The sequence below is a fragment of the Gossypium arboreum genome, chromosome 3 (genome assembly GCF_025698485.1).
Source record: "Gossypium arboreum isolate Shixiya-1 chromosome 3, ASM2569848v2, whole genome shotgun sequence".
Classification (NCBI taxonomy): Eukaryota; Viridiplantae; Streptophyta; class Magnoliopsida; order Malvales; family Malvaceae; genus Gossypium; species Gossypium arboreum.
The window spans coordinates 136,089,123-136,161,211 of NC_069072.1; the positions used below are offsets into that span (position 1 = coordinate 136,089,123).

Here is a 72,089-nt window from a genome sequence, read left to right on the forward strand (position 1 = left end):
CTAGGTACCAATTTTGGGCGTTACCAATTTTGGGCCTTATGAGGGTGCTAATCCTTCCTCGTACGTAACCGACTCCCGAACCCGTTTTTCTAAATTTCGTGGACCAAAATCGTTGTTTAAATAAATCAAATCATTTATTAAAAACAACCACTTTTACGAGGTGACCCGATCACACCTCATCAAAAAGGATTGGTGGCAACTCCCGTTCTTTCATTTTCGTTTCCAAAATCGATCCCTTTTTAAAAAAAAATGGTTTTGTCACATGATATACTTGATTCTTTGCTAAATGAATAGCGCTTTGGCTATCACAATACACGTTAATATGCTCCTGAAACAATCCCAATATTTTAACCATACCTTGTAACCAAATATCTTCCTTTACAGCCTCTGTTACAGCCATGTATTCGGCTTCTGTGGTTGACAATGCAACTATAAACTGTAGTGTAGACTTTCAACTTATTGGTTCTCCAGCCAATGTAAACACATAACCGGTGGTTGATCTTCGTTTGTCCAAATCACCGACATAGTCAGAATCAACGTACCCAATAACACATTTACCAAGTGTATTATCCTGCTTGAACAGTAATCCAATATCCACGGCCTTCTGAATATACCGTAGAATCTATTTCACATCTTGCCAATGTCCTTTTCCAGGATTATGAATATACCTGCTCACTATACTAACTACCTGTGAAATGTCGGGTCTTGTACATACCATTGCATACATCAAGCTACTTACTGCATTAGAATACGAAACTTGCAACATGTATTCTCGTTCCGTATTCGTCGAAGGAGATAGTTGTGCAGAAAGCTTGAAATGAGATGCCAACGGGGTACTTATAGGTTTTGTCTGCTCGTTCATGCCAAACTACTGTAATACCTTCTTCAAATACTACTTCTGAGACAAGCTAACTCTGCCATGAGCTTTATCTTTACATATTTCCATGCCAAGAATCTTCTTAGTTTTACCTAAATCTTTTATCTCAAACTCAAGATTGAGTTGAGTCTTCAATCTCTCAATTTCAACTTTGCTCTTAGATGCTATCTGCATATCATCAACATATAAGAGCAAGTATATGAAAATTTCTTCTTGTAGCTTTTGAAAATAGACGTAATGATCAAATTTACTTCTTGTGTACCTTTGCCCTTTCATGAACTGATCAAATCACTTGTACCACTGCCTCAGAGATTGCTTCAATCCATAAAGCGACTTTGTTAGTTTTCAAACCCAATTTTCTTTACCAGCAACCTTGAATCCATCTGGCTGAGTCATATAGATTTTCTCTTCCAAATCACCGTATAAAAACGCGGTCTTCACATCAAGCTGAACTAGTTCAAGATCATATTGTGCAACTAAGTCTAGCAAAATCCGAATAAAAGAATGCTTCAGAACTGGAGAAAACACTTTATTGTAGTCTATTCCTTCTTTCTGAGCGTAACCTTTTGCTACCAATCTAGCCTTGTATTGAATTTCATTTTTACTAAGAAATCCTTCCTTCTTTGCATATACCCATTTGCATCCAATTGTCTTCTTTCCCTTAGGCAGTGTCACCAACTCCCAGGTCCTATTTTTATGAAGAGACTGCATTTCTTCATTCATGGCTTGCTTCCACTTTACACCTTAGTGTTACTTATTGCTTCTGTGTAAGTAGACGGAACATCATCATCTGCAATTGAAAGTGCATAGGCCACTATATCATCAAAGCGAGTAGGCTTACGAATCTCTCTTCTTGGCCTCCTATATGCAATTGAATCATGTTGCTGTAAAGGTTCTTGGGTCGGAACTTCTTCATCATTTGTCCCTACAATATTAGCTGGATCATCATTAACCTTTTCAAGCTCCACCTGCTGCAAAGTACTGCTGGTTTTGTCATCCTTTTATGAATCCTTGTACTTTAACATGGTTGATTCATCAAAAGTCACATCTGTACTAAAAATAATCTTCTTTGTATCAAGACACCAGAGACGGTATCCTTTTACTCCATCAGTTATACCCAAGAATAATACTTTCTTTACTTTTGGGTCTAACTTAGATTCTTTTACATGATAATATGCAGTGGAACCAAAAACATGTAAAGAATCATAATCAGTAGCAGATTTACCAGTCCACATCTCCATAGGAGTTTTTCTATTTATTACAGCTGATGGCAAACAATTAATTAGATGGCACGCAAATGTAACTGCCTCAGCCCAAAATTCCTTACCTAATCCAGCATTGGACAACATACATCGAACTTTCTCCAGTATAGTCTGATTCATGCGTTCTGCCACCCCATTCTGCTGTAGTGTATCCCGAACAGTGAAGTGTTGCACAATGCCCTCATCTTGACATATTCATAGAAATGGATCATTTTTGTACTCAGTACCATTATCTGATCATAGTCGTTTGACCTTTCGACCAGTCTAAGTCTCCACCATCTTCTTCCATTTTAGAAATGCATCCAAAACTTCACTTTTTCTTTTCATTGGATACACCCATAATTTTCTTGAATAATCATCAACAAAAGTAACAAAATAGTGTATACCTCCCAAAGAAGCTGCTTTGGTAGATCCCCATACATCAGTGTGAACGTAGTCCAGAATTCCTTTCGTATTGTGAATTACTGGACCAAATTTTACCCTTGTCTGCTTACCCAGAACACAATGTTCACAGAATTCCAATTTGCAAGAATTTGCACCTTTCAATAAGCCTTGCTTCGTCAAAGTCTGCAAAGCTTTTTCACCAGCATGTCCCAATCGCATATGCAATAACCTGGTAACCTCTAAATCTGCATCTTTCGCAGAAACTGTTGATGTTGATCCAATAACTGTACTTTCATTTAAAAAGTACAAGTTATTTCTTCTTGTGCCTTTCACCACCGTTAATTCCCCGACTACTACCTTTAGTAGTCCATCTCTCAAAGTGATTATGAGCCCTTTAGATTCTAGGGCCCCTAATGAGATAAGATTTTTCTTCAAGCTAGGTACGTAGCGAACATCTGTCAAGACTTGGATTGAGCCGTCGTGATTCTTCAATTGGATTGTACCCACTCCCATTGTCTTACAAGCACTGTCATTGCCCATAAGAACAACTCCACCTTCTAGCTCTTTAGAACTAGAAAACCAGTCCTTATTAGGACACATATGGTAAGTACATCCTGAATCCAAAATCCACTCATCCGTATGACATGCCAGTGCCATGCCAACCAAGCTAAAGTTTGACTCCTCATCATGCTCCGCTACACATGTATTAGAAATAGCCTTGCCCTTTTGTAACTTAGGACAATTCTTTTTCTAATGCCCTTTCTCACGACAAAAGGCACATTCATCTTTGGCGGGTCTCCCTTTGGACTTTCTCTTTCTACCAGATTTGCTGCTGTATGAACGACCTCTTAATGTTAAGACTTCTATAGTTGTATCTCTGTGATTTCTTTTATCTTTCTTTCGAGTCTCAAATCTATACAACGCACTACAGACTGCATCAAATGTGATCGTGTCCTTCCCATGAAGCAATGTGGTGGTAAGATGATCATATTCATCAGGAATGAAATTCAACAACAATAATGCCTGGTCTTTATCTTCAAATTTCTCATCCAAATTTAGCAAGTCTGCTAAAATTTTATTGAATGAGTTCAAATGGTCATTCATCGACATACCGGGAGCATACGTAAATCAAAAAAGTTTTTTTGTCATATAAAGCCTATTTTCAAGACTTTTCGTTAGAAACTTTTCTTCCAGTGTATCCCATAACTTCTTCGCTGATGTCTCCCTTATGACAGAGTACTTCTGCTCTTTGGCCAAACATAGGCGGATTGTACGACACACCTATCTATTAATCTTGGCCCATTCCTTGTCATCCATCTTGTCAGGTTTTTCTTCAAGGGCTATATTCAGCTCTTGTTGACATAAGACATCCAGGATCTTACATTGCCACATACCAAAATTATTGGTACCATCAAATTTCTCTATTCAAATTTTGCATTGGTCACAGTAGTCCTTGCTGATGACGATGCCTCTACCATTTTTTTCTCCTCGATCCCAACTACTGTATACGTGAACAGTGCTGTATACATGAATAGTGTCCTAAATGGTCATATTTCCCTAGTACAAATCTAGCTCTAATACCAATTGTTGCGCGGAAGCGTGTAAAAGAGTAAAATTATTGTACTAAAAAATCACACTAAGTTCAATTCCCTGAAAAGAGAGGTGGATCACGAGGATCACTTAAGTACCAGGTCTTTCCTAGCCAGAATATCCCTCTATCATAGTTTAATAGCACAATAAATCACTACAATCACACTCACAAAATATTCAAAAATAAATAATAAAAAACACCAGAATTTTAACGAGGTTCGGCAAATTTTGCCTACGTCCTCGGGCACTACCAAATATATTTCACTCCAAAAATACAAGTGAAATTTACAAATAGGGAGAGAGAATAATGCTTTAAGTAGAGAATAACAAATATGGGATGAAGAAAATGAGAAATGGTTAGGCCTATTTATAGTTGAGGTTCAAGGATCAACTTGCAAAAATCCCTATACAATTGGGACCAAAATTGCAATTATCCCATGCCAAATTTCAAACCAAATTTCAGTGCTTTAAATGTTTTGATTTTCGGTGCCAAATTTTCTGACACTCATATCTTTCACTTTTCAAAGATATAGGTAGTTGCTAATAGTTCTTAAAGGTATTCTCTTATTTGGAATGAAATTCAAGGGATGAAGTGATTATAAATGAGGGAGAAAACCTCTATTTATAGTTGAGCTCCCCCAAATCCAATGGTACAGATTGAATTACATAAATGGTTGAGAAGTGTATATTTACAAAATAAGAGTCCTTAGGGATTTTCACTTTATACATTGTAATAGGCCCATTTCGCCCGGGCCCATTAGAATAAAAACATAGAAATTAAAAAACCAAAAATAAAAAAACACACAAATAAAAATCCAAATACCAATGTCCTTTTACAAATTTTTTAGGCCCAGATAAAGAATTTATACCAGCCCAAATACCCAAATTCATAAACCCCTAGCCCGTATAGCCCAAATTCAAAAAGAATTCCAGCAGCCAAGCACTAGAAGCTTCTGGAACATGCCAGAACAGTGCCAAGGGGTTGGGTCTCACGAGGGGTTTCCTCACACGGCTTCTTTCACGCATGCCTCTCCCCGCTCCTCCGTACGGATGATCCTATAAAGAATACACGAGAAAGAAGCTAACAGAATACAACAGATGACAGCCAATAAAATGTATTTTTATTTATTATTTTTTCTCTATAAGTTTGGCTATAAAAGCCGATAATTGTACCTGCAAATTTTTCACGAAGAGATTACGCACACTCTATGCATATTGTATCTGTGCACACTCACAAAGAATAGAAGAAAAGCAATAGAAAATTAATAGAGGTGATTTCACTTTTTTTTTGCTTTTTTTTTACTGTTCTAAATTGATTTTCTTAGTTTGCTCATTTTCTTTACGCGATTGAAAGCCGATGAGAGCCCCAAATACTCCTGCTATGCGGATGTGAGGGCGAGAGGCCAAGCAATGTTGAAAGTCTTTGTATTTTATGAATTTCTTCTTGTTTTTTTTTTTAAGAAAATAACATGAGATTTGAGTTGCTTTTCAAATAAAGAAGAAAGGGGGAAAAGTACTTACCAAGTCCTTTTAGATCTGGTCGAGCTTCTTTTGTAACACCCCTCGCCTGCATCCGACGCCGGGACGGGGTTCGAGGTGCTACCTGACTTTTACTAACACTTTCATACTAAACAGGGCCATGAAATCTCAAATAGTTAAAAACTTTTCTTTTACATACAATCATCCCATATACGGGCTTACGAGGCCCAAAACATACATCTGGAGTGGTTCGGGACCCAATCGAGAACTCATGAAAAACTTAAAAAAATCTCTTGCGTTAAGGCTTCACACGCCCATGTGCTCAGGCCGTGTGGCCAGAAATAGGCTAATTATTAAGCCTTTTATCACTCTCACACCATATGCATAGATACATACTTATCCAATAACATACAACGTGACATAAATGAGCTCTTAAACATCTACAAACATGTTATGCTCAAGTTATTTTCTTATGCAATAAATATTATAGAATTTGCCCATACCATTACCACATACTAGACATAACTATCATTACATCACAAACCATTCATGAAGCATTATTAACTATTTACCAATCACTTAATCCTGCATTAGTTACTAGCTCATCAATGAATCTCAATTCAATCTCTAGGCATACATGTTGTAAGTCACATCACAAGAAATAATAACATAAATGCATAAGAATAATCATATGGGCCCATAACGATATTAGCCGACATAGGCCAATTTACATAACTAATACTACCTTAATAACAAGCCAATGCCTTTGGCTAGATCATAATATTACATAATCACATTAAAACCCTATACATGCCATAGACTCGAATCACTTGAGTTTACTTACTCCGATAACGTTAACTCGATAGGGTGATAATATCTCGGACGGCCTCCAACCCGAGCTAACCTGGAAACTCTAAAAACCATGGGAAAGAAGGGGGGTAAGCTTTCTCTTAGTAAGTTCATATGAAAACAATAAGCAACTCATTAACTTGTTTTATCAATGTTTACAACATATTCTCAAGTTCACTACAAGTTGTCTTCCTGAGCAACAGTCACTAAATTATTTATATCTGGAGCTACGAAACTCCGAATTAAGTTCCGTTAATTTTTCCTGAAACTAGACTTATTTTAATTTCTTCCATAAAATTTCCAGAATTTTTGGTTAAGCCAAATAGTACAATTTATTAGTTAAAGTCTCCCCTATTTTAGGGTATGACCACTCTGACCCCTGTGCACTACAAACCGAATTTCTCCCTGTACAAAATTCAAACGACCATGACATTTATTTCCCATAAAAATAGACTCAATAAGGAATCTATGAATGTAAGGTATAACTCTTAATAATTTTTGTACAATTTTTGGTGAATTTATAAAGTTAGAACAGGGGATCTCAAATTCATTCAGACCCTGTTTCACAAGAATTCAAATATCACACAATATGGAATTCTTTTTCTTCCCTGTTTCTTTCATGTGAAAATAGACTCATTGAGCTTTAATCCCATATTTTATTCTGCCTCTAACTCATTTTCCACTATTTTTAGTGTATTTTCAAAGTTACACTACTGCAGTAACTCAAATCTGTCAAGGCTAAATTACTCATTCATGATCATTGTTCACAAAATTAATACAACATCTTTTGTATAATCATCATCGAGACATTCATATCACATTTTCATTTACCATCTTACCATATTGTTGTTATGTCGAGTTTTCAACCCGAGGGTTAAGTACATACCTGTTCAAAGTATCCATTTCACAACATTTACCAATACGTCCCTTTCATCTCGAGTATTCCTCCATTTGAGTAGAATTTTACCCGTTGAACACATCGGAATATAATTCGGATACATGGAAAGTTTGCACATAAGTGCCACATACGTAGCCAAGCTACCATGTAACCCGCCCATAAGTGAACTCGGACTCAACTCAACGAGCTCGGGCGTTCGCATCCATAAGTGAACTCGGACTCAACTCAACGAGCTCGGATGCCTAGTTACATCTCACAAACTCAGACTCAACTCAACGAGTTCGAACATTCGCATCCATAAGTGAACTCGGACTCAACTTAACGAGTTCGGATGCTCAACCATCCTAGTGACATGTCACTTATATCCTAATCTATTCCTAAGGTTCAAACGGGATTTTCCTCGAACACATATCCTTGCCATCTTCCGTAAAATACCGAAACCAATACTCAGTAGCACTTTATATTTAACAGATAATACACATAACTTGCATTTTATTCGAAAATAACCACAAAGCATATATTTCATGATAAAAATCAGCATATCATATATTTAACATCAATAACTTAAAAATAACAATTATGCTACATTATTTACACATGAACTTACCTCGACACCACAAAGGTGAAAAGACATACTCGTCCATAAATCGATTTCTTTCCGTTCTAGGTCCAAATCTCAATTTTCATCATCTATAACATCACATTTAGCCTACCAATCAGTCACAATATTCATATGGGTCTAAAAATCATATTTTTACAAATTTTCATTTTGACCCCTAAACTTTTACATATTTGCACTTTTGCCCTAATGCTCGTAAATTAATTTTTATCACATTTCTTTACTCCTTGAGTCTAGATGAACCATTTTCATAACTATAGCAACTCCTAATTTCAACTATTTTACACATTTACAACTCATTTTACAACTTAGCAATTTACCCATTTTTAAGGTATTTTCATGCAATTTCTTTCACAAAAGTTGTTTATTAGACAACTAGGACTCATAATCTTCCATAAAAACACAGCAAACAACACATTTACTCTCATGGTTAAACCCTAGACTCTTCATCATTTTGCAAAATAATCCCCTCTTATGAAAGCTTATGCTTTAGGGGTTCCAAAAATACAAAAATCATCAAGCAAAGACATTAAAATCACTTACAAGCAAGGGAAATATGTTGCTGAAATTTTCCAGCTTCAAAACCCTTTCTTTGCTGCATATTTTGGTGAAGGGGAAGAGAAAAATGATAGCTTTTTCTTTTTCTCTTTTTTTTTATTTGTTAATAATAAAACTATTTTGTTCAATTTTGACTTTTCAACTATTTTATCTCCCATGGCCGGCCATCACACTTTCAATGGCTTAATTTCACTTTAAAGACCCCCAATTTAAGATACAAGGCAATTTAACACCTTTAGGTATTAAAACACAACTTTTACTTTTTACGAGATTTAGTCCTTTTTCGAAATTGGACTAGAAATCGCTAAAATTAATATACCAAAATTAACATGCACTTATAAAATCATATTATAACACATAAAATAATACTAAAATAATTTTCTATGGCCTCAGAATAGTGGTCTCGAAACCACTGTTCCGACTAGGCCCAAAATCGGGCTGTTACATCTTTAACAGCAAGATTGGGCGTTGCTTGCTTACTGGTGATCACCAAAATCATGGTGGTTCGGCAGTTAAGTAAAGGATTGTTTTTAGGGCTGAAATTTCTTTTGGTATAAGTGGGTGGCTGCGTTGGAGAAGAAAATGGGAGAAGAAAGGTTTTTAATAACATATTAAGCAAAACGGGACCGTGTAAGAAGGATGGAGGGGCCTTTTGAGCCTAAAATGGTCTATTTATGCAACAAATCCTTCCCTTTTCGCGAACCTTTCAATTAGTACCCAATTCACTTACTCGTTTTTTTAAAATTTAGCTTTCTAATTTGTGCATTTTTTCATTTTGATCCGCAGTCTAGTAAAGTATTGTGGGCGCAGGATATTTTCAATTCCAATCCCAGCACACTTGCGCGTGTGGCATATTGATCCCATTCTATAATTATCTTATTTGTAAATTGCTTTTCCTGTTTTAATTTTGTTTCAATTAAATCTTATCTTCTTTATTTACTGCACATACATTTTTTTACATGCTTAATTATTAGTTGTGATATTTTGTGTTGTTTTTTGTAGTTGAAGTTTGTAATATTTTCTCTTTTATTCCAATTTTAATAATCAATGTTTTATTTGTAATTTAATTCATTTTGGTTTGTGTATGCTAGTAATTTTATGTTGTTTTGTAATTTCTTTTGAATTTATTTACATATTTTTAATATTTATATTCGTTTATTTTATGTGTACTATACCTTGCCATGCATTATTATTTCTTCATATTCAATGTATTCTTTAAGTTATCATCAAACACATGTTTAGTACTTATATTTAATTTACATCCATTATTAAAGCTATGATATTCTTATACAAATAGTTTTTAATAAATTTGTATATAATTAGCGTTTTTATATTATTTATTATATATATAATTTATGCTAATTTCAAGTTAATTTTATAATTCATATTTTTATTCTATATTATTTTAATATTCAATTATTTTAAAAATGTCTTTACGTGTATATAACACATATTAAAATTGTTTTTACTATAATACGTGTTATTAATTTCATATAGCTTTATGTAAATATTTTTATGTATATATATTTTTTGCCCTTAAAGTTGTTTATGTGTATAATATATATTTTTTAAGGACCATATTTTAAATCATACGATTTATATATTGTATACATTATTTTATTATCCTAATATATGTATTATTTAAATGTGCCATCAATCCAAACCAATTAGTTACATGTAAAATTATATATTATTTGTTTCCAAATTCCTTTATAAATATAATCTTATAAATATATATCACTAAATTTATGTGTAAATATAATTTTGCCTTTTGTATATGACCTTGTTTTTTTAGAAATTTCATTACATATATAACTTATATATTTACTTTGTTTCTTTCATACATTATAAATTTTATTTTTTACAAATAATTATACCCAATTTTACTTGTATATACATGTTTCATAAATTTATTATGTATATTATTTTATATCATGTATTGTCATCCCTTCATATTTAATACATTATTTAAGTTATCATGTGAATTATCAATTTTGAATGAATTTGTGTTTTAAATATTTCATATATAATTTGATTTGAACTTTTTATTTTATAATAACTATTTCAATAAACATGTATCCCAAGTTTTTATGCAAATTTATCAACTTATATATATATTATGTGATCATCAATTCATCATTATGTTGAAAATGTCTTATATTGATTTCCAATTCAGTTTGTTTCATACATATTTTTTGTGTCATGTTAATTATCGTATATATTATTTTTGTATTAATTACTCACTATCCATGCTTAAAGAATTTTTGGTTACATTATAATTAAAATGATTGTATATAATTGTTAGATGTATTAAGTGAGGTTTATTGTACTTTGTGTATATTATTTCAAATTCATTAACCCCTTTTTATATATATATGTCTTGATGCATTAAGTATTTCATCTATTTTAAAACAAATAAACGTGTTTTTGAGCAAATTTCTAATTTCCTTTATCATTCAAAAATTCTAAAATAAGGCAATATCTAATATTTGGGAAATTCGGAAAATCATGCTTAATCGTACTGGGTATGACTTTTCCGGTAAACCAAATATTTGGATAACCTTTTATAATTTTAATGTATGAGTTTTCAAAAGTCGAAAATTAATCGCATTTTTAAAGGTATAAGGGATTATATCCAATCGTGCTGGGTATGATACTGCATGTCTTTAAAACGAGAGATTTTTGACTACTAATTTGAACTATTCAAGCATTTTAAAAAAATCATTCTTTGAAAAATCTTTTTTTAAGACCTTTTGGTATAAGAACAACATCAAATCAATTTGGTACCAATTTTTGGGCGTCATGAGGGTGCTAACCCTTCTTCATGCGTAACTGACTTCCGGACCCATTTCATTTGATTTTACATGAACCAAAATTATTTTTCATTGAATAAAGTGTTTTAGTAGGTGACCCAATCACACCTAAATCAAAAGATTGGTGGCGACTCCACATTTTTGTTTTCAAAGTCGATCCCCATTGTTTTTAAAATAAAAAAGGGTTTTGACATACATCTTTATCTTTTAGTATTTACAATAATTACCCTGATGTCTCCAATGTTACTTGAGTGTTTCATTGGGTCACCAGGTTTCAAGTAGATGAGTTTTTCCATATGTTCCACGAATCGGGCCAGTCCAAGTGGGTCAAATGAGTCTCATTTAATTAGTTGACCTCCATGAGACGCTCTGTGTGCATTCATCATGAGCTTTGACCTGCAATCCATGACATAAATCCACTATTTATATGTTGAAGAATGTGAAGTTATTAAAAATTCCCTAAATTACTAAATATATTTGGTATTATTTTTATTCAAATTTCCCCAAATTATTAGCCCACCAACCAATAGACCAAGTTCTAATGTCACATCCTCGAGTGTAATCATATCATCATCGCATAGAAGATGGAATGTGTGTGTCTTGGATCTCCATCTTTCTAGCAAAGCACTAATAAGTGTGGGCTTCAATTTAGTCTCACCAAGTATACGGGACACGTGCAAGAACCTCACTTCTTCTAACTGTTGTTCAATAACACTCGATGCTCTTGCAATTAAATTGTGTAGATATGTTTTGATAATCCAATCATCATATTGATTATATGAACATAAAAACCTAAAAATTTTAGGATGGTGGGAACATGTGACGAAAGCGCACAGAAAGTGTTTTCATATCTCCGCAACGCCAAAATTTATATATTTAAAAAAATACCATTTTCAACAAGACACATTTTTATAATAGGTACCAAAATTGACCTATTTCTTTAAATTTTAAAATTTGTAATTTTCCGTAATAAAGCAATATATCTTTGTGAAGGATAATATAATGTTCAACATGTGCTACCTAAAATGAGTTGACATATTACCAACTTCGGCTTTACACATAATTTATCAATTAAAACTATATTAATAAGACTCGATTTTTTATATTTATGAATATTTTATTGGGAGCCATCTACCATGCATCATCACAACTGCAATTAGTCAACAATGGCTGCAAAAACAATAATCACAATACAACCATTGAAATTTCTTACTACAATTAAGTTAAAATATGTTATAAAGTTTTTTTTATTATAAATTTTAAAATTTTATACAATAAATATATTATTGTGCCTAATGTGACCTTAACTTATTATCTTCATATAATATTAAAAAAATTATGTTATTTTGTTAATAAATTTACTAATTATTATTTGAATTAAAATTAAAATTTTAAAATATAAAATTTATAAAAATAAAATGATTAAATTGAAGAACAGAATGATGAGTGTATTGGTCAAATAGTTGATTTTGAGTGTCCTTTTGAAAGATTAAGTAGATTTTTATTAGTTACTTTTATTATTAATACATTTTAATATATATTTACTCATAAATTAAATAATTATCATCTATTTATATTTTGAGCAAAATATTAAGCTCGAAAATTGAGTTTGGGTAAAAATTAGTCTCATTTAAAATATGAATAGAACTTCAACTTGAATATTAAAAATAATAAAAATTTAATTTAATCCTTTAAAAATTACGAGGATATAAACTATTAAAGTGATAAATTGTATTTGAATTTCATTTATTGCACGCTTTACCATCAGCTTTTAATCATGAAGGAGCGCATAACTTCAGAATAGGGAATTGGTTGCTAATGCAAAAGCCCCCGAGCTATGAAATGTCATCTCTTAAAAGGTGAATACATGAGCAAACTGAGTTGAACGCTGAGCCCTTACCTGCCGTATAGTTTAAGCATCATGATGCAGTGACTCGAGTATTACTTGAATTCCATGTTGTGGTTTAACGGTGATAATAGATACTGGCGCGTGGACATAAGCAGGGGAGAGGGAAATGGTGTAGCGTTGTAGAATCATGGAGACTGCAATCTTCACTTCCATGATTGCGAAGGTTGTACCAACACAAGTCCGAGGTCCCAATCCAAAGGGACAAAATGCTGTTGTGTTGTAATTGGTAGCTTTGGCAATCCCTTCGGCGAATCTCTCTGGCTTAAAAAGATGCACATTATCTCCCCATAGTTGAGGGTCATGGTGAAGTGCAGCATTTGCAATAAGAATATCTATATCAGCAGGCAAGACTAGATTTCCTAACAGAACTTCACTTCCACCTTTCCTCAACAGGCCAACTGCTGGACCAAACAATCTTAGAGGTTCATTAATAATCATGGTCATCTGTTTGCAGAATAGGAATGTGTCAGAGTAGATTAAAGAATTTAATGTACTGGAAGTATAGACAGGATTTTTTATGTACTAAAAGCCTTTATGACTTTGATTTAAATGCCTGGTATACACAATGTATTGAAAGGGTTTGACAGTTTACTTACAATTTTGAGTTTAGAAAAGCCTTCAGAATTTGGATATTGTGTTGGGTTTTTGATAGCGGTAAAAGAAGAGAACAATACCGAGAACAAAGGAGGAAAAACAAAGAATAATTTATTTGCTCACAAACGAGCAGCAAGCAAGCAATTTGCTTTACACAACTAATATGCTTGTTCATTCATTATGAAAACAATACATTTATAGTCAAAATACATCATCAAATATTCAACTAACCCCACTAATCAGGATTGGGATTATTAAAACATTGTTTGTACACATGGATAAGCTGATTTATCAACTCAATCATCCCATCAAAACATTAACATTAAAGTTCATTTTCAACCAAACTAAATTACATTGCAACTAAAACAGAAAATATGTTGCTGCAACATGCATAATTGCTACAGCATGCATACAAGTTGTATGCACTGAACAAAATCATCATGGTAGCATGTACTTTAACAAAAACATATCAGCAGCATGGTTGGCCATTTTTCAACATATTGGTTACCATATATCTCAATCACCTCTCTTCTTGCTTTCTCTTGCCAATCTCCATGACTTGCTAAAAGTAAGACCATCCAAGCAAGTAAGGAATTAACAGTATCTTGTCCAGCAAAGTAGAATGTTTTGCACTCATCTACCAAGTCTTCCAATGTCAGTTGGGCTTGAAGGTCAATTTAAAAAGTTATAGGATTTGAATAAAAATATAAACTCAAAAATGAGTTTGAGTAAAAAAATAAGTGTTTAGAAAATGGACTAGGCTTCTAATAAGACTTTTTTGGCCAAAGCCCGGCCCTAATATGTAAAAAAGAAACTTCTATTTTTTTACTGTTTTCTTACTATTTTTTGGTTGTTTTTACTATTTTGTTACAATTTCATAATTATATTACTACTACTTTTTTGTTATTATTTAGATATTGTATAACTCTTGTTTTATTGTCAATTTTATTACTATTTTAGAGTATTTCATAATTCCTTATTAAGTTGCACCTATCTTATTATTATTTAAGTATACACAATTTTTAAAATTTATTTTCAATTTATTGAAAATATTTATTTTAATGTTTTTAATATTTTAAATGTATTATGTTTTAAAAATATATTTAAAAATAATACAAACAGATTAGACCGAACTTTAATTTTAACATTTTATTTAAATTAGACTTATATAATATTTTAATTATTTTTCGAACCGAGCTTAGATTTAGAATTTTTGTTGGACCCAACTCGGTCCGGCCAACTTCGCTCTATCAACTATCTCAGCTATGATTAGCGGTGTTAAACACTACATCCAACTAAAAAAGTGCACTTTTTTTTGTTATTATTCAATGGTGTTATTAAATATACTTTTTTACTGCTTAGTTCTTAAATGTTTTGAGGGAGAAGTGTGAGTCGGCCCATGGTGTGTAAATGATTAAGAAGGACAGAATTGAGATAAATTATAGAAAAAGAGATTAAAATCAATAGTGAAATATGTGTTTAATTGCAGTAATAATAATAAAGTGAGAATAAAAAAATTACTAAGAATGTTAAATTAGATTTATATATAATAAAATTTCAATTTATTAGAAATTTATGAAAGTAACAAATAATTAAAGTTTATTATATTTATTAGAGAAAAGGAGAAAGTGGTTGTAAAAGAAGAGATAATAGACTTATGAAATAGAAAATTTTTATTAAACTCTAAATTTCTAATGGTTGTGTAGATTTTTTTATATAATGCGTAAAGTATTCATAATCCTAAATTCTTAAAAATAAAGGCTAATACGTGTTAAATGCATTCAAACCCATATTTTTCATGTTGTTGATGACAACAAAGATGAAACATCAAGCATCGATATGCAGTGACTTGAGTATTACTTGAATTCCATGTTGTGGTTTAAGGCTGATTATAGGTATTGGTGAGTGGACATAGGCAGGGGAAAGTGTAATAGCGTAGCGTTGTAGGATCATGGAGAGAACAATCTTGGTTTCTGTGGCTGCAAAGGTCATACCAACACAAGTTCGAGGTCCCAATCCAAAGGGTAAAAATGCAGCCGCGTTGTAATTGGTAGCTTTGGCAATCCCTTCCGCGAATCTGTCTGGTTTAAAAAGATGCACATCTTCTCCCCACAGTTGAGGGTCATGGTGAAGTACAGCATTTGCAATTAGAAGATCTATATTAGCAGGGAGGACTACCTTTTCCATTTGAACATCTCTTCCAACTCTTCTCAACATTCCATTTGATGGACCATACAATCTTAGAGTTTCATTAATGATCATGGTCATCTGCATACAGAATAAGAATATATAAGATTAACATCACATAATCTAATGTTCTAAACTCATGCTAGCATACACCAGGGATTTAAATTATGGCAGTGTTGTATATGATGGATGTTATCGCAATTAATTGTGGTAAATATTAGCAATGAATATCAATTTAGAAAGAGTCGAAACTACAAAATATTGACTGTAACACAATGCTTGCGGTCTTAAATGTTTACAAAGTTTGCTTACAGTTTTGAGTTTTGCAATGCCTTCCGGTTGTGGATTTTGGTTACCAAATATGCCAGTCACCTCCCTTCTTGCTTTATCTTGCCAATCTCCATGGATTGCTAAAAGCAAGACTGTCCAGGCAAGCAAGGCATTAACGGTATCTTGTCCTGCAAAATAGAATGTTTTGCATTCATCTACCAGATCTTCCATTGAAAGCTTGTTATTTTTGTCCGAATCATGATAGGCATTTACAAGTAATCCTAGAAAATCATTGCCAAAGCTATCAGCTTCTCCATTCACAACTTTGTCTTCTCTTTTCTTAACAATCTTCATCACACAATCTTGTATTTCTTTTGCAAGTTCTTCAGACTCTAGCATATCGGCAGGTTTCCATAACTTGCTAGAAGAGAAAACTAATGTTAGCCATATCTAAGGAGAAAAATAAATCCATGGGCGTTGAAAACACAATTAAGGAAAAACTTGGATTAATTAAGCTTAGAGGGAACATACTTGATTAAAGGAATTCTAGTATTATAAAGGTTTCGACTCATAATTATTGACAGCTTGTTCAACATGGCAAAAACCTTCTCTCCTTCCAAGTAACTGCTACCAAAAGCTGTTCTTGATATCACTTCTGAAGTCAATAATCTAAATTCATTGAACACTTCAATCTCTTTGCCTTCTTGGCCTTTCCATTTCTCTAGCATTGTTTCAACGCTAGCAATTACAGCTGGTGTCATGTTCTGCAAAAACAATATAAATTTCTTTAACATTAGTTTACAGCTAATCACATGTTTCGAGGGGTTTACCTTTAAGCTTTCCCCATGAAAAACGTAATTCGCCAGCTTCCTCTGCTTCGCCCATTTTTCACCCTCAACTGTCACAAGCCCGTTCCCTAGTAGCTTGCTAAGGTAAATGGTAGGCTTCCTTTTCGGGAAAGTTTTTTCACTATTTTTTAGTATCTCTTTGACTAGTTCAGGTTCTGAAATCACAAGTTCAGCTCGAACACCGTTCCAATAAAGATAATTTCTCCCTAATCAAACAAAAAGCAAAAAAAGGGTCCATCTTTTCTTTGAACTAGAAGATTGAAATCATAGTGAAAAACATGCATGGATCTTACCATATTTGTTGATCCAGGAGTAAATATGTGGCTGCACTTTGGGAAATATATCATGCGTCAAGGCCATAGGTTTGCTTGATGCTTCTTGTCTCATTTTGGCGATTTCTTTGTTGTTACCATGGATGAATCTGTAAGGAGGTCCTTTGATCCCCTGTGAATTCAGCATATGCTGTATACGGAGAGGTATCCATAGGTAATCATAAAGGAACTTTATTAAAGCTATGAAGAAGAAACAACATGGGACAAGAGTTACAAGCTCCATCAAGGCACTCATTTTTCTTCTCTAAACTTTAACTATTTTCCCATTCATAATAGCATCATTTGGAACACTCCAAAAGTGGTGAAGGAGCACAAATTGCATTTGCAATCCTCGTTCTCGTTCAAAGTAGGTTTGACGTATTCGTGAGACATTTTAATGTTATAAAGCCAAAACACCACAGTCTATTACGCCATACAATAGTTCATAAGTGTGGATAAGAAACGTGTGCGGCTTTCCTATTGAAATGTACCATACTTGTCAAATTGTTTTCCTTGTTGACCTTAAAAGCGTCGGCATCAGCTGAATTAGGAGGCTATACGTGTTGAATGATTTTGGCATTTGCGGTATCTTTAATTTATGTACTGATTACATATCCATGCTTAATAATGAAGCATTATTTCTCTCTAAACCTCCATTCTCACCACTAATTTTTGTCTAATTCCCAGTAATTTTGTAAGTATCATCCCGTTATAAATTTTAATCCAATTTATAACTTTAAAAAATTGTTGGCCAATCAAAAAATGCCACTTAGCATTCTTTTATAAAAAATATACATTTTCTTTTCATTTTTAGTGTCAACCAAACCTCTTTTCATTTCATTCATATGCAAAAAATAAACTATATCTAAGGTCATTAAATTATTAGTAAGGTTACATTTTAGCCACTAAACTTTACAAAATTACAAAATGTTGTTGAACTACTCAAAAACTTTCATTTAAGTTACTAAATTATTTGAAAGTTTTTATTTAAGTCATTGTGTTGTTAAATTTTTTTAAAATAGAAATCCAACTAATAAGCTCCAAGTAATGATTTGATAATTGGTACAATGGATCAATATCTATTATATAGTAGAAGAGTCGATTTGACTGTCAGTACTGAAGAATGGAGAAGTAAGTTTTTTTAAAATTTTGGTTCAGAAATTCATGACGTTTAAAGATGTTTTCTTAAAAGAAATTGAATTGTATAAGAGAAAGGGAAGAAGAGCTTCCGATTGACACGAGCATTGCAAATGGAGAAGGTCATACAACAACGATTTTAATAGTCCAAATAACTTAAATAAAAACTTTGAATATTTCAATTACCGTTTTGTAACTTTTTAAAGTTAAGTGGCAAAAACATAAACTTACTAATAGTTTAATGACCTTGGGTGTAGTTTATCAAAAAATGAAAAAGAAAAAAACAAACCTCACCTTTATTTACCTTAGCTTTAAGAGCTTCTTATTGGGTATACTATTTCTTTCATGCAAGTGTTATAGGGTTAGAACTTTAGTGTGGCTAACCTCGCGACCTTAGGCAATTTCTTTAAGTCAGACTAATTCTTGAAAATTGAGTATTCACGTAGAAAATTCTGTAAGGCACTAAAACAAAATAGAATCAACTCGGAAAGACTAATGAAGTTGAATCGAATAGAAAAACCACAAGAAATAATAGCACACTAAGTGTTTAAGTAAATGTTCTTAAAGGGATTCTCTTACTTGGAATGAAATTCAAGGGATGAAGTGATTACAAATGAGGGGAAGACCTCTCTTTATAGTTGAGCTCCCCAAATCCAAGGGTACAGATTAAATTACATAAATGGCTGAGAAGTGTATATCTATAAGATGAGAGTCCTTAGAGATTTTAACTTTATACATCTTTATCCTTTAGAATTTACAATAATTACCTTGATGACTCCAATTACTTGAGTGTTTCATTAGGTCACCATGCTTCAAGTAGATGAGTTTTTCCATATGCTCATCGAATCGGACCAATTCAAGTGGGTCAAATGAGTTTCATTTAATTAGTTGACCTCCATGAGACGCTCTGTGTGCATTCATCATGAGCTTTGACCTGCAACCCATGACATAAATCCACTATTTATAGGTTGAAGAATGTTAAGTTATTAAAATTTCCCTAAATTACTAAATATGTTTGGTATTATTTTTGTTCAAATTTCCTTAAATTATTGGCCCATCAACCAATAGACCAAGTTCTAATGTCACATCCTTGAGTGTAATCATATCATCATCGCACAAAAGATGGAATGTGTGTGTATCGGGTCTCCATCTTTCCAACAAAATACTGATAAGTGTGGGCTCCAATTTGGTCCTACCGAGCATACAGGATACGTCCAAAAATCTCACCTCTTCTAACTTTGGTTCAATAACACTCAATTCTCTTGCAATTAAATTGTGTGTATATATTTTGATAATCCAATCATCATCTTGATTATATGAACATAAAAAATTAAAAAATAATAGATTTTTGAGATGGTGGAGACGTGACGAAAACGCACAATGCGGGGAAGTGTTTTCACATCTCCACAACTCCAAAATCTATTCATTTAAAAGAAAAACTGTTTTTAACAAGATATATTTTTATCACATATATCAAAATCGATCTATTTCTCTAAATTTAAAATTTGTAATTTTATTAAAGAAATAAAGGATAATATAATGCTTGACATGTGGTCCCTAAAATGAGTTGGCATATCACCTACTTCGGCTGAAAATAATATTTTACACATAATTTATCAATTACAATTATATTAATAAAACTCGCTTTTTTATATTTATGAATATTTTATTGGGAGCCATCTACCATGCATCATCACAAGTGCGATTAGTCAACAATAGTTTAAAAACAATAATCACAATACAACCATTGAAATTTCTTACTACAATTAAGTTAAAATATGTTATAAAGTTTTTCAAAATATGTTATAAAGTTTTTTATTATTATAAATTTTCAAAATTTTATACAATAAATATATTATCGTATGTAATCTAACATTAACTTATTATTTTCATATAAGATTAAAAGAAATTATGTTTTTTTTGTTAATAATTTTATTAATTATTATTTGAATTAAAATGAAAATTTTAAATACAAAAATAATATAAAATAAAATGATTAATGATGAGTATATAGGTCAAATAGTTGATTTTGAGAGGCCTTTTGAAAGATTAAGTAGATTTTTATTAATTACTTTCATTATTAATACTTTTTAATATATATTTACTCATAAATTAAATAATTATCATCTATTTATATTGAGCAAAAATATTAAGCCCGTAAAATGGGTTTAGGAAAAAAATTAGTCTCATTTAAAATATGAATCGGACTCGAATTGAACATTAAAAAATAATAAAAATTGATTTAATCTTTTAAAATTAGGAGGATATAAACTATTAAAATGATAAATTGTATTTCATTTTCATTTATTGCATGCTTTACCATCTTGGAAATGAGCAGATATTTGCAGTTATTTATGCATGAAGGAGCGGATAACTTCAGAATAGGGAAGTGGTTGCTATTGCAAAAGCCCCCGATCTATGAAATGTCATCTCTTAAAAGGTGAATACATGAGCAAACTGAGTTGAACGCTGAGCCCTTACCTACGGTGTAGTTTAAGCATCATGATGCAGTGACTCGAGTATTACTTGAATTCCATGTTGTGGTTTAACGGTGATAATAGATACTGGCGCGTGGACATAGGCAGGGGAGAGGGAAATGGTGTAGCGTTGTAGAATCATGGAGACTGCAATCTTCACTTCCATGATTGCGAAGGTTGTACCAACACAAGTCCGAGGTCCCAATCCAAAGGGACAAAATGCAGCTGTGTTGTAATTGGTAGCTTTGGCAATCCCTTCGGCGAATCTCTCTGGCTTAAAAAGATGCACATCATCTCCCCATAGTTGAGGGTCATGGTGAAGTGCAGCATTTGCAATAAGAATATCTATATCAGCAGGCAAGACTAGATTTCCTAACCGAACTTCACTTCCACCTTTCCTCAATAGGCCAACTGCTGGACCATACAATCTTAGAGATTCATTAATAATCATGGTCATCTGTTTGCAGAATAGGAATGTGTCAGAGTAGATTAAAGAATTTAATGTTCTGGAAGTATAGACCAGGATTTTTTATGTACTAAAAGCCTTTATGACTTTGATTTAAATGCCTGGTATACACAATGTATTGAAAGGGGTTGACAGTTTACTTACAATTTTGAGTTTAGAAAGGCCTTCAGAATTTGGATATTGGTTACCAAATATCTCGATCACCTCTCTTCTTGCTTTCTCTTGCCAATCTCCATGACTTGCTAAAAGTAAGACCATCCAAGCAAGTAAGGAATTAACAGTATCTTGTCCAGCAAAGTAGAATGTTTTGCACTCATCTACCAAGTCTTCCAATGAAAGTTTGTTATTTTCGTCCGTATCATGGTAGGCATTTATAAGTAATCCTAGAAAATCAATGCCAAAGTTATCAGCCTCTCCCTTCACAACTTTGTCTTCTCTCGTTTTCACAATCTTCGACACACAGTCCTGTATTCCTTTTGCAAGCTCTTCTGCCTCTAGCATATCAGCAGGTTTCTGTAACTTGCTGTAAAAGCAAACCAAGGTTAGCTCTATATCTTTGAAAAATTGAGGGATAAGTTAAGCTTAGAGGGAACATACACGAATAAGGGAATTCTAGTGTTGGAAAGATTTCGGCTCAGAACTATTGACAACTTGTTCAACATTTCAAAAATCTTCTCCCCTTCCAGGTAACTGCTACCAAAAGCTGTCCTCGAGATCACTTCGGAAGTCAATAATTTAAATTCATGGAACACTTCGATCTCTTTGCCTACTTGGCCTTTCCACTTCTTTAGCATTGTTTCAACGCTAGCAATTATTGCTGGTCTCATGTCCTGCCCAAACAATTCTCCAATAATATAGAATTCTTTTTCATTAGTTTACATCTAATCCATATATTTCGAGGGGTTTACCTTTAAGCTTTCCCCATGAAAAACGTTATTCGCCAACTTCCGCTGCTTCACCCATTTTTCACCTTCCACGGTCACAAGCCCGTCCCCTAGTAGCTTGTTAATGAAAATGGTAGGCTTCCTTTTGGGAAAAGTCTTTTCACTATTTTTCAAAACCTCTTTAATTAGTTCAGGTTCTGAAATCACAAGTTCAGGTCGAACACCGTCCCAATAAAGAAAATTCCTCCCTAATCAAATAAAAAACAAAAAAGGGTTCACCTTTTCTTCGAAGTAGATGATTGAAACCATAGTGAAAAAACATGCACAGATCTTACCATATCTGTTGATACATGAGTAAATATGTGGCTGCACTCTGGGAAATATATCATGCGTCAGGGCCATAGGTTTGCTTAATGCTTCCTTTGTCATTTGGGTAGCTTCATCGTTGTTTCCATGGATGAATTTGTAACGAGGTCCTTTGATTCCCTGCGAATTCAGCATATGCTGTATACGGAGAGGTATCCACAAGTAATCATAAAGGAACTTTATCAAAGCTAGGAGGAAGAAAGAACATGGGACAAGAATTACAAACTTCATCAAGCCACTCATTTTTCTGCTCTTGCTTCTGAATTACAACCTGATGTTCCTTTAGTAATTATATCATATTTGACGCTACTCCCAATTTTTCATTCATCCGGTCATATTCAAGTGCTTATTGTAGACATAATTTAAAGGAACAGTGATTTAAATAATCTTCATGAAATTTCAGTCACTATTTTATTATTTTTTTTTTCTAGCCATTGTTGACTAACACTTGTCAGCGGTAGAGCGGGTGCCAGGTCCTTAAAATGGAAAATTTTCCATTTACACCCTTTATAATTTTTAAAATTTTAAATTAATAATAGTAAAATTGTATTTTGACTCCTCTAAAATGATAAAAATTTAATTTAATCCTTCAAAAATTATAAAATATAAACTGTTAAAATAATGAAATTGCATTTTTATATTATATAAACTATTAAAAACTTGAAATATATTTAGAATATTTTGATATAATTAAAAATAATTGTTTAAACTATCCTTTTAAAATATATTTAATATTTTAATATATAAAAATCCCATATTGAAATTTTAAAATATTTAAATAATCATGTTTTATATATATTGAAACACGTTTGAATTTTGTATATCAAAATATTAAATATATTTTAAATTATTACGTGAACAAGCTATATTCTATAAAAGGGCAAAAAAGGAAACACGTTATATATATTATTTAAATAATAATGTTTTTAAATAAATTACACTTTTGATACTTTTATTTTGAAAATTTGTAGTTATGTCACCTAACTTGAGATTTTTATCACCGAAATTTGTAAAACTATTAAATATTTTATTTCAATTAGAATTTCTTGGTTCATTAATGTAGTACTTAAATTTTTTCAGATGTTCAAGTAATGAATTTCAGTAGTTTTGATAATCAATTTATTTATTCCAACTTTAAATTTAAAGAATATAATTATAATAAAGTAGAAGTTCACATATAATCTTAATTCTACCAATTCTTGGCAATTAATGGAAGAAGACTTGCTACAAATTACTCTCTTAAATTACGATGTACAAACAAAATTAAATCTTAACCAATATGTGATATTTAAAATTATAATTTAAGAGTTAATTCAAGAAAAAGTTGTGTGTGTGTTTTTTTTATTATTGATGAACTTAAAGGTACATTAAGATATTTCTTTATCAAGCTATACTTCCATATTTGAGATCAATGCATGTGATATAATCTTTAGCTATGACATATAAAGTAATTGTAACAATATCGATTGAGAGATGAACAACACATTCGCAATTTGTTTCGCCATTAAATCTAAAGAAATAGAGTTTTGAGATTAATGTAATTATAGAGTTATTGCGAAGGTATCTCTAATCATATGAGATAAGACACCTATGGCGAAAAGATTTGCATTGAAAAAGTAGATCTAATTAATTGAAGTTTCAAAGATATTATGGATAGTAAACATTTTTCAGGAAAAGTAATTGTTTTTGGAACTGACTTTCATCAAGTGTTGCATGTTATCTCGAATGGTAAAAGAATGGAAACAATCAGTGCAAGTCTTGCAATAATATATTTATGGAGTTAGATAGAAAAACTGACACTAACAAAAAAAAAAAAGGACATATAAAGAAGAATGTGTAATTGAAGATGATCTTTTATAAATAAAAAAAAAAAGGAAAAAGAAAACATATCTAGAAGAGAAGAATGAGGATGACTAACACTAAATTGACTTTAGAAATTTTAAATAGAAAAATTAAGCTATAGAAAGATTCTATTTTATTTTCTATTAGTATTTTATTGTTTATATTATAAAATTAACATTTGAATCCTATTGTTATTCTAATATTTATATTTTGAATTTGACTTCAAATTTTTCTTAAATTATTTTTATATATTTATTTGTATTTTGAATTTAACTTTAAATTTTTTTAAAATATTTTAATTTTAATATTTAAAATGAATTTAATAGAATTAATATTATTTTATTATATTAAAACTTAACAAGAATCACGTGCACAAAACATCACTGCCTATAACGCTTTATCCACTTCAGCAAATTAGTTTAATTTCGAAATTTGACCAAATGGAAACGTTCCAAATTATAGCTGACCAGTTATTGGTGAAAAGTTATTTCTTTTAATTATTAAAACAAGTATAATTGTATCTATTGATTAATAATGAAGAGATATGATTATTTTAATAAATATATATTTGGATAGTTATGATTATTATTAAAAGATGTGACTATTTGGATAGTTGTGTTGGTGTGAATAATTATTATACATTTTATGCTTAAGGTTGATTTAACTTGGATTGGGAAATCGAAAACTCTAAAAAATAGTTTTATATTAGTATGAAAGGTTTTTTTTTAAAAATTGATATTCTTGTTATACACTAATCAATGCTTAATAAATGATATGTTGTGAACTAACTAAAATTTGACTAAGGTAAGTGTACTTATAAATTAATAGTATAGCTATGGTGAGTAAAGATATCGTTCCCACGAAAACTAAAAGTACTAATAATTATTGTCTTTTTATTATTTAACCGAATAAATCGAGTGATTGATTAAAAACTAAAACTAACTAAATTAATTAACAAAAATGACAAAGAACAAATCAAGAAAATAAATGATTAACAACCAAGAAACAAAACAATATTCGGGAAAGAATTCACCTAGCTTTCATCTATCACTATCAATCTAAATTACACAATTTCTTTACTTAGTAACTTGATTTGTAAAAATCCTTAAATTATGCTAATATCTCTTACGAGAGTAAGAGCAACTGACTTTAGGTTGATTAATTGAAATTTCTTTCTAATTAAAAACTCTATTATCTCATTAACTCATGCTATGAATTCCCCTATTAGATTTGACTCTAATCTGGTAGGTTTATGTCGTCCTATTTCTAGGACTACACGCAACTCCATTTAATTACGCAAGATTTACTCTTAAACAGGGTTTATATCTCCTCTGATTTAGGCAAATAATTTAAAAATATTAAACTAAGAATTAATCACACATAATTAACAACAAACAACTAAGTATTTATTGAATAAAATAAAAATCAAACAACAGAGTCCATCATAGAGTTCATCTCCCTAGGTATTTAGAAAATTAATTCATGCATGAAAATAAAAATATCCAAGATACAGTATAACCGAAAGAAATAAAGAAACTCATTTAATCTCCTAAGAAATCAATTGAAAATCTACTTCAGAATCGGCTTAAATGATATTTTTTTGAGTTCTTTTCTTAAATATTTTATGACCACTCACTCTTATATTCTTAAAATAAAAATATTTTAATTATGATAATTTTAAAAATTACAACACGTGTCTAACCTTTCAAATAAGAATACTAGTTGACCTTACAAGTGTAGCATCATGTGTAGCATTATAATAATATTTTCATTCCTTGAATTTACTTCCATTATGTATCCCTACTTATTGGGAATGAATAAAATAATGAAGCATTATATCTCTCTAAATCTCTATTGTCGAAACCATTTTTTTATTTCGTTTTAGAAATGATGGATAGACTTTTTGGAAAGCGAAAATGGAGTCGCCACCAAATTTTTTTGTTTAGGTGTGATCGGATCACCTAGAAATTTGGGTTGTTTTATAAAACATTTTGGTTTATTAAAACAATGATTTGGTCTACGAAAATATGAGAAAATAGGCTCGAGAGTCAGTTACGTATGAGGAAGGATTAGCACCCTCATTACGCCCAAAATTGGTACCAAATTGATTAAATACTGTCCTTTTGTCTAAAATTAAAAATGTTTTTGAAATGTGGTTCTTGTTAATAACATTTGAATAACCCGAGTCCATTGCCAAAAATCTTCTTGTTTCGACGTTCGAAAATTTGTAATTCGAAAATAACAAAAGGATGCCCAACTATTTGGTCTAACGAAAAATCGATACCCAGCACAGTAGGGCACGATTCCTCGAATTTTCAAACATTGACCATTGCCTCACCTTGGAAGATACGAGTGAAATTCTGAAGAGATATTCGATTATTTTGAGCAAATAGGAAATTGCAACCCAGCACGATAGGGTACTATTCCCTGAACTGCTAAATACCGAACATTTCCTTTATAAGTTTTTTTTTTAGAAAACATGAATGAAATTCTAAAGAGACATTCGATTATTTTGAGCAAACGAGAAATTGCAACCCAACACATTAGGGCACGATTCCATGAATTGCTAAATATCGAACATCTCTTTCATTTTAATGAAATTTTTTAAAAGACATGAGTGGAACACCGAAGGAATATTCGATTGTTTCGAACAAATAGGAAATTGCAACCCAGCATGATAGGGCACGATTCCCCGAATTGCCAAACATCTAATATTGCCTTTACTTGCAAAAAATCTTATTTCGAGGTAACAAAATGTCATATCAGTGAGTTAGGACACAACTATTTCCCGAATTTCCAAACATGAAACATTGCCTTGATTTGTGAAGTTTCAAATACAATTGCAAAAAAAATGAGTCAATATACTTGTTTGATTATTTAGAGATAAAAACAATTGACGTTGAGAAAGAAGTTGGAATTAAAAAAACATGATGCAATAAAGAGCATGCAAGCTTAGTATTGAGCCAGAAATAAAAATTTGGGACAATAACATTACATGAATAATCAAGAATGATACAAAAACATGAAGGAACAAATATATAAATACAAATGTTAATAATTATAAGCTAATGAATTAAAAGTCAACTTAAAAGAAGTTCTAAGCAAATTACTCAAATAAAATATCAAGTTTTAAAATAAAATGAACAATAGGGAAGAAAGGAAAGTTTAAAAGAACACTACTATAAAAGTAATACAAAGACTTTAAAACAAATAATGGATATAAAACTTTTAAAATAAATAGAAAAATATAAATAAGTAATAAATTAAATAATATCATACGAATGAATTTTAAAATAAATGCCATAAAATAATTTACATGGAAATTTGAGATGCATCAAACATATATATATATATATATATATATATATATATATATACATAAATGAAGTTTCAAAAGATTTAGCAATATGCAAAGTGATATATGTACAACATTTAAGTAAATAATATATGAAATTAATAAACCTAATATAATATATATATATATATATATATATATATATATAAAAGAGATAATGATAATATACGAAAGTATTTGAAAAAGAAAAGAAAAAAATATGCACATAAAAAAAAAAAATAACAAAATCATCAAAACAATACAAGATTATATGCTAAAATAATATGCTCTTATTTCTTAAGGAAAAAAACTTCATTGTAAGCACAACAAAACCAAAGGGATAATTTATAAACAAAACTAATCATTTAAACAAAATTGTGGGCCAAAATAAAACGCGCACAAATGCTCGGGGATCAAAATTGAAAATGACCCAAATCACCAAAAACACTGCCTAGGCGCGGACCAAACTGAAACAGCGTACAAACTTTTGGAGAAAAATGAAAGAAACATAATAGGGACAAATTAAAGGTAACGCAAAATAGGAAGGACTGGCCGCGCAAATTACCCATTTAAGGGGAACATGCACAGAACCAACTGTCCATGCGCATCTTTTTCCTTTCCCCAAAAGCAATTAAAATTAAAGAACAGTGGCCCCTTTTTTTTAAAAAAAAAACTTTTAGAACATCCAAATCCCTTTTTTTTTAAAAAAACCTTTTTTTTCTTAAAATATTCACCCCCCTTCTATTCATTCAGTAGAAATAAAGAGAGCAGCCCCTTCTCCTCAACTTCTTTTCTCTGCTAGGTTTTCTACCTTCCCCCTTTTGAACTGTCACCAAACCATCGTGAACCCGCCGTGGCTTCTATCGTAAACGGTGGTTCAAAGCCTCATGGAACCGGGTTTTTGGCACTTTTAAAGGGAGATTCAATGTGAGGCCTCTTTATACCGAAGAAAACAAAGGAGAAAGAACCCTCCACCTTCTCCTTGCGTCGATTCTGACGACGGAAAAGAAAACTCCGGCAACGCAACCCCGGGGTGAATCCGGTAAGACTCTCTTCTCCTCTCTCTTTTTTTTTTATTTTTTATACCCACTTTCGTTTAATAGATTTGTAAACAAAAATAAAAAAGAAATAAAAAAGAAACTAAAGAACAAAATGAAAACCAAGAGAATACGATCGGAAATCCACATTTTCTTTGTGTTTTTTTTCTTTTTTTTCTGAAATCCTGCGTACAAGAATGGGGATCCCCCTTTTTCTTCCTGATTTTCGGATGGCTTTCTTATAGCCATCCCTTTTTTTACAAATTTTATTATTATTTGTTGCTGTCTTTTCTCCTTTTTCTCTTTTGCAGGTGCAAGTGAAGCAAGTGGAGGTGTGGGTTGGTACAGACTTTGGTGGCTAGTTTTTTTTAGTTTTTTTTTTGTGTTTCGGTTGGGCTAGTGTAATGGGATTAGGTTGGGCCAAAATTGGGTTTGGGCTTGTAACTGGGTAATGGGCTAGGTTTAATTTGGGTTTGGTTTTATTGGGCCCCGGGTAAAATTTGGGCCTTACATCTATCATCACCATTATTCTTATCTAATTCATCAAAGGTTTAGATTTTCTTTTAAATTTATTTTAATTTTAAAAAATTCTTTTATAAATCTCAAATATATTTAATAACTATTCAGTGTAATGGTAAAATATATTGCATTTCACATTTTAAGAAAAGAATGTACATTCAAACATTAGAAATGACATAATTAAATAGGACAATTACGAATCCTGAAAATGAACTGTAAAATGATTTGTCCAATTCAAAATTTCAAACTATAGAATCCTAATAGAAAATTTGACCTAAAATACTTAAGTAAGAAAGATTTTTTTTAACAATCTCATTAAAAGTTTTGATCATATTTGTTTTTTTAACACAATATTTAGAATTACCTATAGCCCCTCCCTAACTAATAGGAGAATAATGCATTTCAACCCACTCGAACCCACATCTTTTGCATTGACAACAATACTTATGTCAATTGAGCTAAAACTCAATCGACACTTGAAAGAATATTTAAATACATTAAAATTAATTATTATGTTGGCAATAAAAGTATAAAAAATTTATGATAAAACATTATTTGAAATAGAAAAATATAAAAAACTAAAATTTGAGAAAAATTCAAAAAAATATCATTAAATAATAAATGCATTAAAATTGACACGTGGTAAAGATGAAATTGGTCCATAGATCCCGATACTAGTGTTTGCCATAATATGTTGTCTATATGGTGCAAAGGAACAAAGATTTAAAGGCCATTTTGTTTCCCACATATTTACGTGCCTTTAATTGTAAGGCGTAGTATCACGAGCCACAGTTCAAAGCTTGTGACTATCGCACCAAATGCATCTGATGGAGGTCTATTATGTAGGTTGGGATCATTTGGCCCGTAAGAACTGGCCCAATTTGGTAAATTGTTAGCGAAGCCTATCAGATTGAAGCCTAAATTACCCGATAATGAAGATATAGCAACTTAGGCTATTTTGGTAACTAATCTTAGAAGATTGATAGAATCCTATCTTGTAAAGATTAAATTAGATTTGAGATGACATATCTTGTAAATCCCATGATTTAAGGGATAGGATAAATCTCGTCCGTTGATGTATTTTAATCTTGACCGTTGGTGTTGGGGAGCTCAACTATAAATAGAAAGCCACCCCCTCATTTGTACTCACTCCATTCATTGTTTCATTATTCTTTGTGAATAAGAGGATATTGAGAGTATTTACTCAAACACCTTGTGTGCGTTCTTTCTGTTGTTCTTTTGTTGCTTCTTTAGGCATAAATCACTTCTACTATACAAATTGGTGCATTGGAGGAGTTCTAAAGGAATCATCACTTGAGTAAAGGTTGACTTAGGTGAGTTTAGACGAACGGATCACCTAAGACCGCACGGATCGCGAGACGAAAGATCTAGCCCCGTGACAAGTGGTATCTGAGCTATTGGTTGAAAGGAACCATTGGGATGTCGAAAGAAGAGTTTGAAAAAAGGTGGGCCAAAAAGTTTTTGAGGGAGATGTTGTCAGCAGTAGAGGAATGTGTGGGTAAACTCGAGGGATCAATGAAGAACGTGTAGGTAATCTCGTCCTTTGATGTATTGTAATCTTGACCGTTGGTTTTAAGGGAGCTCAGCTATAAATAGAGAGCCACCCCCTCATTTGTACTCACTCTATTCATTGTTTCATTAATCTTTGTCAATAAGAGGATATTGAAAGCATTTACTCAAACACCTTATGTGCGTTCTTTCTGTTGTTCTTTTGTTGCTTCTTTTGGCATAAATCACTTTTACTATACAAATTGGTGCCTTGGAGGAGTTTTAAAGAAATCCTCACTTGGGTAAAGGCTGACTTAGGAGAATTTGGGCGAACGAATCGCCTAAGGCCTCACGAATCGCAAGACGAAAGATCTAGCCTCGTGACAAGTGGTATCCGAGCTATTGGTTCGAAGGAACCGTTGGGATGTCAAAAGAAGATTTTGAACAAAGGTGGGTCAAAAATTCTTTGAGGGAGACGCTGTTAGCAGTAGAGGAATGTGTGGGTAAACTCGAGGGATCAATGAAGGATGTAAAGGAGTCACTCGATGGGGTCGAGGATCACATAGACAACTGGAAGTAGCAGTCTAGAGGATATGTAATGATGTCTCTTAATTCCACCGTGGATAAGGTAAAAGAATTTTTAATTCACATAGGGATAAGCTGACGGAGAGGAACGATGCTCTTGAAACCATGGTGATGGCTTTGAAGGAGGAAACAATGGCCATGACGATAGCTCTAAACACAAGAATAGAAGAGGTCGAGGGAGAGCTGGGCTTGTGTCAAGCAACCGTGAGGAAAGGAGTGTCAAGTGTAGCACTAAGTAACGAGGATGTCCCAAAGCCGAAAGAGTTTGTGGGGACAATGTCTGCATGCGGTGTGGACAATTTCTTGTAGAGGAAGGAAAACTAGTGATAATACACTAAAATGACATATTTTTATATATTAATTACATATTAATTTTGAGTATGATCCTACTAATTTGAGCTATTTATGGTTTTTTATATTAGGAACTAAATTGAAGGAAAAAGGAAATTTAGGGGCAAAAAGCGTTAATTTAAAGATAAAATGGTCCAGCATGCGAAATAGGAAAGACGTGGTGTCAAAAATAAAAAATGTGGAAGATTTAGGGGCAAAAGTACAAAGAAGAGATTTTATAAACACAAAACTCTATTTAAATTTTAATTATATTAGGATAATTGTTAAGATTATTATTTAGATTTAATTTTAAATTTTATCTCTATTTATCTTTATTTATCTTTTAGAATTTAGATAGGAATAGATTAGGTTTTCCAAGTACTATACATAGGGAATGGAATCACACAAATTTCACTCATCTTTTTCTGTAAAAGATCCCTCTCCCAAAAAGCTCTAGCCTTTTTTCCTTTCTTTTATTTAATAAAATTTAATTTTTATTAAGTTTGTTTCTTTTTTCCCAAAAAGCATGAGTCACTAAATTCATCTAGCCAAAGGTTGTCGAAATTCCCCAAAAAGGGTTCATGAGGCTTAGAATTTGCCATTGAGAAGTGATGATCTAGTGCAAGACGGTCACATAAAAGCGACGGTTGGCTAAAGTCAAGTTCCTCTAAACCATATGTCTAAAATATAAGTGGAGCTGGTGGTCGTAAGCGTCCTCTTCCATTATAACTGGCTTATTCTTTTCAAGAAGGATCACCTAAAAGCTGAGGATTGAACCTAAGGAGGATCGAGACAATTAGAGGTTGGAATCTCTCCATCAAAAAACTCTTTTTTCTTAACACTGTTTATCTTTACAATTTTAATTTCAATTTACGCAATTTCAAGTCAATCAAACTTTTAATTCTGTTTTTTTATTTTTTTTCAGTACGCAGGTTTTCTTGGGCATGACTCTGTCTGGGATCTCGAAGAACAGAAACTTGTGCAAATCCAGTCCCTGAGGATTTGACCCTACTTCCCTTATACTATTCTTTTCATTATTTTATAGGGATAGGATATTTTTGGTGCTCTTAACGACCGTGTCAACTAGTGTTTGCCACTATACGTTGTGAATATGGTGCAAAGGGAGGGCATTTTGTTTTCCACATATTTACATGCGTTTAATTGTAAGGCGCAGTACATACATCTCATATTATTCATCGTACTTGTTTAATTCTATAAGCAAGGTCTTAAGCCTTTAGTGATTATTGATTTGGTTAAGTTGTGCAGTGATGGAGATGGTAGCAATATTTTTTATTATGTTTTCGTATATATTGCCATAGATGAATAAAAGTGCACCTGGTTATTTCTTCAAGAAGTAGGTACGTATATGTGTTTCCTGATGTTTAATGATCCAATAATTTGACATTTATACTTGGTTTGATCGTTAGGATGGATGATTTGAGGACATTTATTTTGCCAAAAATGCAGGAGTTTCAATTGGATAAACATTGTTAGTTTGGGTTAATTAGGGTTTTTAATTTTTTAAAACCACTTTGGATTTAAATAAGGATTTGGGTTGTTTGATTCCAGTTAATTTCGATTAAAATCATTTGGGTGTCTTGTAAGGTTTTTTGGTTTGAAACATATCAAGTTTTCTCATTCAGTGTAATAGTTGTTTTGTGAATTTTTCTATTGATTGCATGTTTCATCATCTTGGAAATTAGTAGCTACTTACATTTAATTATGTATAAAGATGGGCATAGCTTAAAGATAGGGAAGGGGTTGCAAATGCTACAACTTATATGTTAATGTGATATTTTGTATAATTAATTCATATCATATCATATTATATTTTTCTTCATTTGTATTTAAATGTAACACCCTTATACCATATTCGACCTAAGGAACCTGATATAGGAATATTACATTTGGTGCCAAAGTGATTTTGGCTAATCACTAAATATATTTGAACATAAAAACAAATAATAAATTTAAATAATTTATAATTTAGTCCCTACTACTACTTGGAACATACTTGATCTTCTTAAGTACATGTCATTCTATTCAAAATTTTAAAACATACCCTCTTGATACTTGGAGATGTGATGAGATGAATGCTCGCAATCTAAAATACAACTCTTCAAAATTATTGTACCTAATCTGAGCACAGAAACAAACCGTACGCTGAGTATATACTCAGTGGTATTACTATAATTCAAATACTTAAGGTAAAAATAATAAATATGCACATTTAATCTTACCATCATTTACTTTCAATGAATCATTCATGCATTTAAACTTTAAATTTTCTTAATAATATCTATCTTAAATAGCTTTTCTTCATTTTAGTTTCATATCTCCTTACTACATCAATATCTGTTTCATGCATTTCATCAATAACCATTTCATAAACCATTATTTCATACATTTCATTTCCATATCCGAATTCAATATCTTATTCCATTTCATATCTAAAATCTTACAACATTAGTCTTTCAATAAGCAGTTCATACGCTGTTCTATCATTTCTTATTAATAGCTATTTCCAAATAGTCTTCTTTACTTAGATTTAAACATCATCTCACTATATCAAAAATCATATTATTATTATTTTAATATTTCATTTTAATATCTTATTTTAATTCTTATTCAAAATCACTCAATATCTTTTCTTTTACCAATTCATTTATTTACCCCTATTAACACGACTCAGACTTTAGCGGACACACGGATCCAACCAAAACACACTAGTATGGCACCCAGTGCCTCATCGGATAGTTTGAAGTAATAGTTGACACCTAGTGTCTCATTGGCTAAGTCGAAGTAAGTTGGTACCCAATACTTCATCGAATCTATCTGAAGTAACAGTATGACACCTAGTGTCTCATCGACTCGAGGTCGAAGTATCCCTTAACACTTCCAATCCTATGGCATGCCAACTATATCCGACTCAGCCCGACTAGTTAATAGGAATTCAAAACACATTTCAATTTCACTCAATATTTATATCAATTGCACTTCAATCACAATTTCTCATACTTTCAATTCAAATCACTTTCCACTTTCCAATCAATATACATTTCAAATACTCACATATATTCATAATTCAATTCAATTTTATTCAATTCAATATCAATACTCACCTCATTTTACTTACCATGCATTTTAATTAAAATATAACAATTAATAATAAATAGATTTGAATTATAGTAATACAAACCGTATATCCTCATGTTACTCCTCATCAACTTTCTCTTTCCCCTTCTTAGCCGATGTTTCTGGCATGACGTTAGCTACAAAAATTAAAACAATTTAAAATTATCAAAACAACACAAATTCACATCAAATACTTTGATTTTCTATTTAACTTTTACCTAAATTCCAAGTTAATCTCTAACTAAATTTTTCTCCATTTTCATCTCCATTCACTCTATTTTCACTCAATGTCTACTTATAACTAAACTTAACTCTCTAATTTTCTCCATAAAATCCTAATTTCAAAATTCTCTCAATTTAGTCCCTATTACACAAAACTTATAACCTATTTTACAATTTAATCCTTTAACCAATTCTAACTTGAAATTCTATCAATTTAACCCCTAATTTATCAATTTGTACAACATCGACTATGTCTAAAAACACATAAATCAAGTAATATTTTGTTCTAGGATTCCAAAAACTCAAAAATCATAAGAAAAGGGGCTAAATTGACTTACCAAATTAGCTTGGAACCTTTAAAACCTTATTTTTCCTTTTTTCTTTTCTTTCTTTCTTCGTTTCGTCCTTGCTATTCTGTTTCTTTTCATTCTTTTGTTTTGTTTTATTTAGTTTAGTTATAATATAATATAATATAATATAATATAATATAATATAATAATATTCTTATTTATTAAGTAAATATATATATTTTTAATTATAAAAGCTTTGATATTTTCCACATTAAACCGCCTCAACTATAGAAAATAATTTAATTGCCTCTTTAGTCCCTTTAGTTTTTCTTTAATCCATAATTAAACTTTTACTCTTATTGCAATTTAGTCCTATTTCCTAATTACTCCTAATTTAAGCTAATTCTCCTAACCAGAACTTAATCAACTACACAACTAACTTCGTAAATATTTTTAATAAATATTTACGAATCCGTTTTACGAAAACAGAGACTTGACACCACAGTTTTCCGATGCCCGTAAATTTTTGGGTCATTACATATTTCATTTATTAGCACAATATCATATAGTATCATTTTTTTTCTTATTTGTGCATCTAGTTTCTACTATAAATAGATTATGTAACATGGTATCAAGAGTTTAGGTTCCCTTTTTATTTTTTTTTCTTTCCTTCTCCAAGTCGCTTGCTTCTAATCTTTTATTTCACCCAGCGAAGCAGCGGTGTCAATCTTCGGGCTATCGCTAGCCTTTTTCTCCCTCCCACCAACCTTTTCTTTCTTTATTCTTCTCATTCACTTCACATGTCTTCACTTTTTTCAGTTTGCAGATCTATTTTGTGGACGATGCCTGTCATCACTAAAACTCCAATTTTATTTTATTTTATTTTATTTTGTTTGCCCTTTGTGGTCCTATTTCTCACTTTTTTCCTTTTTCCCCCATACTTTGCCTTTCTTTGTCCAAGCCAAACCAACATACTCAATCCGTTCTGAGTCATTGAATACTTTGTTGACCAAACTCTTTTGGTCATGTTTCTAACTTTGCCCTCTGTTTCCCGTGCTTTGCCTTTCTTTATCCAAGCCTAGCCATCAAACTTAATCTATTCTGAGTCATTAACTACTCTATTGACCAAACTCTTTTGGTCTTGTTTCTAGCTTTGTCCCCTATTTCTCGTGCTTTGTCTTTCTTTGTCCAAACCGAGTCATCATTCTGAGTCATTGACTACTTTGTTGACTAAACTCTTTTGGTCATGTTTCTAGCTTTGTCCTTTGTTTCCCGTGCTTTGGTTGTCTGTTATTACAAGCCATAGTCCTGTTTCTCGGTTTAGACGGCCAAACACTTGCTATCGATGGTTGGTCGTTGTACTCCTTATTCTGCTCTATTTTTTGATGTCCTCCTCTTGATTTAATAACCCCTTTTGGGGGCCTTGTCTCCTTGTTCTACTTTGTTTTCTGATGTCCTCCTCTCGATTTAATAACCCTTTTTGGGGGCCTTGTCCAAGCTTTTATGGCTCTTTTTTTTTTCTCTTCTCACATATAAACCGTTGTTGAGGAGGGACCGATGTGGTGTTCTGATGCCAGTGTTCCATTTTTTGTGAGAGTTTTACTCCAACTCTCGAATGGTAGATGGATGACGGTGCCTAAAGCCTCCAGGTGCTAATTTTCTTGTTTTTCTATTCTTTTTCCAGATCCAAGACCTTCGTTGATTTAGTCATTTTTTCAATGTTGTTCTGGGATAGATGTCGTCGGTGACTGATTTCAGTTGGTCTATGGTGGCTCCGAGCCTTTACTCTCATATGGTGTCTTTCAGTGGGTGATCAATGACGCTTGACTCTGTCTCGTGCTTCATTGGTTCTCTCCCTCTTTGTAAGCAAGGTCTTAAGTGGAACAGGGGCATTTGGTAACATGGATCATACGCACTAATGTTTTCATTAGTGGCTGGTAACATGGTGCGTATGATCCATGTTTTCACTTATGATTATGGTTTTATCTATCATTTGTATGACATCGTGTTACTCAGGGCACTTTACACCAAGCTTTTATCTCCTCATCAACTTAGATCGTAGAAATTTTCTCAAAAACCCATCTTCCAACCAGATTTCAAGACTTAGTTTCCAAAATCAAGTTACGGTCCACAGCATGAGGGAGGATGTTAATGTGATATCTTACATAAGTAATTCATATCATATCATATCTTTCCTTATTTGTATCTAATTTATTAGCACAATATCATATCATATCATATCATATCTTTCCTTATTTGTGTATCTAGTTTCTATTATAAATAGACTATGTAACCCAATGAAAATTAAGGAATAATATTATTTCTTTCACGAAGAAATTCATTCCTCTTTCTTTTTCTTAAGTTTGTAACACCTTAGACATGCTAAATGTTATCTCTTACAAGTGAATACACGAACCAACTATATTAAACCCCTAGTTCTTAACAGCTATGCAGCGGCTCAAGTATTATTTGAATTCCATGTTGTGGTCGAAGGAATGAAATGATTTACAAAACTCACGCATCAAAATCAAGAAGTCACAAATGTTACCATCAATGGTTGGGAAAATATTGATGGCATTGGCCTGTATCTCTGTCCTTTGGTGCCAACATTATCATTTGTGTAGCCAAAATTTACCCAATTCTTGAATCTTCTACATTGTTCTCACTATTCGGTATGCATAACATCTTGTTGTGGGAGAGTTTTTTTTTTTTAATAAAAAAATACAACATAGACAATTTAAGTATGTGATTTGTAAAACAAGAAATTAAAGTAAGCATTTAATTAACATATTAAATGTCACCTCTTAAAGAAGAATTCATAAACCAGCAAGGTTAAACCTTGAATTCATAGCAACCATGTACATTAAACATTGTTGTGCAATGTGTTGAAGAAGGACATGCACGTGAAAGAGACAAAGTTATTCTATTCTTGATGAGCACTGACTTGATAAAACAAAGCATAAATACCTATATTTATAGGCTTACAAAGAAACTATCTTAACACAAAAATAGCTAACAACCTATTTAGTTAAACTGAAAATCTGGAACTAACAAAGATTCTACCGAGATGCTTAGTCAACTAAAGAACCCACTACTTTGAATTAATTCTCAACACAGTGATTTGAGTATTACTTGAATTCCATCATGTGGTTGAACGGTGATAACAGATATTGGTGAGTGGACATAAGCAGGGGAGAGGGAAATCATATAGCGTTGTAGAGTCATGGAGGGCGCAATCTTTATTTTTATGGCTGCAAAGCTCATACCAACACAAGACCGAGGTCCAATTCCAAAGGGACAAAATGCAGCTGCATTGTAATTGGTAGCTTTGGCAATTCCTTCTGCGAACCTCTCTAATTTAAAAAGATGCACATCGTCTCCCCAAAGTTGAGGGTCATGTTGAGGCACAACACTTGCAATAAAAAGATCTATATTAGCATGTAACACTAGCTTTCCAATCTGAACTTCTCTTCCAACTTTTCTCATTAGGCCATTTGCTGGACTATATAATCTTAAAGTTTCATTAATGATCATGGTCATCTGTTTGTAGAATAGAAACATGTCAGATTGCATCACTACAAAACAATGACTATAACATCATGTTGCAGTCACTATTTAAATCTATGGAAGATCAGATATATATTGAATTGGTTTGATAGTTTACTTACAATTTTGAGTTTGACAATGCCTTCAGGATTTGGATTTTGGTTACCAAATATATCAATCACCTCTCTTCTTGCTTTCTCTTGCCAATCTCCATGGATTGCTAAAAGGAAGACTGTCCAAGCAAGTAAGGAATTAGCAGTATCTTGTCCGGCAAGGTAGAATGTTTTGCACTCATCAACCAAGTCTCCCAATGAAAGCATGTTTTTGTCGTCCAAATCATGATAGGCATTTACAAGTAATCCTAGAAAATCATTGCCAAAGCTATCAGCTTCTCCATTCACAACTCTGTCTTCTCTTTTCTTAATCATCTTCATCACACAACCCTGTATTTCATTTGAAAGTTCTTCTGACTCAAGAATATCAGCAGGTTTCCATAACTTGCTGTAAAAGGAAACCAAGGTCAGCTCTATATATGGAAAAAACCCTCGAAATCCATGGGAATCAACAATTTTAATTTAGGGATAAATTAAGCTTAGAGGGAACATACCTGATCCAAGGAATTCTGGTCTTGAAAAGATTTCGGTGCATAATTATTGCCAACTTGCTCAACATGTCAAAAATCTTCTGCCCTTCCAAGTAACTGCTACCAAAAGCTGTTCTCGATATCACTTCTGAAGTTAATAATCTAAATTCTTCAAACAGTTCAATCTCTTTGCCCACATAGCCTTTCCACTTTTCTAGCATTGTTTCAACGCTGGCAATTACTGCCGGTGTCATGTTTTGGACAAACAATTCATCAACATGTAAGCCACAACATATGTAAGCAAGATTCAGAGAACTAATTCACATGTTTCCAGTGTTTCACCTTTAAGCTTTCCCCATGAAAAGCATGATTCCCCAACTTCCGTTGCTTCACCCATTTTTCACCCTCGACTGAAAAAAGCCCGTTCGCTACTAGCTTGCTAATGAAAACTGTAGGCTTCCTTTTGGGAAAAGCTTTTTCACTATTGTTTAGAACCTCTTTGATTAGTTCAGGTTCTGAAATCACAAGTTCAGCTCGAACACCGTCCCAAGAAAGATAATTCTTCCCTGACCAAATAAAATAAACAAAAGGGTCAATCTTTTCTTAGAACTAGAATTTAGAAATCATAGTGAAAAACATGCATGAATCTTACCATATTTGTTGATCCAGGTGTAAATATGTGGCTGCATTCTAGGAAATATATCATGCCCCAAGGCCATAGGCTTGCTTAATGCTTCTTGTCTCATTTTGGCAACTTCTTTGTTGTTGCCATGGATGAATCTGTAAGGAGGTCCTCTGATTCCCTGTGAATTCAGCATTTGCTGTATACGGAGAGGTCTCCACAGGTAATCGTAAAGGAACTTTACTAAAGCTACGAAGAACAAAGAACATGGGACAAGAATTACAAGCTTCATCAAGCCACTCATTTTTGATTCTCTTAACTCTCTTTAGTATTTGGACTTATGACTCCTTTCATTCTTTGCATTCTATTATATCCCAGAGCTTGTTTTGCTTTAAAATTGGACCGTAATGTAAAATTCCTATCAACTTATTATTATTTCTATAATTCCCGTGACCCAATCTAAATTTATATTAAAAAAAACTAGAGCAATCAATGACATGCTGCCACGTGTCAAAATATTTAAATTCACTTGAAAATTTTAAAATATTGAAAAACTAAAACTTATTAAATTTACAAAAAGAAATCATAATTTTAAATTCTAAAATTTTAAAAATATTCAAAGTTGTCATATTTTTGGATTTGGGAAACAGTTTTTATATATTTTTTAAATTTTAATATCTTTTAATTTTCAAGTATTTTCTAAATTTTTTACACGTGACAACATGTCATTCATTGGTTTAATTTTTTTAACAGAAAATTCAATTGAGACAACGGGATATATAGAATGAAAGTACATGGACTAAACTTGTTATAGGCCAATTTAGCCCACTTACATTACACTAAACCCCACTAACACATAAACCCAAACAACAACCCTTACGCAAAACTCATTACAAAACCCAAATACCCCTAGCCCAACACTACCCTAAAATCTAACCCAATAGAAGCCCAAACCCATCAACTAACAGCCCAAATCCCACCAAACCCTAGTCCCCTAAGTTCAGCCGAACCTACCCCCACTTGCGCCACCAACCCTGCAGCACCGGCCACCTGCCCTCTGCGCCCCATGCCTCTGTCACCTCCACCGTTCAACCAATACCTGCACAACAGACAAGACACACAACAGCAGCAGAAGATAGATATAGATAGTGTAACCAAAATGGCTATAAAAGGGCCGATTAAAAAGCTTCGTAAGGGTTGGATTTTTGTTGAAATAATACAAGAATAACATCAAAGCAAAGAAATAGTGCAAAATCGGACTCAAACATCACGAATCAGAGAGCCGAAATACAAAATCCAAGGTGATTTTAATTTTATTTTTGTTTCTTCTTCTCACACATATATATTAAAACAAGTAAAAAATTATAACAAAAACACAAAAAATGATATAAAAAATAAAACAAAAAATTAGAATTTTTTACCTTTCCTACCACTGTGTCTTGTGGCCGGCCATGTCGTGAAGGTGCAGTGACGGACCGGTGACCGGCCCCCTGGCTGGATTTCCTCTTCTCTCCCTCCTCTCCCTTTTTTTTTTCTTTCCCAACTCAAAATGATTTTTTTTCCTGTTTTTTAGGCTATTTATAGCCTTTCAAAACGGTGCCCTTTTTGGCGTTAAAATTCAGGGCTGAAACGGTGCCGTTTTGTCGTGGATCGGGTCGACCCGACCCTACGGCCTAGGATTCGCGTGTTTTTTCGTTGGAGGGGCTAATTGCGCTTTCAGCCCCTCCGCTTTCTTATGGTTTTACAATCAGATTTATTGTGTTTTTTAATTTAGCCCTTTTATTTGTTGCGCTTTCTAATCTGGTCCCATTCAATGCTGTGCGTTTTAGAATTTGGGGAAAATTTCCCATTTGGCCCCCCATAGTTTTATGCGTGTTCTAATAAGTCCTCTCCTCCTTATTTTCTTTTAAATTAGCCCCAAAATTTAGTTTCCCAATTCAATTTAGTCCCTTTTTTACCTTTTGTTCGTTATTCTACTTTAATTTTATTATTATTATTATTATTATTATTATTATTATTATTATTATTATTATTATTATTATTATGTGTTGTCATATATATACCTTGAATACCTATATGAATATATTTAATTAATATTATTAATAGTTATTATTATTTCAAATGTGTCTATATTATGTATTATTTTATGTATATATATATTTTTATACGTTATATATATTTTTAATACTATATTTTTATATTATTATGTATATTCTTATTATATATATATTTGTGAAGCATTATCAATAGTTTTTATTATATATTTATTATTATATTAGATATGTATATATTGTATATATATTATATATTTTTATATACATTGTATGTATAGATGTTTAATGTTATTAGTTATATATTTCTTTACTATTTCATGTATATATTGCTTTTATATTTTAATACTACGTTCTATGTATATTTTCATATTATGTATATATTTTAAATTATTATATATTAAGTATTTCTAATCTCCTTATTATTTATACCCATGTACATACATATCTATGTAATGTATTAGCAAGTTCATTTTATATTGTTGTCATTTCTAGTGTATATATATATATATTATATGTATTTTATATATTATGTATATTATTATTTTATCATATTATGTATATATTTTTAAAATCATGTTATTTATATATTTTATTACATATGTATACATCTTTAATATATGTATATAGGTATATCTTTATGTAAAATTGGTATTTTTATGTTTTTTTACGTTATTAGTACATTTATTTTATTCCTATTATATTTATTATTAATTTTAGTACCTATATTTTATTAATACGTGCATATGTATTTTTATTTCGTATTATTTTCATATATTATTGTACTCATTAAAATACTTGTATTTCCCTATTATCATTTATCATTTTATTTTAGTATTGTTTTGTGTTATTTGGTGTACATATATCTTTCCCTTATTATTATTATTATTATTATTATTATTATTATTATTATTATTATTATTATTATTATTACTATTATCATTAGTATACGTCTGTTATATATGTATATTGCATATGTCTAAACGTAAATACATATATTATGTACCTATATTTAGTATTGTTATGCAAACATCTTTCATTCCTATATTATGTACATACTCTTAATATCGTTATTACATATGTATATTCATTGTCTTTTTTCGTGTTTGATACTCTGTTACATTTAATATCGCGTGCATTGTCATCGTCTTTAATATTGTTGTCGTATGTATTATGTGCCTTGATGTATTTCCAACTATTATCTTTCGTTTCCCGCCCATTTTTATATATTACCTCGTTGTTCATTATTTTAAAATGTTTATTCGTGTTTTTATTTATTCCAATAAGCAAGGCAACGTGCCAATTTAAACATTATGTCATCGATTTCATCTCTATGTTGGGTGAACACCAATTGACTCGTGTTAAAACGGTATATCCTTCTCCAAAAAAATATAAAAATTAAAAGTTCTCGTGTTCTGGTCAGATCACAATTAAATCTTAGATTGAACTCGTATTTTTGAAAATCAAGACAGCACGTGTTTTACAAGATACCAATTTTGGGCGTCGCGAGGGTGCTAATACCTTCCTCGCGCGTAACCGACTCCCGAACCCTACTTTTTCTCTGGATTTTTACGTAGACCTAAACTCAGCCTTCTTTTTGTTTAGAAAATAAATTTATTAGGTGTCTGATCACACCTATAAAAGGATCGGTGGTGACTCCCTTTTATTTCAAAAGTCAAACTTCAATTTTCAAATTTTCACTAAATCGCCACAATTAGCGACCAAGCTAAAAATTTTTACGTCGCGACAAAACTGATAAAAATAGTACAAATACCAAAATGATAATTGAATTATAGTACATTTCCAAGGGTATTAGGCCTTTAGTGGTTACTGATTTGGTTGACTTCGATTATTAATAAAATTCAAATTTTTATAAATCAATAACCACAAAAGAACGATTGAAGTTTCATATTAGAATTAAGTTAAAATATGTTATAGGTTTTTATTTTTATAAATTTAGATTTTCTATTTTCTATTTTAATTTTAAATAAATTTATACAATAAATATATTATCACACGTAACATGATATTAACATATAATATTAAAAGAAATCATGTTGTTTTTGTTAATAAATTTAGAGGATATTATTTGAATTAAGATTGAAATTTCAGAATACAAAAAGTAAATAAAATTAAATATGATTATATTGAAAAATAAAATGGTGAGTTTGTTGATCAAATTATCGGTTTTGAGGATTTTTAAAAATTAAGTAGATATTTATTAATAAGAAAATTTTAATATATATTTACTCCTAAATTAAATAATTATCATTTATTTATTTTTATTTCAAATATTATAATAATTATAATGATTGTAATTCAAAATAGTTTTTGGAGTTAAACTTTTAAATATTTTTGTTAATTTAACATAACGTGAGTAATATTTGAAAATAGAAAATATGAAAATATAAAAATTAAGATTTCAATAATTAAATAATAGTGTTTGCCCTACACGACAATCACATATTTCGCCTTATAATAAAATAATGGCTAATGCTGATGTTCTTTGGAGTTACAAAAGTTAATTTTAAACCTACAAATTTTTTTATATTTATGAATATTTTAATGGGAGCCATCTACCATGTGTCACCACAAACGCAATCAGTCAAGAATGGCTAAATGTTAACGTGACATTCCCTTATATTTACAAAAAAATCATCTTATTTTTGTTAATTGATTTAATTGGTATTATTTAAATTAAAATTGAATAAATCGGCTTTCTACTATTTAACTGAATAAATCGAGTGACTGATTAAAAACTAAAATTAGCTAAATTAATTAACGAAAAGGACAAAGAACGAATCAAGAAAATAAATGATTAACAACCAAAAAACAAAACAATACTCAGAAAAAAATTTACCTAGCTTTCTTCTGTTACTATCACTCTTAATTACACAATTTTTTTACTTAGTAATTTGATTTATAAAAATCCTTAAATTATGCTAATATCTCTTTCGAGAGTAAGAGCAATTAACTCTAAGTTGATTAATTGAAATTTCTTTTTAATCAAAAACTCTATTATCGCATTAATTCGTGATATGGATTCCCTTATTAGATTTGACTCTAATTCGGTAGATTTATGTCGTCCTATTTCTAGAATTATATGCAACTCCACTCTAGTACATAAGATTTACTCTTAAATTAGGTCTATTCCTCCTCTGATTTAGACAAATCAAACATGGATCAATAGTTTAAAAATATTAAACTAAGAATTAAGCATACATAATTAACAACAAACAACTAAGTATTTATTACATAAAATAAAAATCAAACAACAGAATCTATCATAAGGTTCATCTCCCTAGATATTTAAAAATTAGTTCATGCTTGAAAATAAAAACATCCAAGATACAATATAACCAAAAGAAGTAAAGAAACTCATTATAATCTCTTAAGAAATCAATTGAGAATATTTAATTTTGACGAAAATCTACTTCAAAATTGGTTTAAATAGTATTTTTGAGTTCTTTTCTTAAATATTTTATGACGACTCACTCCTATATTCTTAAAATAAAAATATTTTAATTTTGATGAATTTTAAAAATCACAACACGCGTCTAAAATGTACTACCTTTCAAATAGTAATACTAGGTGATCTTACAAGTGTAACATCATGTGTAGCATTATAATAATATTTTCATTCCTTGAATTTACTTCCATTATATATCCCTACTTATTGGGAATGAATAAAATAATGAAACATTATTTCTCTCTAAATCTCCTTCCTCACCACTATTCTTATCTATTTCATCAAATTATGTTTAGATTTTCTTTTAAATTTATTTTAATTTAAGAAGTTTGTTTTATAAATTTCAAATATATTTAATAATTATTTGGTGTAATAATAAAATATATTATATTTCACGCTTTTTAAGAAAAGAATGTACGTTTAAACATTAGAAATGATATAATTAAATAGGACAATTACGAATCTTGAAAATGAACCGTAAAATGATTTCTCCAATTCAAAATTTCAAACGATAGAATCCTAATAGAAAAATTGACCTAAAATACTTAATTAATACAGATTTTTTTTAATAATCTCATTAAAAGTTTTAATCGTATTTGTTTTTTTAACACAATGTTTAGAATTACCCACAGCCTCTCCCTAACCTATAAATAGGAAGACAATGCATTTCAACCCACTCGAACTCATATCTTCCTGCATTAACAATAATACTTATGCTAATTGAGTTAAAACTCAATACACGCTTAAAACGAGATTTAAATACATCAAAATTAATTATTATATTGACAATAAAAGTATAAAAAATATGATAAAGCATTATTTGAAAATAAAAAAATATAAAAAAACTAAAATTCTAGAAAAAATTTAAAAATATTATTAAATAATAAATATGTTAAAATCGACCCACGTGGTAAAGATGAAATTAGGCCATAGATCCCGATACTGGTGTTTGCCACAATACGTTGGCTATATGGTGAGAGGAACAAAGATTTAAAAGGCATTTTATTTCCCACATATTCACACGCCTTCAATTTTAAGGCGTAGTACATACATCTCATATTATCGATCGTACTTATTTAATTCTGTCGGCAAGGTCTTGCAACCATAATAAGTATTCGGAGTACGTGAATAAACTTTTACACTAGTTAGTAATAATTGGAGGCAGTGGCGGGTTTGAGGGGATGACAGGTATTCGAATTTTTATAATTTATAAAATTTTAAATAAATAATTATAAAATTATATTTTGAATTTTAAAAATTATAAAAATTAATTTAATTTTTAAAAATTAAAAAATATATAAATTATTAAAATAATAAAATTACATTATTATTATTATACACTATTTAATGATCAATAGATTTTATGAGTGAAAAAATGAAAATAATCAATTACTTAGTTATTAAGAGTTGAATTAACTATATTTTATGGATGAATATCTTTAATAACTATCTGCTTCTACTTCACAACCATCCTTCCGTGCCAATATTATCATTTGTGTAGCCAAAATTTACCCATTTCTTGAATCTTCTAACATCATTCTCACCATTGGGTATGCATAACATCATGTGGGAGAATTTTTTTCTTTTAATAAAAGAAATACAACATAGACAATTTAAGTACTTATTTGTAAAATAAGATGTTTGTATGACTTGAATCATTGTTAAATAAATAAAATACAGAAACTTTCGCGGTATGGATCCCATGCTGTACAAGTAGATCCGTATAAAACTATACTTTTTTTATTTGACATTAATTAGAATGAAGTTTTTCAACCTTTAAATAGATGTAGTCGAAACTTTTTCTGTATCATTCGTTTTTCAATATTAGTGAATTTTTTCTACTCCACCGGTCATTTTTTCCCGAAACGATTTCACGTAAAATTTGTGTGCTCTTATTTTTTCTTATTTTACCATAGTTCTATATTGTGGTTATCAAAGTTTTAACACAAAAAATTGTAAAGTAAACATTTAATTAACATATTAAATGTCATCTCTTAAAGACGAATTCGTAAACCAACAAGGCTAAACCCTGAATTCATAACAACAATGTACATTAAACATTGCTGTGCAGTGATTTGAGTATCACTTGAATTCCATGTTGTGGTTGAATGGTGATAACAGACATTGGTGAGTGGACATAAGCAGGGGAGAGGGAAATGGTATAGCGTTGTAGAATCATGGAGAGCGCAATCTTTATTTCTGTGGTTGCAAAGCTCATACCAACACAAGACCGAGGTCCAATTCCAAAGAGACAAAATGCAGCTGCATTGTAATTGGTAGCTTTGGCAATTCCTTCTGCGAACCTCTCTGGTTTAAAAAGATGCACATCGTCTCCCCATAGTTGAGGGTCATGTTGAGGTGCAACATTTGCAATATAGAGATCTATATTAGCAGGTAACACTAGCTTTCCAATCTGAACTTCTCTTCCAGTTTTTCTCATTAGGCCATTTGCTGGACCATATAATCTTGAAGTTTCATTAATGATCATGGTCATCTGTTTTGTAGAATAGCAGTATGTCAGATTACATCACATAATTTAATGTTGCTGTCATTATTCAAATCCATGGAAGACAAGATATATATTGAATTGGTTTGATAGTTTACTTACAATTTTGAGTTTGACAATGCTTTCAGGATGTGGATTTTGGTTACCAAATATATCAATCACCTCTCTTCGAGCTTTCTCTTGCCAATCTCCGTGGATTGCTAAAAGGAAGACTGTCCAAGTAAGTAAGGAATTAACAGTATCTTGTCCAGCAAGGTAGAATGTTTTGCACTCATCTACCAAGTCTCCCAGTGAAAGCATGTTTTTGTCGTCCAAATCATGATAGGCATTTACAAGTAATCCTAGAAAATCATTGCCAAAGCTATCAGCTTCTCCACTCACAACTCTGTCTTCTCTTTTCTTAATCATCTTCATCACACAACCCTGTATTTCATTTGCAAGTTCTTCCGACTCAAGAATATCAGCAGGTTTCCATAACTTGCTGTAAAAGGAAACCAAGGTTAGCTCTATATATGGAAAAAAACCCGAAATCCATGGGAATCAACAATTTTAATTCAGGGATAAGTTAAGCTTAGAGGGAACGTACCTGATCCAAGGAATTCTGGTCTTGAAAAAATTTCGGTGCAAAATTATTGCCAACTTGCTCAACATGTCAAAAATTTTCTGCCCTTCCAAGTAACTGCTACCAAAAGCTGTTCTCGATATCACTTCTGAAGTTAATAATCTAAATTCTTCAAACAGTTCAATCTCTTTGCCCACATAGCCTTTCCACTTTTCTAGCATTGTTTCAACGCTGGCAATTACTGCCGGTGCCATGTTCTGGACAAACAATCCATCAACATGTAAGCAACAACATACGTAAGCATGATTTAGAGAACTAATTCACATGTTACGAGTGTTTCACCTTTAAGCTTTCCCCATGAAAAGCATAATTCCCCAACTTCCGCTGCTTCACCCATTTTTCACCCTCGACTGTCGCAAGCCCGTTCCCTACTAGCTTGCTAATGAAAACTGTAGGATTCCTTTTGGGAAAAGCTTTTTCACTATTTTTTAGAACCTCTTTGATTAGTTCTGGTTCTGAAATCACAAGTTCAGCTCGAACACCGTCCCAAGAAAGATAATTCTTCCCTGACCAAAGAAAATAAACAAAAGTGTCAATCTTTTCTTAGAACTAGAACTTAGAAATCATAGTGAAAACAAGCATTGATCTTACCATATTTGTTGATCCAGGTGTAAATATGTGGCTGCACTCTAGGAAATATATCATGCCTCAAGGCCATAGGCTTGCTTAATGCTTCTTGTCTCATTTTGGCAACTTCTTTGCTGTTGCCATGGATGAATCTGTAAGGAGGTCCTCTGATTCCCTGTGAATTCAGCATTTGCTGTATACGGAGAGGTCTCCACAGGTAATCATAAAGGAACTTTACTAAAGCTACGAAGAACAAAGAACATGGGACAAGAATTACAAGCTTCATCAAGCCACTCATTTTGATTCTCTTAACTCTCTTTAGTATTTTGATTCATCAAGCCACTCCTTTCACTCTTTGCATTCTATTATATCCCACAGCTTGTTTTGCTTTTAAATTGGACCGTAATGTGAAATTTCTATCAACTTATTATAATTCCCGTGACCCAATCTAAATTTATGTTAAAAAAAAACTAGAGCAATCAATGACATGCTGCCACGTGTCAAAATATTTAAATTCAGTTAAAATTTTTAAATATAGAAAAACTAAAAACTTATTAAATTTACAGTTTTAAATTCCACAAAAGTATTAAAATTCAATAAGTTATGATTTTTAAAATTTTAAAATATTCCAAGTTCTAATATTTTTGGATTTGGGGAACTTTTATAATTTTTTAAATTTTAATACCTTTTTTATTTTCAAGTATTTTCTAAATTTTTACACGTGACTACGTATCATTGATTGGTTTAATTTTTGTAACATAAAATTAAATTGAGATAACGGGATATATAGAATAAAAATATAAGGACTAAACTAATAAAAATAATACAACTACCAAAATGATAATTTAATTATAGTACATTTTCATGGGTATTAGGCCTTTAGTGGTTATTGATTTGGTTGACTTCTGATTATTAATAAAAATCTAAATTTTATATTTATGAATATTTTAATGGGAGCCATATACCATCCATTACAAAAAGGGCAATTAATCAACAATGGCTAGAAAACCAATAATCACAAAAGAACGATTGAAATTTTACATTAGAATTAAGTTAAAATATGTTATATGTTTTATTTTTATAAATTTATATTTTATATTTTATATTTTAATTTTAAATAATTTTATACAATAAATATATTATCACACACATAAGGTGATATTAACATATAATATTAAAAGAAATTATGTTGTTTTTGTTAATAAATTTAGTAGATATTATTTGAATTAAGATTGAAATTTATAATATAAAAAGTATAAAAATTAAAAATGATAATATTGAAAAATAAAATGGTGGGTTTGTAGATTAAATTATCGGTTTTGAAGGATGTTTTAAAAAATTAAGTAGATATTTATTAATAAGAAAATTTTAATATATATTTACTCCTAAATTAAATAATTATCATTTATTTATTTTTATTTTAAATATTATAATAATTATTAATGATTGTAATTCAAAATAGTTTTTGGACTTAAAACTTTTTAAATATTTTTGTCAATAACATAACGTGAGATGAGGACTTCAAGTATTATTTGAAAATAGAAAATATGAAAATATAAAAATTAAGATTTCAATCATTAAATATTAGTATTTGCCCCTACACGACAATCACATATTTCGCCTTATAATAAAATAATGGCTAATGCTGATGTTGTTTGAAGTTACAAAAGTTAATATGAATATTTTAATGGGTGCCGTCTACCATGCTAAATGTTACGCAACACGTAACGTGACATTCACTTACTATTTTCATCTAATATTTACAAGAAAATCATGTTATTTTTGTTAATTGATTTAACTGGTATTATTTAATTAAATTAAAATTACAAAAGGTATAGAACGATTGAATTGTGAGTCAGCTGGTCAAATAGTCAATTTTGAGAGGCCTTTAGAATGTTTTAAGTAGATTTTACAATCTTAGTGCACGTATTGTTTATGATTTTCTCTCAAACGAGGATATAGCAAACAAGAATCTAAGAATATTGAGAGGGAGGTAGCTATATCTACGCAGGCGCTGGGGATGAAAGTGGGGTTTATAACAGACTGCAGTACTGATAGGGTGATCGTTGAATTACGACCCCTCAATACGCGGTACTCGACCTGACATTATTATATTTACGAAATGGTTAATACAATATAATTTCATTCAACAAATAATGTGACTATTAAATAAAATTTTCATTACCATCTTATTAATGTTACTCGATATGTGACCCTTATTTTCATTATCAATCAACGAACCTATTTGCTGCAAATCTGCAATTAAAATTATCAAATAAATAAAAACTATAAATTTACATTATATCAAAATTACATTAAAATTTCTTACTCTCTTCGAATTATTTAATTTTATTTCTTACTCTCTTTAGATCGTTTATTCAACATCTTTCCATATTCAAAGTAACTTATTTCTCATATACTCACTTTCAACTAGTCAATTATGCATCTATTCAACCGCAAAGTACTACATTACTTCCAATCATAAAGCCAAATGCATTTTAACATATCATTTATATTAGTGCGTGCAAGGGTGTACACTTCATCGATAAAATGTTCTACATTGAGTGAGACTTTAGCACAAGCTGCTACAACATTTGCACATGGATAATGAAGTGTTTGAAACCTCCTGCAATCGCATCGTCTATTTCGAAGATCAACTCCATAGGATCTAGGTGGTATACCGGGTCGACGACCGATAGTCTCAGTAACTCGAAACGTTTCATTACGTCGTGAATATGCTTCTACAGTCATTGACCTCGCCATCCGACGGTTTGCAGCAATTGCATCCCTGACATCTTCTACAAACACGTGTCCCGCCTCCATTTGGTTAACTTGTTGTTGACCCATTCTTGGCATTAAGGTAGCCAACCTGTAGAATGTAGCTGAGTGTAGGGCCCAAAATTTGCCCAAATACATTTTAATCCCTTCAGCCCAAATAACACTAACCCACTAACCCCCTTAGCCCAATAACATCAACAAGACCCAACACCCAATACAAATTAAACCTACCCTCAACCCAATAGCTAAACAAACCCACCAGACCCAAGCTCGTTTACAATATTTTCAGCCCACTACCCAAGTCCCAGCAGATACCCAAATCCAAATGACCCAGCTAGCCAAAATTAGGGTTTCAAAAAAGCTGAAACCCTAATCACCCACTTGCGCCGCAATGTCCCATCGCCCATGCTTCTGCCACCACCTGCTCCACCGTCTTCAACCACCACCTGCACGTCAAACACGCAACAGCAACAAAGGAACAAATAGACAGTGAGAATAGGCTATAAAGACCACGAAGAAAATGTAAAAAGGGTTTTTTTTTTCTTTCAAAAAAGGATTCGATATATAGATTTTTCATACGCAAATCAGAAATAGTAATCCCTTAGATACAAAAGCAGCAAATCGAAGCATTTGAACATCAAAAACAGAATCAAAACAGTGAAAAAGGTGAATATCGATTTCGTTATTTCTGTTTCTTTCTGTTTATACGTACAAATCCACATTTTCATTTATACACACAAATATAATACGAATAATAAAAAAGCAAAAAAAAGAAGAAAAAAATAGAAATTTTACCTTTCCGGCCACCTTGTACGGTGGCCGGCACCGGCGCCGATGACCGTCCGACGATCGGACCGGAGCCCTTCCCCTGGCCGAGCTTCTTCTCTCCCCCCCTTTCTTCCTTTCTTTCTCTTTTTTTTTCTTCTCACGGTGTAAAATGATTTTTAAAAAAAAAAAATTGGACTTATATAGGGGTCCAAAACGCACCGTTTTGGACTCCCCTCTGTTTAAGCTAAAACGGTGCCGTTTAGGCCCAGGGTCGGGTCGACCCGACCCGCAAACCGCAAGATCCGCGTGTTTTTAAATGTGGAAGGGCTATTTGCGCATCGGCCCTTCCACATTTTCAGTGTTTTAAATCAGATTTATTATGTTTTGTGATTCGGCCCCATAATTTATTTTACTTTGCGATCTGACCCCTCCATGCTGTGCAACGTTTCGATAGTAGGGGATATTTGCTATTTTGGTCCCTTCGGTTTGTTTGCGCATGAAGTTTAGTCCTTTGCCATTTATTTCTTTTAAAATTTGCCCCAAATGTTTTGTTTGTAGTTCAATTTAATTTCTTTCAGTTATTTTGCTACTTAAATTAATTACTTTTGTATTCTTGTTCTTATTGTATCCATTGTTATTTATTTTTATATATTAATGTATAGTTGCATTACATATGCATATGTATATACTTATATATATTGTTATTTTAGTTACTTTAATTTCATGCTATTATTAATATTATAATATTATATTGGTTATTAATAGTAGTGTATATTTTAATGTATAAGTATGTATTTTCTTTATATGGTATTATCGTTTCTATTATCGCCATGTTGCTTATTATCATTATAATAATGTATACTTTATTTATGAATACATATATATATAGTATTTTTGTTATGTTACATTGTTTTTGGTATTCTAATATCATTACTATTATAATCATTAATCAAAGTATATGTTTTGATATATATGTACATATTATATGTATTTTATATTTATTAGGTATATTGTTATTTCTATACATATTAAGTAATTATTAAATATCGTATTACCCATGTATTTTACTATATATGTATATCGTTAATATATATAAGTATATCTTTATGTAACATTAGTATTATTATTAATATTAATACGTTCTTAGCATTGTAGTTATGCATTATATATTATTATATACACATTTTCAATATTATCAGTTGTATTCTATTTATGTTTTTTTTGTGTACATTGCTATGTTATCTTTATTATTATTGTTGTTAATTTCAGTATATGTATGTACATATTTTTAGCATATATGAATATATATTATATAATAGTATAATAGGTTTCTCTCCTCATGTGTACACATCATGTAAATATTAAAGTTTTAGATTATTTATATATATATATATATATATATATATATTTTTCAATATCGTATTTTTTTTACATATCATGTATATATTTCTAATACTATATTATATTTTATATATTATATCATGTACACATATATATATATTTTGTTGTGTATATACTCTTAATATTTTGTGTGTTTTCATTGTTATCCGGTCTTTGACATTATTATTATACTTAATCTTGAAAGCATAGCTAGTATTTTTATTGTCATGTATGTTCTTTGCTCCAATGTCTTTTACCCTTTTACTTTTATTCCATATTAATTTTGTTTTACATTGCTTCAAAAATCACATTCTTGTTTTCTAATCAATTTCGATAATCGAGGCAATATATCGATTTAACATTAAGTCGTAAATTTCATCGCTATGTTGGATGGAATTTATTCGGCTTGTGTTAAAACGATATATCCTTTCCAAAAACCAAAAATTAAAAGTTTTAGTTTTTTGTCCATCGGATCACGATTGAATTTTACGTTGAACTCATATTTTTAAAAAATCAAGACAACACGTGTTTATGAGATACCAATTTTTGGGCGTCGCGAGGGTGCTAATACCTTTCTTGCGCGTAATTGACTCCCGAACCCTAATTTTTCTCTGGCTTTTAACGTAGATCCTAAACTCAGCCTTCTTTTCGTTTTAAAAAGAAATCCAATAGGTGTCCGATCACACCCAGAAAAGGATCGGTGGCGACTCCCTATTTATTTTAAAAATCAAATTTAAGCTTTCAAGTTTTCAATAGATCGCCACAATTAGCGACCGAAACCAAACAAATTTTTACGTCGCTACACTGAGAAGACAGATGAAATTGGAAGATGTCGTGTTTTTAACAACACAGCGTTGATCCCCTCCACCAAGTTTGTGGTCATTTGACCATAACGAAAGCCCTCGTCAAAACTTTGAGTCCATTGCCACGGCTCCATAGTACCCAACCACTGTCGGAAAGAAGTGTTTGTTTGACCCTCCATGTTGCTCTCAAGTCGAGTCATTCTTTGGCGAAAAATGTGTGGCTCTAACTCGTACGCTGCATATGTATTAAGAAAAGATAAGTTACAACACTGCCCTAAAACATTAAAACTTATATTGAAAAGATAAGGTAATCCTTTACCCATTCTCACAACTTGTCTCTTCTAGTCTGCATTCTTATAATCTCGCTGGAAATTAGCAGCGATGTACCGGATGCAGTAAACGAATCTCCATGGCATACCAGAACGCCTAATGGCAGCAATTAATCATTTCCCTCTATCAGAGATGATGCAAATATTATCGTTGCTAATAACATACCTCCGTAGGTTGGTAAGGAAGAATTCCCACGATTCCATGTTCTCCTTATCGACAATGGCAAATGCTATCGGAAGCACGTTCCTGTTGCCGTCTTGAGCAATCGCAAGAAGTAGGATCTGTGTATATTTTCTATATAGCCAGGTCCCTTCTACTTGCACAAACGGCTTGCAGTGGGAAAATGCGCGCACACATGGATCAAACGTCCAGAACATTCGATGAAAAATTCTTTTTCCCGATTGTAGTTAGTCATCTGGCCCGTAATAAGGTCGTGTCTGCAACTCAATGATAGTCCCTGGCACGTACTCCCTCATAGCAGCTATCCATCCCTGTAACTCATTGTACGATGCATCGAAATCTCCATACAATTGTTCCATTGCCATTTGTTTAGCTATCCATGCCTTTCAGTATGATACTCGATACTGGAATCGTGCCTGTATTTCGACAATCATTATTGAAACTTTAATGGTAGGCATGTCTTTCACCATTGGCATGATGCACGTACAGATAGTTTTGGAATCAAGTTTTCGATGATCTTCTGTCATACGTGTTGAAGTGCATGTGTGAGGCCCAACAAATTTTCGTATCTTCCATATCTGCGACTTCTGGATAAATGCAGCTCGTATCCGCCAATTGCAGCCTTCCGCCGACCTCCAACACTCTCCAATGTATAATGTCGGTTTAGACGTTACAACTTTATAGTCTACTGATATATTCATACAATACCGCTTAATGGCAAAAACACATTCTTCCTTACTTTCGAATCTTTGGCCTACGAACAACTTCTTAGAATCAGAATATACAGCTATCTGGTGAGCAGGTAGTATTTTAGGGTACTCTGGAAACTCAGCTGCGTGCACCGCATCGGGGTCTATCCGAGACATGTGTACCCCAAGATTATTGTGTATCGCAATACGACGAATCTGGTTCCCGACTGAAGACGCGTTAACATTTCTATCATCATTAACGCCTTCTGTAACGCCCCAATTTTCGGGAATCTTGTGAATGTTGGCATAGGTTTAATTACGTTAGTGGGCCTCTAAAAGGCCCAAGCTTAAGATAGAACCCGGTAATTTTAGTTAATTTTCGTTCCATAAGAAATAGGGAGTGAAATTATGAAATAGGACCTATGTGAAAATGTTTGAAAATGCTATAGGCTAAATTGAAGTGGCCAAATAAATAGGAGTGCAAAATAGGAGGATTTGCATGACAAACCTCCCATTTTACATGAAGTGGCCAGCCATCATGTTGTTGTAGACAAAATGTACACTTGATATCCATAATTTATGGTACAAATTGATAATAGGTTAGGTAAATGTTCAATGATAATAGGTCGTAAATGTTCCCGATAATGGGTTAGGTAAATGTTTCATGATAATGGGTTAGGTAAATGTTTCATGATAAGAATTTCATGTCTTTTGTATTAAAGAATTAAATGGATGAAATATGAAGTTTTATTAAAAGAAAAGGGGTGAAAAGAACAAAGTTTTGTCCATCTTTGTTCATCATAGCTGAAAGTTAGAGAAGAGAAAGGAGAGGAGAAAGCTCTTGAGTATTCGATCATTAGGAGGAGGAAAATTGAAGGTAAGTTCTTGGTACCTTGCTTCTATTTTGAGGTTCATGAGTTCTTCTTGATTCTACCTTAACTCTTGAAGTATATTTTGATTTTTAGTTGTGTTGTGAGCATTTAGTCATGAATTAAAATGAAGGAAATGGTTGTTGTTTCATGTTCTTTTGATGAAAAATGGAAGATAGGTGAAGTTGAGCCAAACAAATGAGCATGCATGTGCCTTAGATGTTAAAGGGAAAAATCAGCTAACATGTTGTGCTTTAAAATGATAAAATGGAGATTATACTTAAGTAAAATCATAGATATGTGATGATTGATTGGTGATATACATGTTTAAATAACATGCATGCAAGGTATGTGTGAAAGAGTGATTTGGTAATAAATCTGCTTGGGACAGCAGCAGTAACGTGACTTTGGAAAATCACCATAAATTGTGGGAGATGAATTAGAAGCTGAATAAATTATGTAATTAAAGCTTATTGAGTCTAGTTTCTAATGAAATAAACAAGAACATATTTTGAATTCTGTACAATGATAAATTTGATTTGTAATGAAGAGTGGTCAGATTAGTCAAACAGTGAAACATGGGAAACTTGAAGAAAAATTTGGTATTGATTGGCCATACCAAAAATTCTGAAAATTTTATGGATAAAAGATATATGAGTATATTTTCAGGGAAAATTAACGGCACTTGATTTGGAGTTTCGTAGCTCCAGTTATAAATAATTTAGTGACTGTTGCTCAGGAAGACAGCTTGCAGTGAAATTATGATTATGTGGTAAACATTGACAAAAATTTGTTAATGAGTTGCTTATTGATTTCTTATAAGCTTAATATGATCTGTAGGTGTGGTTGGCCGAATATTGTAAGGGGTTAATATGTAGTTTGTATTTGAATAGTTAGATTAACGTGCTAGTAATTCAATTGTAGGCGGTTCGTGTGTGGATCTCGTCATCATATCGTTGCAAACAGGTGTGTAACTAACACCCTCTTTCTTAGTCTGGATCGGCAAAAGTCGAAAAGCCGAAATGCCGAAAACTGGTGTTTTGTAGATTTACGAGTGTGCGAATGCTCGTGAGGTAAATCGATTAATGTTTTTGGTAAGCTGCAAAATTTGGACTGTAAAGTGCATGATTTCTGTGCCCTCGATATTTTTGGGCTAAATGGGCCAAAATTGGAATGATGGGCCAACGGCCCAATTCGTAAGAACCTCTCATGCGTGATTACGTAGTACGTGAAAGGTAGGAATATGCATGAAAAACCCTAAAATAGAAAAATTACTGAAATACCTTTAAAAGTGAAAAATTTACAATTTTACCCCTAGGAGATAAATTCTTGAAATACCCCTAGGGTTAAATTGACTTAAATGCATGTTTGACTGTTGTTATTTACTACATGCCATGTTGTTATTATCGATACATGGAATGGGATATTGACGGAGGAAGTACTGAAAGTGGCTTGTCCACGTCTTGGAGGCTTTGCCTCAATTCTATGATAACTGAGCAGCAAAAGGCAAATCGTGGAGTGTTAAATGGGTGGGTTGAGCTATTCCCCACATGGAGTGTATGGTGGTATGGGCGGAGTGTAGTGGTTGGTGGGTTGAGTAGTCTCCCCAAATGGGCTTGCATATGTTATTGATGTTGCATGTATTTTGAAATGGGCCTATGGGCCATCTTGTTATCTGAATAAGGGCTAAGACCCGTTTATTATAATCTGAAAAGGGCTCGGCCCAGACCACTGCATACCCAAATGGGCTTGCATATGTTATTGATGTTGCATGTATTTTGAAATGGGCCTATGGGCCATCTCATATTATCTGAATAAGGGCTAAGGCCCGGTTTATTGTAATCTGAAAAGGGCTCGGCCCAGACCATCATTACTGAATGGGCTTAGGCCCAATGGGCTTGAGTGACTTGGACTTTGAATGGGTTTTCCTTACACACCGAGTTTCCCCAAACTCACCCTTTTATTTTCATCCACGCAGAAATCCCCAACCATAGTGGGCTTGAGTCAGAGGGAATCGGAGTGGCCACCGCTCGAAAGTTTGATTTTCTTTTGGTGAACTGGACATCCTTTTAATTACGTTTGAGGTTTTGGGCTTTTAAATGTAATAAGGCCGCTTTTTTATTTTTGACGGTTTTTATATGTTTTATTAAGATAGGTAATATTTATATTTTAAATGTTGAAATTAGATAGCTTTAGGGCGCGTTTTCAAAAACAGTAATTGATTTCAAAATAACACGAAAACAAGCAAAGCTTCCGCAATGAAGATATTTTCCAAAATTAATCACTTTTCCTAAAAAGGACTTAATCAAATCGGTTTCCTAGAAATATACATGACGTTAAGGTATGGCAATGGCGGTTTGCATGTCTAGGATTGGATCTGAAGAGAGTTTGGTACTTAAGCAGTCCGATGGACTCACCTCCTCTTTTCCGATTTCCTACTTGGTGCACAGCTTCCATTCATTTTAACCCTTAATGAATTAATCTTTTGAACATCAAGTACGATTTTCTAGACTTAGAATGGAAAAATATTTTTAACGTTTTTGATGTGGCATGGCGGATCCGGCCATAACTTCTGGGCTGGGTTTGGGGTGCTACATTTAGTGGTATCAGAGCCTAGGTTGCAACAACTCGGCTGTGGAATGAGTTTACAAAAACAAAGATTTCGAAAACAAAAATTTTATAAAGAATGCAAAAAAAAATCGATTTTCAAAATTTAGATATTTAGAAGGTGGCATTCCGAATCTCCGGCTCAAGTATGTAAGTATTCTGAATTTTTCTATATTTTCTTGAATTATTTATCTGTACTGAAACCCTACTAGGACACTCTAGATAGGATGATACTAAAACCATAGGAAAATCTGATAAGAGACTGAAACTGTCGCTAGACTTCGATTCTGCGAAAATAAACTCGAACTCTTATGCGATTCATAAAACATCCGTAATAAACTCGGAATATTAATTGATGCATAAAAATTCGTAATCAAGATAATACGATATGAGTACAAGAGGTCGTGGGCGGAGCCGAGAAAATGCTCAGCGAGATCTTCTTCTTGAGACATATGCCGACGGTGGATGCACCGGTACCACCGGCAACAAAGGTAGAGTCTCATGACCGCAATCTTGAGAATGATGCCCTATCACGAGCAATGCTTCGTGTTCGGAAAGGGTTGCGAGACAAGTTCGGGCAACGAAATTCGAGGATCGATTTCTGAACGACTCCGGCCAACAGAGCGGAGATCTTTATAGGTGCGTCTGGTATAGCCCCGAATGTGGCGGAATATTGGTTGGAGGCCACAGAATGAATTATGGACAACTTGGACTGCTCTGAGGAGATTGTGAGTGGGGTATCTGTACTAAGTCATTTGAGTCACTCGGTTAGGGTAGACAAACTGTATAGGGATGTACCCTTAGAAACTCAAGGTAAGATTTTCCCTGGAGATCTGATGGAGTTACCGTTCAGAGAGTTTGATCTCATTTTGGGAATGGACTGGCTTGTTAAGCATAAAGTGACTCTGGATTGTGCTGCTAAACGAATTGTGTTAAGGACCACAAAGGATGAGGAGGTTATAGTGATAGGTGAGCGAAGGGATTATTTTCCCAATGTGGTGTCGGCTTTAAGAGCCGAAAAGTGGATTCGAAAGGTTGTGAGGCCTATTTGGCATTTGTAAGTCAGTCGGAAGAGGAGGGACTGACAGTGGATAAGGTTAGGACCGTAAAGGAGTTCCAAGATGTTTTTCCGGAGGAGCTTCCAAGATTGCCTCCGAATCGAGAAGTTGAGTTTGGAATAGACTTGTTGCCTGGAATGGCGCCTGTGTCCATCGCACCGTATAGGATGGCACCGAAGGAGTTAGTGGAGTTAAAAGCTCAAATCCAAGAGTTGTTGGATAGGGGCTTTATTAGGCCAAGCGTGTCTTCATGGGGAGCACCGGTGCTATTCGTGAAGAAGAAGGATGGTACAATGCGGATGTGCATTGATTATCACCAGTTGAACAAACTGACAATTAAGAATAAGTATCCACTACCAAGGATTGACGATCTGTTTGACCAGCTTAGAGGGGCTTTTGTATTTTCCAAGATCGACCTTCGATCTGGATATCATTAGTTAAGGGTCTAGGAGGTAGATATCCATAAGACAGCATTCAGGACTCGGTATGGTCATTACGAGTTTTTGGTTATGCCATTTGGATTAACGAACACTCCTGCAGCGTTTATAGATCTGATGAATCATGTGTTCCAACCATTTTTAGATCAATTCGTAGTCGTCTTTATTGACGATATCCCGTATATTCAAACTGAAGCGAAACATGATGAGCATCTCCGTATAGTCTTTGTAAGTATTAAGGGAGAAGGAACTCTTTGCGAAGTTCAGCAAGTGTGAATTTTTGTTGAGGGAGGTAACCTTCTTAGGACATGTGGTCTCTGCTGAGGGGATTAAGGTGGACTCTCGGAAAATTGAAGCGATTTTGGAGTGAAAGCCGCCTAGGTCAGTGTCGAAAATACGGAGTTTCCTAGGACTGACAGGATACTACAGAAGGTTTGTGGAAGGTTTTTCTGTGATAGCAGTACCTCTGACAAAACAGATAATGAAAGGAGTACCGTTTGTATGGACTAAGAAACAGCAGGAAGCTTTTGAGAAGTTGAAGAAAGTTTTGACTGAAGCACTTGTGTTAATTCAGTCGGAGTCTAGGAATGATTTTACTGTGTACAGTGACGCATCACACGTGGGTTTAGGCTGCGTGTTAATGCAAGAGGGTAAGGTGGTTGCATATGCATAACGATAGCTTAAGCCTCATGAGGGAAACTATTTGACTCATGATTTAGAGTTGGCGGTAGTGATATTTGCACTTAAGATTTGGAGATATTACTTGTACGGAGAAAGGTGTATTATATACACAGACCACAAGAGTCTTAAGTATTTGTTGACTCAGAAGGAGCTGAACCTTAGGCAAAGGAGATGGATTGAGTTGCTTAAGGATTATGACTGTTCGATCGAGTATCACCGTGCAAGGCTAATGTGGTAGCCGATGCTCTAAGTCGTGAGTCAGATCGATCTCGAGAGCAATGTTTGCTCGTCTGAGTCAGTATGATGATAGAAGTCTGCTTGGTGAGTTGCAAGTGAGGCCAACTGGATGGATCGATTAAGGAAAACAGTTGAACGATGAGTCTTTGGTCGCTCGTTTTCAACAAGTTAAGGAAGGGGAAACTTCTGAGTTTGGGAGCCAGAAGAGATGATGCAACAGCAATACCCTCATCTGTTTGCATTAGGTAAATTTCGAGGACGAAATTTCTTTAAGGAGGGTAGAGTTGTAACGCCCCAATTTTCGGGAATCCTGTGAATGTTGGCATAGGTTTAATTACGTTAGTGGGCCTCTAAAAGGCCCAAGCTTAAGATAGAACCCGGTAATTTTAGTTAATTTTCGTTCCATAAGAAATAGGGAGTGAAATTATGAAATAGGACCTATGTGAAAATGTTTGAAAATGCTATAGGCTAAATTAAAGTAGCCAAATAAATAGGAGTGCAAAATAGGAGGATTTGCATGACAAACCTCCCATTTTACATGAAGTGGCCAGCCATCATGTTGTTGTAGACAAAATGTACACTTGATATCCATAATTTATGGTACAAATTGATAATAGGTTAGGTAAATGTTCAATGATAATAGGTTAGGTAAATGTTCCATGATAATGGGTTAGGTAAATGTTTCACGATAATGGGTTAGGTAAATGTTTCATGATAAGAATTTCATGTCTTTTGTATTAAAGAATTAAATGGATGAAATATGAAGTTTTATTAAAAGAAAAAGGGGTGAAAAGAACAAAGTTTTGTCCATCTTTGTTCATCATAGCTGAAAGTTAGAGAAGAGAAAGGAGAGGAGAAAGCTCTTGAGTATTCGGTCATTAGGAGGAGGAAAATTGAAGGTAAGTTCTTGGTACCTTGCTTCTATTTTGAGGTTCATGAGTTCTTCTTGATTCTACCTTAACTCTTGAAGTATATTTTGATTTTTAGTTGTGTTGTGAGCATTTAGTCATGAATTAAAATGAAGGAAATGGTTGTTGTTTCATGTTCTTTTGATGAAAAATGGAAGATAGGTGAAGTTGAACCAAACAAATGAGCATGCATGTGCCTTAGATGTTAAAGGGAAAAATCAGCTAACATGTTGTGCTTTAAAATGATGAAATGGAGATTATACTTAAGTAAAATCATAGATATGTGATGATTGATTGGTGATATACATGTTTAAATAACATGCATGCAAGGTATGTGTGAAAGAGTGATTTGGTAATAAATCTGCTTGGGACAGCAGCAGTAACGTGACTTTGGAAAATCACCATAAATTGTGGGAGATGAATTAGAAGCTGAATAAATTATGTAATTAAAGATTATTGAGTCTAGTTTCTAATTAAATAAACAAGAACATATTTTGAATTCTGTACAATGAGAAATTTGATTTGTAATAAAGAGTGGTCAGATTAGTCAAACAGTGAAACATGGGAAACTTGAAGAAAAATCTGGTATTGATTGGCCATACCAAAAATTCTGAAAATTTTATGGATAAAAGATATATGAGTCTATTTTCAGGAAAAATTAACGGCACTTGATTTGGAGTTTCGTAGCTCCAGTTATAAATAATTTAGTGACTGTTGCTTAGGAAGACAGCTTGCAGTGAAATTATGATTATGTGGTAAACATTGACAAAAATTTGTTAATGAGTTGCTTATTGATTTCTTATAAGCTTACTATGATCTGTAGGTGTGGTTGGCCGAATATTGTAAGGGGTTAATATGTAGTTTGTATTTGAATAGTTAGATTAACGTGTTAGTAATCCAATTGGAGGCGGTTCGTGTGTGGATCTCTTTATCATATCGTCGCAAACAGGTGTGTAACTAACACCTTCTTTCTTAGTCTGGATCGGCAAAAGTCGAAAAGCCGAAATGTCGAAAATCGGTATTTTGTAGATTTACGAGTGTGCGAATGCTCGTGAGGTAAATCGATTAATGTTTTTGGTAAGCTGCAAAATTTGGACTGTAAAGTGCATGATTTCTGTGCCCTCGATATTTTTGGGCTTAATGGGCCAAAATTGGAATGATGGGCCAACGGGCCCAATTCGTAAGAACCTCATGACGTGATTACGTAGTACGTGAAAGGTAGGAATATGCATGAAAAACCCTAAAATAGAAAAATTACTGAAATACCTTTAAAAGTGAAAAATTTATAATTTTACCCCTAAGAGATAAATTACTGAAATACTTCTAGGGTTAAATTGACTTAAATGCATGTTTGACTGTTGTTATTTACTACATGCCATGTTGTTATTATCTGATACATGGGACTGGGATATTGACGGAGGAAGTACTGAAAGTGGCTTGTCCACGTACTGGAGGCTTTGCCTCAATTTACTATTAACTGAGCAAAGAAGCAATTGAATCTGTGGAGTGTTGTTGGGTGGGTTGAGCTATTCCCCACATGAAGTGTATGGCTGGTACGGGTGGAGTGTAGTGATTGGTGGGTTGAGTAGTCTCCCCAAATGGGCTTGCATATGTTATTGATGTTGCATGTATTTTGAAATGGGCCTATGGGCCATACTTTTATCTGAATAAGGGGCTAAGGCCCAGTTTATTGTAATCTGAAAAGGGGTCTGGCCCAGTACCACTGTTACCCAAATGGGCTTGCATATGTTATTGATGTTGCATGTATTTTGAAATGGGCCTATGGGCCATACTGTTATCTGAATAAGGAGCTAAGGCCCAGTTTATTGTAATCTGAAAAGGGCTCGCCCAGACCATCATTACTGAATGGGCTTAGGCCCAATGGGCTTGAGTGACTTGGACTTTGAATGGGTTTTCCTTACACACTGAGTTTCCCCAAACTCACCCCTTTTATTTTCATCCACGCAGGAAATCCCCAACCATAGTGGGCTTGGAGCTGTGAGGGAATTCGGAATGGCCACCCGTTCTGAAAGTTTGATTTTCTTCTAGTGAACTGGACATCCTTTTAATTACGTTTGAGGTTTTGGGCTTTTAAATGTAATAAGGCCGCTTATTTATTTTTGATGGTTTTTATATGTTTTATTAAGATAGGTAATATTTATATTTTAAATGTTGAAATTAGATAGCTTTAGGGCGCGTTTTCAAAAACAGTAATTTATTTCAAAATAACACGAAAACAAGCAAAGCTTCCGCAATGAAGATATTTTCCAAAATTAATCACTTTTCCTAAAAAGGACTTAATCAAATCGGTTTCCTAGAAATATACATGACGTTAAGGTATGGCAATGGCGGTTTGCATGTCTAGGATTGGATCCGAAGAGAGTTTGGTACTTAAGCAGTCCGATGGACTCACCTCCTCTTTTCCGGTTTCCTACCTGGTGCACAGCTTCCATTCACTTTAACCCTTAATGAATTAATCTTTTGAACATCAAGTACGATTTTCTAGACTTAGAATGGAAAAATATTTTTAACGTTTTTGATGTGGCATGCCGGATCCGGCCATAACTTCTGGGCCGGGTTTGGGGTGCTACATTTAGTGGTATCAGAGCCTAGGTTGCAACAACTCGGCTGTGGAATGAGTTTACAAAAACAAAGATTTTCGAAAACGAAAATTTTATAAAGAATGCGAAAAAAATCTATTTTCAAAATTTAGATATTTAGAAGGTGGCATTCCGAATCTCCGGCTCAAGTCTGTAAGTATTCTGAATTTTTCTATATTTTCTTGAATTATTTGTCTGTACTGAAACCCTACTAGGACACTCTAGATAGGATGATATCGAAACCATAGGAAAATCGATAAGAGACCTGAAATTGTAGCTAGACTTGATTCTCGAAAATAAACTCGAACTCTTGTCGATTCATAAAACATCTGTAATAAACTCGGAATATTAATTGATGCATAAAATTGTAATCAAGATAATGCGATATGAGTACAAGAGGTCGTGGACGAGCCGAGGAAATGCTCAAGCGAGATCTTCTTCTTGAGACATATGCCGACGGTGGATGCACCGGTACCACCGGCAACAAAGGTAGAGTCTCATGACCGCATGTCGAGAATGATGCCCTATCACGTGCAATGCTTCGTGTTGGAAAGGGTTGCCGAGACAAGTTCAGCACGAAATTCGAGGATCGATTTTGAACGACTTCGGGCCAACAGAGCGGAGATCTTTATAGGTGCGTCTGGTATAGCCCCGAATGTGGCGGAATATTGGTTGGAGGCCACAGAATGAATTATGGACAACTTGGACTGCTCTGAGGAGATTGTGAGTGGGGTATCTGTACTAAGTCATTTGAGTCACTCGGTTAGGGTAGACAAACTGTATAGGGATGTACCCTTAGAAACTCAAGGTAAGATTTTCCCTGGAGATCTGATGGAGTTACCGTTCAGAGAGTTTGATCTCATTTTGGGAATGGACTGGCTTGTTAAGCATAAAGTGACTCTGGATTGTGCTGCTAAACGAATTGTGTTAAGGACCACAAAGGATGAGGAGGTTATAGTGATAGGTGAGCGAAGGGATTATTTTCCCAATGTGGTGTCGGCTTTAAGAGCCGAAAAGTGGATTCAGAAAGGTTGTGAGGCCTATTTGGCATTTGTAAGTCAGTCGGAAGAGGAGGGACTGACAGTGGATAAGGTTAGGACCGTAAAGGAGTTCCAAGATGTTTTTCCGGAGGAGCTTCCAAGATTGCCTCCGAATCGAGAAGTTGAGTTTGGAATAGACTTGTTGCCTGGAATGGCGCCTGTGTCCATCGCACCGTATAGGATGGCACCGAAGGAGTTAGTGGAGTTAAAAGCTCAAATCCAAGAGTTGTTGGATAGGGGCTTTATTAGGCCAAGCGTGTCTTCATGGGGAGCACCGGTGCTATTCGTGAAGAAGAAGGATGGTACAATGCGGATGTGCATTGATTATCACCAGTTGAACAAACTGACAATTAAGAATAAGTATCCACTACCAAGGATTGACGATCTGTTTGACCAGCTTAGAGGGGCTTTTGTATTTTCCAAGATCGACCTTCGATCTGGATATCATTAGTTAAGGGTCAAGGAGGTAGATATCCATAAGACAGCATTCAGGACTCGGTATGGTCATTACGAGTTTTTGGTTATGCCATTTGGATTAACGAACACTCCTGAAGCGTTTATAGATCTGATGAATCATGTGTTCCAACCATTTTTAGATCAATTCGTAGTCGTCTTTATTGACGATATCCTGGTATATTCTGAAACTGAAACGAAACATGATGAGCATCTCCGTATAGTGCTGTAAGTATTAAGGGAGAAGGAACTCTTTGCAAAGTTCAGCAAGTGTGAATTTTTGTTGAGGGAGGTAACCTTCTTAGGACATGTGGTCTCTGCTGAGGGGATTAAGGTGGACTCTCGGAAAATTGAAGCGATTTTGGAGTGAAAGCCGCCTAGGTCAGTGTCGAAAATACGGAGTTTCCTAGGACTGACAGGATACTACAGAAGGTTTGTGGAAGGTTTTTCTGTGATAGCGTACCTCGACAAAACAGATAATGAAAGGAGTACCGCTTTGTATGGACTAAGAAACAGCGGGAAGCTTTTGAGAAGTTGAAGAAAGTTTTGACCAAGCACTTGTGTTAATTCAATTGAGTCTAGGAATGATTTTATCAGTGTGCGGACGCATCACACGTGGGTTTAGGCTGCGTGTTAATGCAAGAGGGTAAGGTGGTTGCATATGCATAACGATAGCTTAAGCCTCATGAGGGAAACTATTTGACTCATGATTTAGAGTTGGCGGTAGTGATATTTGCACTTAAGATTTGGAGATATTACTTGTACGGAGAAAGGTGTATTATATACACGCACCACAAGAGTCTTAAGTATTTGTTGACTCGTAAGGAGCTGAACCTTAGGCAAAGGAGATGGATTGAGTTGCTTAAGGATTATGACTGCTCGATCGAGTATCACCTGTGCAAGGCTAATGTGGTAGCCGATGCTCTAAGTCGTAGAGTCAGATCCGATCCGAGAGCAATGTTTGCTCGTCTGAGTCTCAGATGATGATAGAAGTCTGTTGGCTGAGTTGCAAGTGAGGCCAACCTGGGTGGATCAGATTAAGGAAAAACAGTTGAACGATGAGTCTTTGGTCGCTCGTTTTCAACAAGTTAAGAAAGGGGAAACTTCTGAGTTTGGGAGCCAGAAGAGATGATGCAACAGCAATACCCTCATCTGTTTGGATTAGGTAAATTTCGAGGACGAAATTTCTTTAGGGAGGGTAGAGTTGTAACGCCCCAATTTTCGGGAATCCTGTGAATGTTGGCATCGGTTTAATTACGTTAGTGGGCCTCTAAAAGGCCCAAGCTTAAGATAGAACCGGTAATTTTAGTTAATTTTCGCTCCATAAGAAATAGGAGTGAAATTATGAAATAGGACCTATGTGAAAATGTTTGAAAATGCTATAGGCTAAATTAAAGTGGCCAAATAAATAGGAGTGCAAAATAGGAGGATTTGCATGACAAACCTCCCATTTTACATGAAGTGGCCAGCCATCATGTTGTTGTAGACAAAATGTACACTTGATATCCATAATTTATGGTACAAATTGATAATAGGTTAGGTAAATGTTCAATGATAATAGGTTAGGTAAATGTTCCATGATAATGGGTTAGGTAAATGTTTCACGATAATGGGTTAGGTAAATGTTTCATGATAAGAATTTCATGTCTTTTGTATTAAAGAATTAAATGGATGAAATATGAAGTTTTATTAAAAGAAAAGGGTGAAAAGAACAAAGTTTTGTCCATCTTTGTTCATCATAGCTGAAAGTTAGAGAAGAGAAAGGAGAGGAGAAAGCTCTTGAGTATTCGGTCATTAGGAGGAGGAAAATTGAAGGTAAGTTCTTGGTACCTTGCTTCTATTTTGAGGTTCATGAGTTCTTCTTGATTCTACCTTAACTCTTGAAGTATATTTTGATTTTAGTTGTGTTGTGAGCATTTAGTCATGAATTAAAATGAAGGAAATGGTTGTTGTTTCATGTTCTTTTGATGAAAAATGGAAGATAGGTGAAGTTGAGCCAAACAAATGAGCATGCATGTGCCTTAGATGTTAAAGGAAAAATCAGCTAACATGTTGTGCTTTAAAATGATGAAATGGAGATTATACTTAAGTAAAATCATAGATATGTGATGATTGATTGGTGATATACATGTTTAAATAACATGCATGCAAGGTATGTGTGAAAGAGTGATTTGGTAATAAATCTGCTTGGGACAGCAGCAGTAACGTGACTTTGGAAAATCACCATAAATTGTGGGAGATGAATTAGAAGCTGAATAAATTATGTAATTAAAGATTATTGAGTCTAGTTTCTAATTAAATAAACAAGAACATATTTTGAATTCTGTACAATGAGAAATTTGATTTGTAATAAAGAGTGGTCAGATTAGTCAAACAGTGAAACATGGGAAACTTGAAGAAAAATCTGGTATTGATTGGCCATACCAAAAATTCTGAAAATTTTATGGATAAAAGATATATGAGTCTATTTTCAGGAAAAATTAACGGCACTTGATTTGGAGTTTTGTAGCTCCAGTTATAAATAATTTAGTGACTGTTGCTTAGGAAGACAGCTTGCAGTGAAATTATGATTATGTGGTAAACATTGACAAAAATTTGTTAATGAGTTGCTTATTGATTTCTTATAAGCTTACTATGATCTGTAGGTGTGGTTGGCCGAATATTGTAAGGGGTTAATATGTAGTTTGTATTTGAATAGTTAGATTAACGTGTTAGTAATCCAATTGTAGGCGGTTCGTGTGTGGATCTCTTTATCATATCGTCGCAAACAGGTGTGTAACTAACACCCTCTTTCTTAGTCTGGATCGGCAAAAGTCGAAAAGCCAAAATTCAAAATCGGTATTTTGTAGATTTACGAAAAGCGAATGCTCGTGAGGTAAATCGATTAATGTTTTTGGTAAGCTGCAAAATTTGACCGTAAAGTGCATGATTTACGTGCTCGATATTTTTGGGCTTAATGGGCCAAAATTGGAATGATGGGCCAACGGGCCCAATTCGTAAGAACCTCTCAGACGTGATTCTCGTAGTACGAGAAAGGTAGGAATATGCATGAAAAACCCTAAAATAGAAAAATTATCTGAAATACCTTTAAAAGTGAAAAATTTACAATTTTACCCCTAAGAGATAAATTATTGAAATACTCCTAGGTTAAATTGACTTAAATGCATGTTTGATCGTTGTTATTTACTACATGCCATGTTGTTATTATCGATACATGGACCGGGATATTGACGGAGGAAGTACTGAAAGTGGCTTGTCCACGATCGGAGGCTTTGCCTCAATTTATCGTTAATCGAGCAGACAAAGGTCAAGAATCGTGAGAGTGTTAATGGGTGGGTTGAGCTATTCCCCACATGAAGTGTATGGTGGTACGGGTGGAGTGTAGTGATTGGTGGGTTGAGTAGTCTCCCAAATGGGCTTGCATATGTTATTGATGTTGCATGTATTTTGAAATGGGCCTATGGGCCATACTTTTATCTGAATAAGGGCTAAGGCCCGGTTTATTGTAATCAAAAGGGCTCGCCCAAGACCACTATTACCCAAATGGGCTTGCATATGTTATTGATGTTGCATGTATTTTGAAATGGGCCTATGGGCCATACTGTTATCTGAATAAGGGCTAAGGCCCGCTTTATTGTAATCTGAAAAGGGCTCGCCCAAGACCATCATTACTGAATGGGCTTAGGCCCAATGGGCTTGAGTGACTTGGACTTTGAATGGGTTTTCCTTACACACCGAGTTTCCCAAACTCACCCCTTTTATTTTCATCCACGCAGAAATCCCCAACCATAGTGGGCTTGGAGTGTGAGGAATTGGAATGGCCACCCGCTCGAAAGTTTGATTTTCTTCTAGTGAACTGGACATCCTTTTAATTACGTTTGAGGTTTTGGGCTTTTAAATGTAATAAGGCCGCTTATTTATTTTTATGGTTTTATATGTTTTATTAAGATAGGTAATATTTATATTTTAAATGTTGAAATTAGATAGCTTTAGGCGCGCTTTCAAAAAAAGAATTTATTTCAAAATAACACGAAAACAAGCAAAGCTTCCTTAATGAAGATATTTTCCAAAATTAATCACTTTTCCTAAAAGGACTTAATCAAATCGGTTTCCTAGAAATATACATGACGTTAAGGTATGGCAATGACGGTTTGCATGTCTAGGATTGGATCGAAGAGAGTTTGGTACTTAAGCAATCCGATGGACTCACCTCCTCTTTCCGGTTTCCTACCGGTGCATGCCTTCCATTCACTTTAACCCTTAATGAATTAATCTTTTGAACATCAAGTACGATTTTCTAGACTTAGAATGGAAAAATATTTTTAACGTTTTTGATGTGGCATGCCGGATCCGGCCATAACTTCTGGGCCGGGTTTGGGGTGCTACATTTAGTGGTATCAGAGCCTAGGTTGCAACAACTCGGCTGTGGAATGAGTTTACAAAAACAAAGATTTTCGAAAACGAAAATTTTATAAAGAATGCGAAAAAAATCTATTTTCAAAATTTAGATATTTAGAAGGTGGCATTCCGAATCTCCGGCTCAAGTCTGTAAGTATTCTGAATTTTTCTATATTTTCTTGAATTATTTGTCTGTACTGAAACCCTACTAGGACACTCTAGATAGGATGATACTGAAACCATAGGAAAATCTGATAAGAGACTGAAATTGTAGCTAGACTTCGATTCTGCGAAAATAAACTCTGAACTACTGTCTGATTCATAAA

At 33.0% G+C, this 72,089-nt stretch overlaps 5 protein-coding genes and 3 long non-coding RNA genes across 9 annotated transcripts; 1 reads left to right on the forward strand and 7 right to left on the reverse strand.

The window, feature by feature from the left end:
• Nucleotides 1-4,775: 4,775 nt before the first annotated feature.
• Nucleotides 4,776-5,747, reverse strand: LOC108475669 (uncharacterized). Its single transcript, XR_008280449.1, has 2 exons — nucleotides 5,287-5,747; nucleotides 4,776-5,169 (listed from the first exon to the last, which is right to left on the reverse strand). It is a non-coding gene; the product is annotated as an uncharacterized LOC108475669 (long non-coding RNA).
• Nucleotides 5,748-6,043: 296 nt separating this feature from the next.
• Nucleotides 6,044-9,083, reverse strand: LOC128290663 (uncharacterized). The gene is made up of 3 exons (XR_008280448.1): nucleotides 8,502-9,083; nucleotides 7,947-8,029; nucleotides 6,044-6,505 (listed from the first exon to the last, which is right to left on the reverse strand). It is a non-coding gene; the product is annotated as an uncharacterized LOC128290663 (long non-coding RNA).
• Nucleotides 9,084-13,038: 3,955 nt separating this feature from the next.
• On the reverse strand, nucleotides 13,039-14,494 carry LOC108475858 (cytochrome P450 CYP749A22-like). Its single transcript, XM_017777828.2, has 2 exons — nucleotides 13,835-14,494; nucleotides 13,039-13,682 (listed from the first exon to the last, which is right to left on the reverse strand). The coding sequence occupies exon 2, from the start codon at nucleotides 13,680-13,682 to the stop codon at nucleotides 13,242-13,244; it is 441 nt and encodes a 146-aa protein (XP_017633317.1). The 5' UTR covers nucleotides 13,835-14,494; the 3' UTR covers nucleotides 13,039-13,241.
• Nucleotides 14,495-15,487: 993 nt separating this feature from the next.
• On the reverse strand, nucleotides 15,488-17,913 carry LOC108474609 (cytochrome P450 CYP749A22-like). 2 transcript variants are annotated; one of them, XM_017776586.2, is made up of 5 exons: nucleotides 17,431-17,913; nucleotides 17,120-17,343; nucleotides 16,821-17,053; nucleotides 16,332-16,710; nucleotides 15,488-16,100 (listed from the first exon to the last, which is right to left on the reverse strand). In XM_017776586.2, exons 1-5 carry the CDS (start codon nucleotides 17,702-17,704, stop codon nucleotides 15,660-15,662), a joined length of 1,551 nt encoding a protein of 516 aa, XP_017632075.1. In that variant the 5' UTR covers nucleotides 17,705-17,913; the 3' UTR covers nucleotides 15,488-15,659. The 2 variants fall into 2 exon arrangements, with proteins under 2 accessions (XP_017632075.1, XP_017632076.1); XM_017776587.2 differs by having other exon boundaries at nucleotides 17,120-17,292; nucleotides 17,431-17,911.
• Nucleotides 17,914-20,857: 2,944 nt separating this feature from the next.
• Nucleotides 20,858-23,144, reverse strand: LOC108474610 (cytochrome P450 CYP749A22-like). Its single transcript, XM_017776588.2, has 5 exons — nucleotides 22,748-23,144; nucleotides 22,437-22,660; nucleotides 22,126-22,358; nucleotides 21,673-22,051; nucleotides 20,858-21,519 (listed from the first exon to the last, which is right to left on the reverse strand). Exons 1-5 carry the CDS (start codon nucleotides 23,019-23,021, stop codon nucleotides 21,079-21,081), a joined length of 1,551 nt encoding a protein of 516 aa, XP_017632077.1. The 5' UTR covers nucleotides 23,022-23,144; the 3' UTR covers nucleotides 20,858-21,078.
• Nucleotides 23,145-38,609: 15,465 nt separating this feature from the next.
• LOC108475305 (cytochrome P450 CYP749A22-like) lies at nucleotides 38,610-39,967 on the reverse strand. The gene is made up of 3 exons (XM_017777272.2): nucleotides 39,735-39,967; nucleotides 39,250-39,628; nucleotides 38,610-39,121 (listed from the first exon to the last, which is right to left on the reverse strand). The coding sequence occupies exons 1-3, from the start codon at nucleotides 39,962-39,964 to the stop codon at nucleotides 38,690-38,692; spliced, it is 1,041 nt and encodes a 346-aa protein (XP_017632761.1). The 5' UTR covers nucleotides 39,965-39,967; the 3' UTR covers nucleotides 38,610-38,689.
• Nucleotides 39,968-47,721: 7,754 nt separating this feature from the next.
• Nucleotides 47,722-49,969, reverse strand: LOC108475631 (cytochrome P450 CYP749A22-like). Its single transcript, XM_017777615.2, has 5 exons — nucleotides 49,572-49,969; nucleotides 49,263-49,486; nucleotides 48,945-49,177; nucleotides 48,461-48,839; nucleotides 47,722-48,346 (listed from the first exon to the last, which is right to left on the reverse strand). The coding sequence occupies exons 1-5, from the start codon at nucleotides 49,843-49,845 to the stop codon at nucleotides 47,906-47,908; spliced, it is 1,551 nt and encodes a 516-aa protein (XP_017633104.1). The 5' UTR covers nucleotides 49,846-49,969; the 3' UTR covers nucleotides 47,722-47,905.
• Nucleotides 49,970-63,076: 13,107 nt separating this feature from the next.
• Nucleotides 63,077-65,442, forward strand: LOC128290450 (uncharacterized). The gene is made up of 3 exons (XR_008280301.1): nucleotides 63,077-63,263; nucleotides 64,180-64,221; nucleotides 65,241-65,442. It is a non-coding gene; the product is annotated as an uncharacterized LOC128290450 (long non-coding RNA).
• The last annotated feature ends 6,647 nt before the right edge of the window (nucleotides 65,443-72,089 follow it).

Coding starts and splice junctions, on each gene's coding strand:
- LOC108475305 (XM_017777272.2), bottom strand. CDS start 39,964: ATGACACCGGCAGTAATTGCCAGCGTTGAAACAATGCTAGAAAAGTGG. Junction 39,629..39,734: donor ACCAGAATTCCTTGGATCAG/GTATGTTCCCTC, acceptor TTCCTTTTACAG/CAAGTTATGGAAACCTGCTG. Junction 39,122..39,249: donor GCATTGTCAAACTCAAAATT/GTAAGTAAACTA, acceptor TTCTACAAACAG/ATGACCATGATCATTAATGA.
- LOC108475631 (XM_017777615.2), bottom strand. CDS start 49,845: ATGAGTGGCTTGATGAAGCTTGTAATTCTTGTCCCATGTTCTTTGTTC. Junction 49,487..49,571: donor CACCTGGATCAACAAATATG/GTAAGATCAATG, acceptor TTCTTTGGTCAG/GGAAGAATTATCTTTCTTGG. Junction 48,840..48,944: donor ACCAGAATTCCTTGGATCAG/GTACGTTCCCTC, acceptor TTCCTTTTACAG/CAAGTTATGGAAACCTGCTG.
- LOC108474609 (XM_017776586.2), bottom strand. CDS start 17,704: ATGAGTGCCTTGATGGAGCTTGTAACTCTTGTCCCATGTTGTTTCTTC. Junction 17,344..17,430: donor CTCCTGGATCAACAAATATG/GTAAGATCCATG, acceptor TTGTTTGATTAG/GGAGAAATTATCTTTATTGG. Junction 16,711..16,820: donor ACTAGAATTCCTTTAATCAA/GTATGTTCCCTC, acceptor TTTCTCTTCTAG/CAAGTTATGGAAACCTGCCG.
- LOC108475858 (XM_017777828.2), bottom strand. CDS start 13,682: ATGACCATGATTATTAATGAACCTCTAAGATTGTTTGGTCCAGCAGTT.
- LOC108474610 (XM_017776588.2), bottom strand. CDS start 23,021: ATGAGTGGCTTGATGAAGTTTGTAATTCTTGTCCCATGTTCTTTCTTC. Junction 22,359..22,436: donor TTCATGGGGAAAGCTTAAAG/GTAAACCCCTCG, acceptor TTGTTTGGGCAG/GACATGAGACCAGCAATAAT. Junction 22,052..22,125: donor ACTAGAATTCCCTTATTCGT/GTATGTTCCCTC, acceptor TTGCTTTTACAG/CAAGTTACAGAAACCTGCTG.